The 72089-nt window shown below is 40.2% G+C and overlaps 1 protein-coding gene across 1 annotated transcript; it reads right to left on the bottom strand.

Annotated features, from left to right (window-relative positions):
- Positions 1-54268: 54268 nt before the first annotated feature.
- Positions 54269-56565, bottom strand: LOC109910626 (nuclear factor interleukin-3-regulated protein-like). The gene has a single exon (XM_020509840.2). It carries the CDS (start codon positions 56409-56411, stop codon positions 55356-55358), a length of 1056 nt encoding a protein of 351 aa, XP_020365429.1. The 5' UTR covers positions 56412-56565; the 3' UTR covers positions 54269-55355.
- Positions 56566-72089: the final 15524 nt, after the last annotated feature.

Genomic DNA, 72089 nt, shown 5'->3' with positions numbered 1-72089 from the left:
CAAATGCATGTAAATCCTGTCATTCAGAATTGCCTCATCAACGTCCCTGCTACTGACATAAGGTTCACTGATCTACAGTTCTCGGCTTTTCCTTACTATCTTTCTTAAATAAATGGCATCGCATTAGCCACCCTCAAGTCTTACTGCGCCTCACCCATGACTGTTGATGATACAGATATCCCAGGAAGGGGTCCAGCAATCTCTTCCCTAGCTTTCCACAAAGTTCTGGGATGCACCTGATCAGATTGCAGTGATTTATCGGCCTTTATGTGTTTTAAGGCCTCCAGCACTTCCTGTTCTACAACATGGACACTTTGCAAAATATCACTATTTATTTCTCCAAGTTCACTAGCTTCCAAGTCCTTCTGCAAAGTAAATACTGACATGAAATATTTAGTGTCTCACTCATCTCCTGTGGTTCCACACATAGATGGCTTCATTGATCTTAAAGGGGCCCTATTCTCTCCCTAGTTACTGTTTTGCCCTTAATGTATTTGTAGAATCTCTTTAGATTCTCCTTAAGCCTATTTGCCAAAGCTACCTCATGTCCCCTTTTTGCCCTCTTGATTTCCCTCTTAAATATTCTACTACTGCCCTTATACTCCTTTAGGGATTCACTTGATCTCAGCTGTCTATACCTGACATAACACAGTGTGGAGCTGGAGGAACACAGCAGACCAGGCAACATCAGAGGAGCAGGAAAGCTGACATTTTGGGACCCTTCTCCTGACCTGAATGTCAGCTTTCCTGCTTCTCTGATGCTGCCTGACCTGCTGTGTTCCTCCAGCTCCACACTGTGTTATCTCTGACTCCAACATCAGCAGTGACTTACTATCTCTATACCTGACATAAGCCTCCTTCTTTTTCTTGACCAGAGCCTCAAATTTTCAGTCATCCAGCATTTCCTACACCTACAAGCCTTATCCTTTGCACTAACAGAAACATACTGTCTCTGAACTCTCGTTATTTCATTTTTGAAGTCCTCCCAGATTCCAACTATCCCTCTACCTGCGAACAGCTTCCCCCGATCAACATTTAAAGCTTATGTCTAATACCGTCAAAATTGGCCTTACTCCAATTTCAAACTTTGACTTTTCAATCAGGTCTACCCTTTTCCATAATTATTTTAAAACTAATAGAATTATGATCACTGGCCCCAGAGTGCACCCCCACTGACACCTCATTCACTTGCGCTGCCTTATCTGATGCTGTTTGAATCCACATATCTATTGTGCTGCAATAGTTAACAGGTTCAATAAGTCTTGAAAACTCCGGGTGCCCACAAGCCACTTCCTCCAAACAGTAAAGTGGCACCATGCAGAATCTTGGTGGGAACTGTACACTGCTCTGCACTCCTGATATTACCCATTTTAACATAATGCATGGCAATATTAACAGTAATTTAGGCTTTAAAGTGTTGCAGTTATCAAGGACACTTATCCTGATTTTAACAGACAGTGATCATTTAAGTTGATTATTGGTTTGACTTCATTTAAAAAAAAACTAACATTCTATAACGGATGTCTATTAGATAATATCTACTTAGATTTTCATAAAGTTTTATTAAAGTTTCACACAGATGATGAGTAGTAATAATGGGTCGAATCTTAGCAGAATTCAGCTAAGTGTCATGCTTGCTGGGTTACGTGCAGCATTCATCTTTGCAAGACTTAATGAATTTTCTCACCCAATTGTCCCAAGCTCACATTATTAACTACCTGCCAGAACCATTTTTATTCGATGTAGCCCAAATATACAACTCATTGTCGGCAGAAATACCAGCCTCTGCCAGGACATCTGGGGCCTCTGGCACCAATGCCATTTTTAAAAGGATGTTGTATATCCAATCAAGCACTGGTGATCTGGAGCTGCCATGCATGGTTGACAAAGGGAAGTTGGCACTCCATTTTGTGCACAAAAAGCTGGAGGTCCTGTTGGTTGGAATGATGCAGTGGTGAAATGTCTTCTTCCCTCCAGACCAGGAGGTGGCCACGACGCCAGACCCTGCCAGCCTGATCTGAGCTTTCCACCTGTGTCACCTCAGTGTCACCGTCCAGTGAAATGCCCAGCAGTCTCAAAAGAAGATCAATGACTTTCTCCACTCTGCCAGGATAAGTGCCACCAACTTCGCTTTGCTACCTCACACTCACTCTATTTCTGCTACTGTACCCATCTACCACCAAAGCTCATGCTCTTACCCATCTCTCCAACTACACCCCGCCCCCATGTCCCAATCTACTAAAGCTACATGGCCTCTGCACTGTCTACACACTCACTCAGGCCACCTCACCAGATCTCCCTGATCTGCACCAGCTATAAAATCTGTGCCACACATTTTCATCTCATTCAATCACTTCCTTCAGCTTATCACATAAGAAGAATAGACCATAATAGGGCTGAAAGAGCCAAAAAAGGTGGTAGGGTGCTAGATATTCACCTCATCACCGCCTCTAAGGAGAGGATCCTGGCCACTCATACTGAGATGCTGAAAATTCCATATCCTTGCAACCAAGTAAGAAGCATTGTTCGTTGTTGTGCTACACTTTCATTAGTCTCACTGGAAGCATAATATTATCATGTCTGTTTCTCGGTCGCAGCATTTTCTTTCTTTTGTCTCCTGCAGATCAGAGTGGGATGTCCATTATCTCCATGGCCAATACAACTGCCCTACAAAACATTCCTTCCTCCAACTTTGAGGAAGAAAGCATGATGCTTTGGAGGAAGCACTGGAAAGATTTTCTCTTGCACCCCCACGTCCCAAGTCACTGGCAGTTGAAGGACTGCTGGAGACCAGGGGCCAGAGTGGAGAGGACCCCATGGTGTCTACAATTTGCGACTTCACACAATTGCAAAAGCAGACACAGGAGCAGCAGGCAGGTTTATCAGAGGCACTGGACAACCTGACGCAAAGGTTTGCAACCTGACCGTAGCAATGCAGTTTGTCCCTGCTACCTCAGGCCCACAAATGTCTGGCTGTCTCCATGGATAGGTTAGCGGCTGCCATGGAGAGTCAGGTTGAGCATTCTCAGAGTCTACTGGATCTGCACATGGACTTGAACTTCATTGCTGTAGCCATTGGTGCTCAGCAACCAGCCAGAAATCTCCTGTGAGGGCATTCCATTGGTGACCTCCTCCTTGCCTCTCACCCCTAGCCTTGTGGGAGGTCAAGCTGATGAGGGTGCACTTACCTTTGGGTGGGGAGCATTTCTGGATGCTCTGGACAGAAATGCCTCCAGGATTGCCTGACCAAACATCCAAGAGTGACAGATTCTACTGTAGGGCAGACTCCAACCAATCTAGATGTGGAACCTCTGCACTGAGGTATAGCAGGAGAGAAAGAAGGAAGAAGAACTTCTGAGGGCATAAATGGGTGATACGTCAATGGAAATAAGTTTTCACATTTGTAAATATGTGTAAATATGTGTTAACTTTTCACTCTCAGCTGTGTGCGCAAGTGTCTATCTAGCCACAACGAAAACCTTGAAGATACAGAGTCTAGTCATCCTCAGTATTACATAATACTTTATGGTTTGAGGTGTGAAGTGAGCGGCTCCTGCAAAGAGTCTTTGGAGCAAGGATTTGAACTGCACACACTAGTTAATGCCTAGGTTTCAGATCACAAGTCTTACTTGTGGGAGTTTTTCAGCTTTACTGTATGGGTGTCAGTGCAATGCTGTCAAGGGGCCTGTCATTACATAAAATTGAAGTCCCGTATCTCACAGAAGGAAACAATTACTCTGCCCTGTCTAGGTGTGGTAAGAGCCATTTTCATTTCCATTATGCAAATGTTAGAATCATAGAATTCCTACAGTGTAGAAGTGGGCCATTCAGCCCATCTAGTCCACACCAACACTCCGAAGACTATTCCACCTGGACCTACCCCAACCATGTTATTTACAGCACGATGGAAGGAAACAGCAGTAGTTCTCAACCACGGAGTCTCACATTTAGTCTCTTTGTTTTGGTGAAATCCCAAATGTAAACATTGCCCGTTCTGTCAACCCAAGACCACCCCGCAAACGTATTTATCTAAATTTTAACTTGCCAACTTTGCCCCAGCCCCATCAAGTAAACATGCTAAACCTAGCTGTCCACTGTCCCTCTGTAGAGGCCAGAGTGAGTTGTGATGATTTCTCCTCCTGAAATATACCTTTCCCTTCCATGCTGTACCATCTTACCTCTTATACATTGAGTTGCTCCTCCCTCACAATGTAATCCCATCTGCATCCCAGCATTCAGAATCCAATCCCCACAACTGTATCCCCCAGCTTCCCTCCCACAGCAGTGTCTCCTGTTAATGCCCCACCTTTGAATTTTAGTGTATGGACCATAAGATCTGACTATGACTCACTCCCTTGAGCAATGATGAGTGACCAGGCCCTTGACTGATACCTGCACATTCTGTCACCGACTGTGTTTCTGTAACTCCCTGCATTGGTTGCATTGGACCCATAGGATTGACCAGTACCTACACTACAGAAGTACAACTGCCCCAGCCCCCAACCCTGAACGCCTCACGTGGCCCACTGGCTCTGCCCAAGGCCTTGGACTGATATCAGAGGCTGCTTTTGACTTACTCTACTGGGAGCCATGGGCTGAAAGACATGTTCTGTGACTTGACTGAGGACTACTCCCCTTAGACTTTGAGACATGGCTGTCTGAATGCAGCACACGCAGTGTCTTTGGTGGCTACGTAAGAGGCACACGGTGCAAGTTTAACACTGACGTTGCATGGTGATGGACAACAGATTCACCCGTTTGACTGTGTGACAACCCGGCAAGCTGCTGGCTTTGTGCTCGTTCTAAACGGCAAGTCGAGGCAGAGATACTGTGATCCTTAAAAGTCAGGCTGAAGGCCCAAAGCAGAAAAAAAGCAAGATAGGGATACTGGCAGCATCCAGATAAGCGCAAAGGCTCAGTTAAGGGAGTCAGGGAGCAGCTCTGAGATGCAGCCTACAGCATGTCTGTGCAGCAGAGCTGCAATGACATGTGCCAGGATGTTCCAAAGTGCAGCATTGAAATGTGTACTGTAAGTGGATTGGAGATATGTCTTGATGACGCTGAGAGGCAGGCAGTCAGACACCAGTGACCATGGACAGGGGGTGTGTGTGGCTGCTTCCCCTGGAGTGCATCCTGTGACACCGGTGTCACATGTTCAAGATGGAGGTCCAGAGGAACAAGCAGTAAGCCAGAGATTCCTGCTCTGGTTTTCATGTCGTGAATTCTCTAGTTTCCATCTGACAGGTAGGAGCATGGGAGAGTACATACTAATGATGTGCATTTAAATAAATAATAAGGGCTATAATGATTGATAATCCATATTAACAGGCCTCTCACTGCTCACTAGCAAGAAAGCCTTAGGAGATTCTACACTGAAGATACACCAGAATTGTACGAGGCATGCAGGGCTTCAATTACATGGAAGAGAAGATGGGCTGTTCTGCTTAGAGCAGCAAAGATTGAGCAGAGATTTAATAGTGTTGTTTAAAATCACTGGTGGGTTTTGATAGAGAAAATAGGTGGAAACTAATCAGTAGCAGAAGAGTCAGTAACCAGAAGTCACAGGTTAAAAGAAATTTATACTAGATCCAGAGGAGAGATAAGAAGATTTTAATACAGCAAGTCAGTATGATGTTGATTGAACTTCTTGCAAAAGTGGTGGAATAACAATTCAATAATAACTTCCAAAAGGAATTTTGATAAAGACACTTGCAAGGCTGTAATGAAAGAAGAGACCAAGCAAGTTGATTGGATAGCTCTTTCAAAGTGGATACAGGATCTTCTGTGCATGGCATTCTATAATTCCACATTAACTTGAAAATGAAAATCAGCCTGTTCAAAAGGAAGGCCAGGAAAGAATACTCTCCCTCACAAAAAGGTGTGGAAACCTGGAACTCTCTCCCCACAAAGTACTGTTGAGACCAGGTCAGCTGAAAATGTAAGTATTGAAATTGACAGATTTTTATTATGAAAAAGCATCAAAGTTTATAGAACCAAGGCAATCAGGTGAAGTTGGGCAACAAATCAGCAATGATCTAATTGAACAGTGAAATATGCTCAGGAGATGAACACTCTATTCCTTTTTCTCTGTTTATGGGATAGGAGGATTGGTGGAGACATGTTTGGGATCCAACAATACTAGACGTAGTACATTGGCATTTCTGGGAGAAAGAATTGAGAGGGTATTACACTTGGCCCGGGAATAAAACTTGACCTGGATTTTCAAGTCAGCTGGGAAATGTTGGCACTCAGCATTGATGTAGAAAAAAGCTGCTTGCATACGTTTAGTGATCTTCAAGCAGTGGAATACCCCTTGTCCAAAGGTATATTGAATCTCGAACCAAGTCAAAAGGATCTTCAGACATTCAGCAACAGTACTACTGCAAAATCTAGTCTGTTATTTCCCAAAATAATTTGCTGTCATGGACAATTTTTTATGTATTGTGTTGTATCTGTTCATACGTGGTATGGAACTACACTGTCTATAATTATGGAAAGACTTCTAAATCAGAAAATAAAAACCAGAAGAACTGAATGATGGTTATATCATGTACAGGGAGTCAATTAAGGACTAGGAAATACAGTGAAATGAAGGAAGAGAGATAAGAAACATACAGAAAAGTGTAAAAAAAGATGTTTCTTTCTTAAAATACGTCATAATTCCTTCTGAGAGAATGAAACTGCTCTCGTAAGATTAACTTTTATAGGACCACAGAAGTTGTTGAGTAGCAATTATCATTTGTTCCACTAGAAAATATCCACTTATCCCCTAAATGTACCAACCCCTAATCTTGACCACCAATTTGGTACATAACTAACAAGCAATTATCCTATTTCATGCCGTTACCATTATTCTGTGCTGTCTCTATTTTGGAGATTGGTAACAGTGCACCATGTGGAGGAGCAGTGGTTCTCTAACAACAGTCTTTGTTGTTTTTATTTTTAGCTGCAATTGTACATGTGCCATAAGCTGCTGCCAGTTTTACAGTTATACAAATGAGTTATGGTAATTTGATGCAATTGAGATAAGTTGGCAAGTTGTATTTTGACGGAGACAGGTAATGGAAAATTTAAGACCTAATGATAAGTTAGACATTTAAGCAGATGGAGGACAGTGGTTTGGTATGCTTAGGCTATGACAGTTTGAGGATATTGATGTAGGAGAGATGGCTACTGAAAGAGTGGTGACTTGGGATGGGCATGAGATGGAAAGGTAAAAGAAAAGCTGGGGCAATATGGACAAATAGAAAAGTTAGGAAAAGGGAGCAGAGAAGGACAAGACATGAAGAGAAAGAAGTCACTGGGAGGTCCTGAGATGGAACCAAGAGAAGTAACAGCTAGTATGGAAAATGGAAGGAATAACAGGCAAAAATGAGTGACTAAGCCAATCAGAGATTGGTTAACTAATTTTAAATTACAGATTGGAAACATGAGTCTGACTTTGTCAAACAAGTGTGATGTGCTTGTTGCCAGTGTGGATGAGAAAAAGAACTGAATATGTACGAGGATCTGAATGGCCTACTTCCATTCCTAATTCATCTGTTCATACATATAAAGAAATTGACCATGGCACAATGATGCGGGATGAGAGGACAGAGGACAGAAGACAGAAGAGTCAGGGGGATAGATACTGTTCTCTAAAGCTGTGGCCAGGAATCCAGAAAATTGATTTGCCTGCCTTTTGCTAGGATGAAAGGTAGCTCCCCTGGCTAGAGAGGAACTTGGAATGGGAAGAGGAGGATTCAATTGTCATCATCTACATGGGGACCAATGACATAAGTAAAATTAGGACCCAATTTGTGCTGGAAGAGTTTGAGGCATTTGGTTCCAAATTAAGATAAAGGACATCAAAGCAATCATCAATTGATTGTTATGGAAGCCATCTGCCAATTGCTATAGGGTGAAGCAGATTCGAGAATTGATCATGTGACTCAAAGAGCAGTGGTTGGCCCAAAAGATTTTGATTCAAGGGGTAATTGTGGCAGGTCAGGGAAAAGGGAATTGTTGTGACGGAATGGGCGCCACTCGAACTGGGCTAGATCAGTGTTCTGGCCAATTGATGGACAGTTTTAAAACAGTTGCAGGGGTGCAGGGAGGGTGCTGGTGAAAGCAATTAGTTAACCACAGAGAAAAGTGTTGGCAACAGAATAATGTAACAATGCGAGCGAAGACATGCAGAATGGAACAGGAAGTGAGAGGGAAATTTAACACTAATTGTGTGTCAGTGACTAGGGTCACTGTAGCAAGTAGTAGTAAAAATGTAATCCTTTTTTCATCTGAATGCACAATAAATTCAATGAAATAGTGGCACAAATATAGATAAACGGTTTAGAATTAAACACCATTACACAGACAAGTTTGCAAGATGATCCAAATTTGGGAAATGAATATTTCAGAGTACAAAATATTTCAGAAGCTCAGACAGAACAGCAAAACAGGAGCATAAATGCTAGTACTAGTGAGAAAGTATCTGGCCTCAGAAGATCATGAACTATGATTCATGAGGGTAGAAATTATGAATAGCAATACAGGAAAAGCTGAGAGTATATTTTAGGTCCTCTGGAAATAGTTATACTATTAGTTTGTTTAGAGTTAGACTGAGCATTAAACAAGAAATTGGTGACAGTGGCAATTTGAATCCAAAATGGGCTGAGTGATAGAAAACAGTGAATAATAGTCAATGGATTTTTTCTGGGCTGGAGGTAGGTTTGTAGTAGAGTTCACCAAGAGTCAATATTGGGACCACTGTTTTTCCTGATATATATTAACAATCTGGATTTTGGTATGCAAGAGACAACTTCCAAGTTTGCAGATAACAATAAACTCTGAAGAAATGCAAATTGTGAGGAGGATATATGGAACTCAAAAAGGACATTAACAAGCTTTTGGAGTGGGCAGTTAAGTAACAGATGAGGTTCAATGCAGAAACGTGTGGGGTGATGCACTTTGGACAGAAGAACACTGAAAGACAATATGAAATAAATATATGAGTCTAGAGAGTGGAGGTGCATGGCTAGAAGGAGCTGGGTGTATTTGTGCACAAACCATTGAAGGTAGCAGGATAAGTTGGGAGAGTAGTAAGTAAAGCATACAGTGTTCTCGGGATATGTGTTGAACTTGTACAGGACACTTGTTAGAAATCAGCTGGAGTATTGTGTACAACTGTGGGCATCACATTATAGGCAAAATGTGAATACGTTGGAGAGAGAGCAGAAGTGATTTACAAGAATAGTTCCAGGTTTGAGAAACTTCAGCTCTCTCAAGCAGCACTGACTCAGCCACAATCCACTCATTGCTACTTAGTTTGGATTCTGGCTGGGTTTCTTGGCTCATGACCTCATTATAGCCTTGGTTGAAACATGAATGTAAAAGCTGCACTCAAGGGGTGAGGTGAGAGTGACATCAATACTGCATATGACCAAGGATGGCATCTGTAAAGTCTGGATCTTTTTCTTCTACTTTACCTTTGGTTGTAGGCTGAAACAGAAAAAGAGCTATTTTAAAGTAAATAATTATGGAAGGAATTGCTGCACTTTTCAAAAGCAAAACTCATTGTAAATTGCATTGACACTGCTCCTTTGTTCAAGCAATAGGAAACACTGTTTAAAGGTAAGTAGCTCCAAGGCGCATATATAAATAAGATTTGACCAAAGCCAGGTTCGGATTGGTTTCTGCACTTGTAACTAGTTGTAGATGCCAAAAACATCAGCCTAATAACTATCTAGTTAATATCTAACTATTGGTAAAAAATAGCAATTCTTGTTAAGTATATAAACCTTGTCTGTATCTTCTGTTAGCATGAGTCTATCAGATATAACTTAGGGATTCTTGATACTTTGAAAAATTGTTAACTTTTGTGACAACTCTGGAAATAACAAAGATGCATTTACCCACATTTATCTTTACACATTGCAATAGGATTTTGCAGATGAGATTGCACAATTTCATGCTGGCATGGGTTGTTTATTACTGTGGATTGGCATGGATATTCACTGTGAGTATTTCTGTCTTATGTTATTGTTGGATATGTTGTCTGATGTTAACACAATGCTCTCAATGTCTGAATCATCACTTTGTATTGCCTGTTCAAATCAAATATAACTTCAATTCCATTTCTGAGCATTACCATTGCTCCTAGCAATGTTGTGTGATCTGGGCTGAGCACATTTTCTCAATCCTCTCCAGTCTACTAAAATGTTGATGTTATTGTCGTACCCTCACTTTTTGACCAGGTTGAAGTTGAAGCAATTGCGTACATTCTCTTCAATTGTGTATCTGCTCCATTCTCGCTCTTCCTTCTAAATCATATGCATCCAGTTTTGCAGGAAGCAGCTGAGATGAAAAAATAATGCAGACTTGTCTTCCCAACGTAGAGTCTCAATTGAAGCTTTCCTTGAGGTGTAAATCACAAGTTCAATATGACAATCCTAAAGTTTTGATGAGTTGCCTTCCACTTCATGATCATTGCTTTAACCGTGCAAACAGCACATTCTGCTAGGTCATTTTATTGTAAATAATGTGGAGAGGATGTGAATATGTAGTCCTCCCTATTTCATGTACACGTCCTGGAATAACTTCCCAATATATTCAAGAACATTGTCTGATACGGTCTGCTGTGGGTTGCCAAAGGTATTCAAAACAGCAAAATATGGGCCAACAACTATGGTACTGATAGTATCCCGCGAGTTTGCATGACAAAAGAAAATTTGGTAAATAATCTGTCACCAGTATACATCTCGGCTGTGGACCTGAAACAGGTCTGTAGCAATATTGCACCATGATTCAAAGGGAATTTGTATAGCTTAAGAGGACCTTTACAGTACTGGGATTGACAAAACTGACACGCTTCACACATTTGTATCAATTAATCTACATCTTTGTTGAAACAAAGACAGAGAATTCTGGAGAAACCCACCTGGCCTGGCAGGATCTGTGGAGAATCGGGTACGACGTTTCTTCAGAACTGCTACTATTTGATGCCAGGTCAATAGATGATTTGCATGTTAGTCTTTTGTTTTAGTGACCAACGTGGCCAATGAGGAGATAGTAAGAACTGCCAATGCTGGAGTTTGAGATACCACAGTGCGGAGCTGCAGGAACACAGCAGGCCAGGCAGCATCAGAGGAGCAGGAAAGCTGATGTTTTGGGTCTGGACCCTTCTTCAGAAATGAGGGAGGGGAAGGGGGCTCTGAAATAAATATAGAGAGGAGGTGGCAGTGATAGCAGGTGGATAGTGGAGCGGATAGGGTGGGAGAGAAGATGGACAAGTCAAGGAGGCGGGGATGAAGCTAGCAAAGATGAGTGTAGGTAGGCAGTGGTGGGGCTTGGTCAGTGAGGTGGGAAGAGCGGATAGGTGGGAGAGAAGACGGACAGGTCAATGAGGCAGGGATGAGAGGGGGTGCTGGTCTTGGGATGAGGTCGGGGGTGAGGAGATTTTGAAGTTCATAAAGTCCACGTTGAGACCATTGGGTTGTTGACTTCCGAGGCGGAATATGAGGTACTGTTCCTCCAGTTTTCAAGTGGCGTCGTTGTGACACTGGAGGAGGCCCAGGATGGACATGTCGCCCAGGGAGTGGGAGTTGAAGTCGTTCACGACTGGGAGGTGTAGTCGTTTGTCGTGAACCGAGCGTAGGTGCTCTACAAAGCGGTCTCCGAGCCTCCACTTGGTCTCACCGATGTAGAGGAGGCCACATCGGGAACAGCGGATACAATAGACCACATTAGCGGATGTGCAGGTGAACATCTGTTTGGTGTGGAAGGTTTTTTTTGGGGCCTGGGATGGAGGTGAGGAGGGAGGTGTAGGGGCAGGTGTAGCACTTCCTGTGATTGCAGGGAAATGTGCCGGGGCTGGGGGGTGCTAGTGGGGAGTGTGGAGCGGACGAGGAAGTCGCAGAGAGAGCGGTCCCTCCAGAAAGCAGATAAGGGTGGGGAGGGAAATATATTCTTCGTAGTGGGGTCAGATTGCAGGTGGCAGAAGTGGCAGAGAATGATGTGTTGAATCCAGAGGTTGATGGGGTGATACGTGAGGACAAAGGGAATTCTGTCTTTGTTTTTATTGTGGGGAGGGGGTGTGAGGGCTGAGGTGCGGGAAACACAAGAGATGCGGTTGAGGGCATTATCAACCATTGAGGGGGGGATGTTGCGGTCCTTGAAATACAAGGACATCTGGAATGTCCGGGAGTGGAACACCTCATCTTGGGAGCAGATGTGGAGGAAGTGGAGGAATTGGGAATAGGGGATCACATTTTTGCAGGAAGGTGGGTGAGAGGAGGTGTAGTCCAGGTAGGTGTGGGAGTCGGTGTGCTTGAAATAGATATCAGTTTCGAGGTTCGCGACAAACAACAACACCTCCCAGTTGTGAACCACTTCAACACCCCCCTCCCACTCCCTGGACAACATGTCCATCCTGGGCCTCCTCCAGTGTCACAACGATGCCACCCAGGAGCAGCACCTCATATTCCGCCTTGGAAGTCTACAGCCCAATGGTCTCAATGTGGACTTTATTAGCTTCAAAATCTCCCCACTCCTGACCTCATCCCAAGACCAGCACCCCCTCTCATCCCCGCCTCATTGAACTGTCCTTCTTCTCTCCCACTTATCCATCCACTATCTACCAGCTATCACTGCCCCCCACCTCTCTATTTATTTCAGAGCCCCCTTCCTCTTTCTGAAGAAGGGTCCCGACCCGAAACGTCAACTTTCCTGCTCCTCTGATGCTGCATGACCAATGAGGAGGTGGCTTAACATGCTTGATTGAAGGTTTTGGGAATCAACAGTCGCTTACCCTTGAAAAATACATTTCCTGGTAGGTCTAATTCATCTCTGTGTGGTGAAAAGAATGTACTTGTACATAGTACTCTTGATTTGTTCATTCAGCCATGCCCTAATGATGGTGCATTTCAGCTCTTGCACCTGGTCATCATCAGATGTTAAATTTATTTGGCTCTGTTATGAAATCAGTATGAAGATTATCCTCTACCTCATATTCAGTTCCGTCTACCTGTGTGCATTTTTATTACTAGCTGGATTTGGGGCCAAATCTGAGGAGCTGAGGTTATCATTCTGGGTCCTGGTTTGTACCAGAATTCTAGATCATAACTTTAGATTTTGATGAGAGGATGTTGAAGCTAGATACACTCACAAGTAGCTTTCTACAAATCATTTCCGATGACTTATGATCAAACTGAAAGAAAGTTGTTGCCAAACTACTGTGTGAGGAATTGTTGTATTATAAATATTAATGCCAGAGATTCCCTTTTGGTATTGGAGTAATATACCTGGGCCATACTGGGATCCAAGTATGATGGGCTTGTTGTCCTGCAAAAACATGTGCCAAGCTATTTTTTGATGTGTCTCCACTTTCAGGATGGCAGCTTTAATTGAGTTATAGTATTCGAGTATGCATTTGTTGATGAGAGAGCATCAAGGTTTGAAAGATATGTTGATGGTCATCCTGCCACAGATATGGGGTATCTTCAGACAGAATATCTCTGAGGAGACATGTTAGTTGCAAAACCTTGAAATGGAAGAAACCAAGGTACCGGTGGATCTCATATGTTGCAATGACTGCCTGAGCTATGGGGTGGATTCAGGTGACCTTTATTTGTGATTTACAGCACATTTACAGCATACAGCAAAAAAGGCACAAAGGCACACACAAAGCTTTAAAATGTCTTAACTTATACATTTTAGCTCAGAGTGTACCCGCATCCCCCCACCTTTGATTACTATTTATCAGTGGAGACAAGTTGTCTCTTTGTAATTGGCTCTCTTGTGGAGCATCTTCACTGAGATAGATGGGTCATGGCCCAGTCAAGGTCCTTCATGATATCCTTGAGGCTTTTTGCAATGGTTACTGTCCAGAGCTGCCAATTAATTCGATCAAGAACTTGCACATTTCTACAAAAGGATATCAGTTCCAACAAAGTTATATGGTTACACCTTAATGTTCAATCCACATTTCAGTGTCTTTCTGCAGTGATAAGGGGAGTGGGGGAGGAGGTGCATTTTTACTGCATGAACCTGGTTTGAATCTTTTAGTGATTTTTTTTAGTGTATTACAGATTGATTAAATAATTCAAGGAAACAATTAATTCCACAACATTGACTTGTTAACTGCTATGTACACTGCTGCTATTGTTATAGGTTATCATCTATGTTCTTGCAAGAATGATATCTCATTCAGCAGCCTTGATAAATATTACTGTCATATTAGTTATGGACTGCCCTAACAGTACTTCTGCTGGTCACTTTTGTCCTGGAGTGCAGGTATCCTCCATACGTCCACAATCTTGGCAGGATAAGGTCTGATGCCACTGAACAAACATATGGAACTGAACCAGTTTATTTGGCTTGAATTAATTTGACTCTTCTTGCTGTTGAAAACAAGGCCATGCTTCTTTGATGCCGAAATGAGCTGATGATGGTGGCCTGGTCTTTCCTAGAACCACAATGTCCTCAGCAATACAAGGACAATCTGAAAGGTATCAGAATCATAAAAAGCCTGAATAAGTAATCATTCAAAGTAATAGCTGCTGAAAGGTGTCCAGAGGAAGTAGGCTTTTGTGACTCAAGTGAAATGTATACTGGTCAATAGCCATTTGTTGCATCCCACTTGAAGTATTTAGCACTGGAGAACTTGGATAACATGGTGTAGAGCCGGATGAACACAGCAGGCCAAGCAGCATCAGAGGTGCAGGAAGGCTGACATTTTGGGCCTAGACCCTTCTTCAGAAATGGGGGAGGGGAAGGGGGTTCTGAAATAAATAGAGAGAGAGGGGGAGGTGGATAGAAGATGGATAGAGGAGAAGATAGGTGGAGAGGAGACTGACAGGTCAAAGAGGCGGGGTTGGAGCCAGTAAAGGTGAGTGTAGGTGGGGAGGTAGGGAGGAGATAGGTCAGTCCAGGGAGGCCGGACAGGTCAAGGGGGTGGGATGAGGTTAGTAGGTAGGAGATGGGGGTGGGGCTTGAGGTGGGAGGACGGGATAAGTGGGAGGAAGGACAGGTTAGGGAGGTGGGGACGAGCTGGGCTGGTTTTGGGATGCGGTAGGGGGAGGGGAGATTTTGAAGCTTGTGAAATCCACATTGATACCATTGGGCTGCAGGGTTCCCAAGCGGAATATGAGTTGCTGTTCCTGCAACCTTCGGGTGGCATTGTTGTGGCATTAGAGGAGGCCCAGGATGGAATGTTGTCTGAGGAATGGGAGGGGGAGTTGAAATGGTTCACGACTGGGAGGTGCAGTTGTTTATTGCGAACCAAGCTTGGGTGTTCTGCAAAGCGGTCCCCGAGCCTCCGCTTGGTTTCCCCAATGTAGAGGAAGCCACACCGGGTACAGCGGATGCAGTATACCACATTGGCAGATGTGCAGGTGAACATCTGCTTGATGTGGAAAGTCTTCTTGGGGCCTGGGATGGGGGTGAGGGAGGAGGTATGGGGGCAGGTGTAGCACTTTCTGCGGTTGCAGGGAAAAGTGCCGGGTGTGGTGGGGCTGGAGGGGAGTGTGGAGCGGATAAGGGAGTCTCCAGAAAGCAGATAAGGGTGGGGAGGGAAAAATGTCTTTGGTGGTGGGGTCGGATTGCAGATGGCGGAAGTGGCGGAGAATGATGCATTGGACCCAGAGGTTGGTGGGGTGGTACATGAGGATGAGGGGGATTCTTTTTTGGTTGTTATTGCGGGGAGGGGGTGTGAGGGATGAGTTGCGGGAAATGCGGGAGACATGGTCGAGGGCGTTCTCGACCACTGAGGGGGGGACGTTGCAGTCCTTGAAAAACGAGGACATCTGAGATGTACGGGAGTTGAGTTTCTCCAGACTGGGGATTTTAAACAGACAGATTTTCAAGCAAGATTTAGTCACCTGGGATCCAAGCATTGAAATATGGCACCTTTTTTTCTAGTATATAGGTGATATAGTTACACCAGGGTTGTGCTTGACCTTTTAGATAACATTTTTCCATCATCCTGGAAGTAACTAATAGTGTCAAACTAATATGATATAGAATTGAAAGATTGAGAATATACTCAATTTCTCTGTCTGTGATGTTTAGTGTCACAGTGGATGTTTTTGTTACTTCATAGATCATTAAGATGTGAAGATTCATGCATGTTGGCAAACAAACGATGGTTGGACCATTTGTTCTGACAATGCAGAAAGTTTCTGGTCTCAATCCAAAAGAACCTTATCTACATTTGAGTCTAACAATGTCAAAACATGGAATCTCAAATCCATTGTGGGGAGTGAGGTTGTCATGTATGGATTTCACCAGTGCCATTGGCTGACCAACATGACATCTAAGATTTTAAAAGACTAACGTTAGCACTCTCACTTGTGTTTATTTTGTGTTGTCCATTTTTTCTGGGTTATCTAATTGTTATCATAATGGAATGCTCTGGCACTTCCACTATTATAAAGGTCCTGGGTCAGATTGACCACATGTATGCTTTGGTTAGGATCTGAAAGCTGCTTTGTTACAGGTATTTGATGAACTCGCTCATTAGCCTAACATCAGTTGTTGGGAAAATGCTGGAATATATCAAATTTTAAAAATGCTCTTAGAAAAGTATAATATGAATAAAACAAGTTGAAATAACTCCACAGAGACCGGTGTCCTGTCACCCCTTACTTATATGTGGAGAGTCATTGACACTGATCCAGATCCCTCAGAGCCAACTCTCAGAGTGAACAGGATGTCTGATACTCCTGTTCTTAAATGTCAGCCAGGGCTCCCTGATTGGACCAGGTTAACAGCACCAAACAGGGCACCCATACTCTGTGAGGTTCACTTGGCCAACCTCATTACAATCACTATCCAAGTCGCTATGGTTTTACAATAACATGACAAATTTATTAGAATTATTGAAGTTGTAACTAATAGGGGAGATAAAGTGGAACCAATAAGTGTAATATACCTAGATTTTCAGAAGACATTAAATAAGGTGCCACTCAAGGTAAATAGGCAAAATAAGGGCTTATTAGCATGGATAGTAGATTGGCAAATTCACGTGGCAGGCTGTGACTAGTGGAGTGCTGCAAGGATCAGTGCTGCTACCTCAGCTAATTATGACCTATATTAATCACTGAGGTAAAGAGATAGAATAATGTATCTAAGTTTGCTGACAACACAAATCTAGCTGGATAGATAAGCTGTGGAGAAGACACAGCCTGAAAAGTGATATTAACAAATTAAACAAGTGGGCAACAAGATGTCGCAGATGGCTCATAATGTGGGGAAGAGTATAGTTATTTACTTTAGGTGTAAAAATAGAAAACTGTATATTCTTTAAAAGGTATTTGCAAATGTTGATGTTCAGTGTTATTGATGTTGGTTGTGCTTATACAAGGAACACAGAAAGTTGCCAAATTGCATGTTGTGTCTATTGAAGTACAAGACTAAAGAAGTCTTGCAACAATTGTACAGGCCTTTGGTGAAACCTCCTCTGGAATTCTGTATCCAGTTTTCTTCTCCATAATGAAGGAGGGACATACTTGTGTTTGACAATGTGTTGCAAGGGATATGTGGTAGGCAGGAAAGCAGAGTTGAAGCTCAAGATCATATCAAAATCATGATATGATTGAATGGAAGATCAGACTTGATAGGCAGTATGGTCTACTTCTGTTCCTATTGTTTGCGCTCCTTGATCTCTAACAATCAAACAAGCCAGGCATATTACCAGACAGACTTTGGAACAAATCAAATGAAACCCTCTATTTTACCCTAAGTTAAAGATATAGTTACACAAAATAAAAATTTTATTAACCCATAATCATATAATTCCTTTAAGGAAAAGCTAGGTAAAATCAAGGTGTAAAGGAAGAAGGTATTTGAGTGTTGCTGAAAGAAGATACAACTTGTTGAAGATTTTCATCTTCCATTCATTCATAATAGTACCAATTTAGGGGGGAAGCCGACATTTATATGGTGAAAGAGGAGAGTGCTGATTGGTTGGCAAATGGACAACAACTCCTCTCATACCGTATAAAGAATGGCTTTCCCCTTAGATTACAACTTCTTGCAAATTGCCTGACGAGTGCAAGATGAAAACCTTAGACAAAATAGTTTTCTTCAGCTCAATACTCAAGTTCCGTTCTACTATAGGATTATTTGAAATAGGATACGTTAATAGGGCTAGATGAAGAAGGGCTGTTATAGACTGTAACATCTGTATTTGCAAAGGTTTTGAAAGGATTTGTACAGCAGGTCAACTGCATGATAAGTGGCCATGGTGCAAAAAAAGTGGCACAATTTCTTGAAGCATGAATCACCCATAGAAAACCCAGGTGTACATGGCAATTTTCTGGGCAGGTCCTGCTCTTGAACAGAACTGGGTAAACTTTAATATTTAATTCTAAAAAACGATATGTGGTTGTCTTTTTTAATATTACAAAATACTAAGAGTTTTACATTGTTATTTTACAAGAGGTTAAAAGTTATACAGTGTTATAATGCAGTGATGAGATTCATACTAACGTAGGCAATAACCAAAACTTTCCAAACTAGGTCAGTGTGGTTTGTTGTTTTGATCCGTTTGGATTCTGTGTAATTTTGAAAGTTATGTACAAAAAGTGAATCATAGGAGAATGCTAGAAAATTTTTACTTGAACGATAGCAGCTGAAGTTTGGGAATATCATGGTGATCACAAATGCCCTTTACAGTATGACTGTGCTCATCTTACAATTTCTATTGTAGGTTTCAGTGTAAAAACACAAGTACAGAACGTCTGGACTGCAGATATGTGAATCACATTTAGCTCAATAGTTTTTCTGGGTATCCTTCAACCTAGGAACTAACCACATGCAAACAATGTGGCAAATATCAGTTCAACAAAATTAATATGCATTTTATCACAGTTGTGAAATGTATACCTATCCTTTAAAACCCACGGCATTCTCAAACCTTATTTGGGATATGACATTTACTGTGAATCATTACAAACCTTAAGGTAAGATGAGGGGAGCAATCCTGTAAAAGTAACCACAGACAGCAAGTTTAATCGCATAACAAAGTTAACTGTACCACTTTTTCATTGCAGAATAGCACGTAGTTCCCCAATAATTTCCCCATTTAAATTTTGTAACAGCTAAAAAGAAATTCATCACCCTTTTCGGTCTTTTTGTCTATTGTACTATAAGAATGTGCTTTACATGCTTTCTTAAGATTTGGCTTTCATTATTTTAATTGATAGTTTATCTAAAATGTAATATATGTAATAAATAAACCTTAGGCTTTATAAATGATTCCCCAAATGAATAAGCGCATTAATTTATTAATTGCTGATAATTATTTTGCTATTTCACATTCAGAAAATGTCCAAGAAAGAAATACTACTCCTAGATTTGTGGAGTTGATACCATTTCAACAATTGAAGAAACTAATTTTTTCGCTGCATTTGCCAGTTAATACATTACGTATAAAGTACAAAATGTACAATCACAACATATAAAAGCAGAATTATAAACTAATGAAAAAACCAGAATTGCGGTAATTTTGCACAACCTTGAGGAATCAGCAATTCCAAAAACTATGACCATAATTGATGTCTAAGAATGTATTTTGTAATGTCCAGTTTTATGCAAAATTCAATTGTTATGATTCCATGTAACTGATAAGTAAAATTTTTGATGTATTTTGTTCTGCTGAATCATTTCAGGGAAAGTAGATAGTAAATGAAAATCATTCCAGAATAAGGTGGTACTGTGGCCTCTCTTGCCTCCCTTGCTATTGGGACAACATTTGTTGTGCTTATAGAACTACAGTGCATGTAAAATAATTATACATTTTACGTTAAAATCCATTTTCACTAAATAAATACTATTGTCCAATACGTAAAGCTTTATTAAATATTTGCTATAACTGTTAACCTAAATCAAACACAAGATGAAATTATCATGACAAACGAACAAATTGCACACAGTAGCACTATATACACCATCTTTAAAGTGCACTCCAGCAACTTGGCAAGATTTTTTCAACAGCACCTTCTAAATCTGCAACCTCTGCCACCTGGAAGAACAGGGCACATAAGAATACGAGGGTCTGCACATTTCTGTTCAATTCACATATCATACTGACTGGAAACGAGATCACTACTACTTCATGTTTTGACAATCTAAATCCTGAAACACCTTCCCAAACAGCACAGTATGTGTACGAACATTACATGGACTTCAGCACTTCAAGAAGGAAATTCAACATCACCTACTCAACAGCAAATAGAAATAAAGGCTAGCCTGATCAGCAATGCTCATGTCCCACAAATTAATTTCAAAGTATCTTCTTAGGCATATCCGTGCCTGATTATCTTCACTGTATGTATAGATGTCGGTATTGAACATCTTTTTGAACTTTTATGATGTAAATACATCTATTTTACATGCATTTCCAGAGCACCAGATAATGTGGAATGTTCAATTAAACACTCCTACTAATCCATGACATTAATTCAGGCTGTATATAATTGAAGAACCATTGGCAAATGCCAAGTGAAAAATGGAATGTAGCGTTCTAAAAATCCAAAAGCTTCAGTAGTAATAGTGAAATATACAATTAAATCAATGGGTCAACACTCAGCTTAATTGCCCCATTACCAAGCATATTCTGATTTAAGAAAAATGATCTAAAATGAGCAAAATGAGGAACAAGAGGATGGCCGGAGTGAGGGTAGGGCCAATCAGGGATAGTGGAGGGAACTTTTGTGCAGAGTCAGAGGAGGTAGGGGAGGTCCTTAATGAATACTTTGCTTCAGTATTCACCTGTGAGAGGGACCTTAATGTTTGTGAGGACAGCGTGAAACAGGCAGATATGCTCAAACAGGTTGATGTTAGGAAGGAGAATATGCTAGAAATTTTGAAAAACATGAGGATAGATAAGTCCCCTGGGCCAGATGGGATATACCCAATGTTTCTACGGGAAGCAAGGGAAGAGATTGCTGCCTCTTTGACAATGATCTTTGCTTCCTCACTGTCCACTGAGGTAGTACCAGAAGATTGGAGGGTGGCAAATGTCATTCCCTTGTTCAAGAAAGGGAATAGGGATCATCCTGGAAATTACAGACCGGTCAGTCTTACTTCTGTGGTGGGCAAATTATTGGAAAGGATTCTGAGAGATAGTATTAATGATTATTTGGAAAAGCACAGTTTGATTAGAAATAGTCAGCATGGCTTTGTGAGGGGCAGATAGAGCACAAGCCTTATTGAATTCTTTGAGGATGTGACAAAACACATTGAAGGCACAGAAGTGGATGTGGTGTATATGGATTTTAGCAAGGCATTTGATAAGTTTCCACATGGTAGGTTCATTTAGAGAGTAAGGAGGCATGGGATTTAGGGAAATTTGGCTGTCTGGATACAAAACTGGCTGTCCAATAGAAGACAAAGTATGGTAGTAGATGGAAAGTATTCAGCCTGGAGCTCGATGACCAGTGGTGTTCCACAGGGATCTGTTCTGGGACCTCTGCTCTTTGTGATCTTTATAAATGACTTGGATGAGGAAGTGGAAGGGTGAGTTAGTAAGTTTGCTGATGACACAAAGGTTGGTGGAGTTGTGGACAGCGTGGAGGGCTGTTGTAGGTTGCAACAGGACATTGACAGGATGCAGAACTGGACAAAGAAGTGGCAGATGGAATTCAACCCAGAAAAGTACGAAGTGATTCATTTTGGAAGGTCAAATTTGAATGCAGAATACAGGATTAATGGCAGGATTCTCAGCAGTGTGAAGGAACAGAGGGATCTTGGGGTCCACGTCCATAGGTCCCTCAAAGTTGCCAGACAAATTGATAGGGTTGTAAAGAAGGAATATGGTGTGTTGGCTTTCATTGGCAGGGGAATTGAGTTTAAGAGCCATGAGGTTATGCAGCAGCTCTATAAAACTCTGGTTAGACCACACTTGGAATATTGTGTTCAGTTTTTGTCACTTCATTATAGGAAAGATGTGGAAGCTTCAGAGAGGGTGCAGAGGAGATTTACCAGGATGTTGCCTGGACTGGAGGGAAGGTCTTATGAGGAAAGGTTGAGGGAGCTAGAGCTTTTATCATTGGAGCGAAGAAGGATGAGAGGTGACTCAGTAGAGGTTTTCGAGATGATGAGAAGCATAGATAGAATGGATAGTCAGAGACTTTTTCCCAGGGGGGAAATGTCTATTACAAGGGGGCATAATTTTAAGGTAATTGGAAGAAGATATAGGTGAGATGTCAGAGGTAGGTTCTTCTCACAGAGAGTGGCGGGTGCGTGGAATGGACTGCCGGCAGTGTTAGTGGAGTCAGATACTTTAGAGACTTTTAAGCAACTCTTGGATAGGCACACGGAGGATAGTAAAATGTAGGGTATGCAGGATAGATTGATCTTCGTAGGATCATAGGTCAGCAAAACATCATGGGCCGAAGGACCTCTACTGTGCTGTACTGTTCTATGTTCTATGTTTGTTTTTTGAAAAAAGCTGGTTACCAAGTGTCCAAAAACCAAAAGAACTGCGAATGCTGTAATTCAGGAACAAAAACAAAGTTGCTGAAAACATCAGCAGGTCTGGCAGCATCTGTGAAGGATAAAACAGAGTTAACGTTTTGGGTCCAGTGACCCTTCCTCAGAACTGATGCTGACTGGGAAAATGTCAGTTTATGTGCAGAAAAAATGGGAAGGGGGATGGGGTAGGGAGTAAATGATAGGATAGAGCCTAAAGAGAGAGAAGAGCAATTGGACAGACAAAGAGTTGATAACGATGGCTGGGAGGGTGAATAGTTGTTAATGGGGACTATTAGTAACTAATAACAGGTAGTATGTAATGGCAGGCTAAGACAGGCCTGGTGTGTGGGAAAGGGGGCTGGGACATGGAAGAGTTTAGGCCTTAAAATGATTGAACTTGATATTGAGTCCGGAGGACTGCAGGGTCCCCAAGCAGAAAGTGAGGTGTTGTTCTTCTAGCTTGCATTGAGCTTCGCTAGAACACCACAGCAAGCCAGAGACAGAGATGTTGGTCAAGGAACAGGGTGGTGCATTAGAGTGGAGGCAATGGGTAGTTCAGGGTCTTTTTTGCTAGCAGAACATAGATTTGTGTCTATTTTATATGATGTCTAAATGACTATTAATTTGTTCAACTGCAGCAAATGGATATACAATCCTGAACATAATTTTTTTTAGGGCTGGAATTAGCCCAGTCAGAGTTGACAGATATGTCGCAGTGTTATTGATATTCAGCTCCACACAGCAATCCCTATATGCCAAAATGTGTAGTAAATGTGCATCGACTTGTAGCATAGCATACGAGTAATAATGGAAGATGACATTAATATAATGCATATGCACTAATCTCAATAAATTTTGTGAAGTTCCATTAAGTGTCAAAAATGGCAGGGAATTCATCCATGAGTCTCTTTTTTGATTGTTTATTTTTGTTTTTAAAATCTTTTTTCTTGTTTTGAAACAGAAGAATATTCAGAAACAGAAAAATCTATTCAGTTTGTCCAATCAGTCCCAAATTCAAAATCAGATTACACAGTTGGATTTTATTTTGTTCCTCATCTGATTTGTAGGACAAAATTGAATAATAATTTATCCTCTGATTACCATCAAATTCCTGCTTTCTGACGACATGTGCAGCCCAGAAAGGTGTATGCTTTCTGAAAACATAGATAGCGCAAAGCCTAATGTCAAACTATCTGGAAGGAATTTTTGGAAATTCGAAAGGAAAATCCTCAAAAGCACACTCAAGTCATAATTGATACATAGTGGGTGGGTAGTATAAGGGCATAATGAATACCCTGGTCCCCGTGGCCATGGTCTACCTCTGCAACATCAACAGGGCAAATTAATGAAAATACCTGGACTTCTCTACCAATATTCTAGAATATTTCGTCTATGGTGCTTTGTTCCTTAGAAAACATTGTGTACAATACATCAATCCTCACCTTATGGTATGTGAAATTGCATTATCCTGATGTAATTATTTCTAATGCCTGAACAACAATTAAACATTAATATCTGCATTGCTGTATATAATCACGTAAAACAGCTTCACAAAATGAAAACAATTTGGAGCATGCAGCCTCATTACATCTACAAAGGTGCAACATTGTTGCATACACCTCTCTTTGTTGGAACTGTATCCTTCACATACACATAAGCTTGAACATCTATCCACTCCTGTCTAAATTGTTGGCCTTATCTTAGATATTTTTCCAAGCTCATTGAGAATCAGTAATAAAAGAATTATTCCAGCCATAATTTTATGCTCAAGAACTATATCCCTCCATCAGAAAATATGCTTTCACCATACTATCACTCTACTCATCAGACTTTGAAAGGTTTCTTCATTAAATATGTTTTGACCCTTATTTTTTTTTAAGCATTCATTGATAAGATGTGGAGGTTGAGACATTTATTGCCCATCCCTTGTTGCTCTTGAGAGGGTGGTGGTGATCTGCCTTCTTGAACCACCTGTAGTCCACGTGACGGAGGTACACACACAATGCCATTGCGGGAGGGAGATTCCAGGGCCTTGGCCCAGCAACATAAAGGAATGATGACACATTTTCAAGCCAGGATGGTGAGTGGCTTTCAAGGAAACTTGCAGGTGGTGGTGTTCCCATGTAACTACACAAAATATAAATTACAAAAAGATTAAAGAACACCAAGTACTTAAAATACAGATTAAATAGCTAAAAGTAAAATAAACTAGAACAGGGTAAAACACTTATGGGGAGCATAAACAAAATGAAAAATTTAATCAGATTGCTTTAAATACTGGTCATTTACTTGAAGATATTACTGCATGTATGCAGTGATCTTAATGAAATGCACCATTGTATTGATACCTTATAGAGTTAAGCTCCATTACTAAATTGTGTTCTATTGGAAGGGAAACATTTTTGGAATTCCTAAGAAATTTTAGGGGCCAGCTTAAGATTTTGTTAACTATGTGTGGGGATGCATAATCTTTCTTATGGGCCATAAAAATCGGCCAGATATGTCGGATTTGAACCCACCTGTGACCATATCTGCAGAGATTGTCAAAGTATGGTCAAAGGAAATATGTCGTAATTCAGAAGCCATTAACAGCCACCTGCACAAATTAAATCTAATTTGCTTGACTTATGTGACAGGCTGCAAAATATGAAACAAACTCGTGGTTGAGTGTGATGCGGGACCCCAAGAAACTTCTTGAGAGGATTCAATTGGATATGCAGCAGAAACCCAACTTGTCCACATTGACATTTATGCTCATCTCATTTTTCACCATCTAAACCCATCATTGTAATAATCTTATCCCTTCTCCATGATAGGATTGTAAAACACTCCCTTAAATGAATCTAAAGTATTTGCTTTAACCACTCCCTGCATCTCTGAATTCCAAATTTCAGTATTCTTTGAGTGAAGATGTTCCTTCTGAATTCTCTATTGCATTCCTGGGTGACCATTTTAGATTGATGAACTCTAGTTATGGTCTTCCCCAGAAGAATAAATCTTCACTCTGTGTTCTCTCTATCAGCACATCTCGTGTTTTTAAAGACATCTATTTGGTCACTCCTTAGCCTTCCTTTATCAATAGGAAAGATAACAAGATTATTGATCCTTTTCTAATGTGTGCACCCATTTATTTTCTGATGTTTATTCTTGTAAATATCCTTTACACCCCCATCCAGTGCCTCTACATCTTTTTCACAAAATGGTAAGCAGAACTGCACAGTGTTCTTTAAGTATGGTCTAACTAAGGGTTCCATAAGACCATAAGAACATAGGACATAGGAGCAGAAATTAGGCCATTCAGCCCATCGAGTCTGCTCTGCCATTCAATCATGGCTGATAAGTTCCTCAGCCCCATTCCCCGCTTTCTCCCCGTAACCCTTGATCCCCTTGATAATCAAGAACCTATCTATCTTAGTCTTAAATGTACTCAATGACCTGGCCTCCACAGCCTTCTGTGGCAGTGAATTCCATAGATTCACCACTCTCTGGCTGAAGAGGTTTCTCCTTATCTCCGTTCTAAAAGGTCTTCCCTTTACTCTAAGGCTGTGCCCTCGGGTCCTAGACTCTCCTACCAATGGAAGCATCTTCCCAACATCCACTTTGTCCAAGCCATTCAGAATTCTGAAAGTTTCAATTAGATCCTCCCTCGTCCTTCTAAACTCCGATGAGTATAGTACCAGAGTCCTCAAACGCTCCTCATATGTTAAGCTTTCCATTCCTGGGACCATTCTTGTGAACCTCCTCTGAACCCGCTCCAGGGCCAGTACATCCTTCCTGAGATATGGGGCCTAAAACTGCACACAATACTCCAAATGTGGCCTGACCAGAGCTTTATAAAGCATCAGTAGTACATCCCTGCTTTTATATTCAAGTCCTCTCAAAATAAATGCCAACATTGCATTTGCCTTCCTGACTACTGACTCAACCTGCAGGTTTACCTTGAGAGAATCCTGGACTAGAACTCCCAAGTCTCTTTGCACTTCAGATTTCTGAATTTTCTCCCCATTTAGAAAATAGTCCATACCTCTGTTCTTCTTACCAAAGTGCATGACCTCACACTTTCCCACGTTGTACTCCATCTGCCATTTCTTTGTCCACTCTCCTAACCTGTCCAAATCCTTCTGCAGCCTCGCCACCTCCTCAATACTATCTGTCCCTCCACTTATCTTTGTATCGTCTGCAATACTAGATTTAGTGATGTGCAATGAGGCAGACATGATAAGGGAGCTTAAGGTAAAGGAACCCTTAGGAAGCAATGATCATAAGATGATAGAATTTAATCTGCAATTTGAGAGGAAGAAGATAGAATCAGAGGTAACGGTATTACAGCTGAATAAAGGCGACTACAGAGTTATGAGGGAGGAGCTGGGCAGAACTGACTGGAAGAAGAGCCTAGCAGGAAAGACAGTGGAACAGCAATGGCAGGAGTTTCTGGGAGTAATTCAGGAGACACAGCAAAAATTCATCCCTCAGAAAAAGAAGCATGGTACAGGGAGGATGAGGCAACCATAGCTGACTAAGGAAGTCAGGGATAGCATAAAAGCAAAAGAGAAAGCATATAATGTGACGAAGGGCAGTGGGAAACCAGAGGACTGGGAAGCTTACAACAGAGGGCAACAAAAAAAGAAATAAGGAGGGAGAAGATTAAATATGAGGGTAAGCTAGCCAGTAATATAAATGAATACTGTAAGAGTTTCTTTGGGTATATAAAGGGCAAAAGAGAGGCATAGATGGACATTGGACCATTGGAAAATGACGGTGGATAGATAATAGTGGGGAACAAGGAAACGGCTGAGGAACTGAATAATTACTTTGCATCAGTCTCTACGGTGGAAGACACGAGTAACGTCCCAAAAATTCAAGAGAGTCAGGGGGCAGAGCTGAGTATGGTGGCCATCACCAAGGAAAAGGTGCTAGTAAAACTAATTGGCCTGAAGGTGGACAAATCATCTGACCCTACTTCGTTTCTTCCGACTGATTTAATTTCATTTCTCAATAATAAGGCAACCCCACCCCCTCGGACCACCTGCCTAACTTTTTGATAGGATGTATATCCTTGGATATTCAGTTCCCAATCCTGATCCCCTTGCAGTGATGTCTCTGTGATGCCTACCACGTCATACTTGCCAGTTTCGATCTGCGCCACAAGCTCATTTACCTTATTCCTTATACTGCGTACATTCAGATATAACACCTTCAGTCCTGTATTAACCCCCCCTTCTCATTTTCATTCATTTTTCCAGTGTTTGATTGCTAGCCTTTTCCAAACACACTGTCCTATTTGTGTCTGTGCTGGAGACTTTAATAACCTATCCTGAATCCTCCTTCCCTGTCATTTCTTTCATATTTTTCCACTTAGTTGAATCCACCACTGCAGATGTTAACCTGCTGCTTTGTTTCTTAATGGGGCAAGTTTCACCATATCCTCCTCCCCACCCACCTCCCCACCAACCCCCCTCCCCCTCCAACTTTCTAATTTGAACTCCTGTTGACCAGCCTATTTACCCTTTTCACTCAAATATTGGTCCCAGCTCGATTCAGGTGGTGACCGTCCTAATGGTACAGATCCCTCCTACTCCAATACTGATACCAGTGCCCCATGAAAAGGAACCCCTCTTTCCCGCACCACTCTTTTAGCCACGTGTTTACTTCCCTCATTCTCATGTCCCTATACCAATTAGCACGTGGCTCAGGCAGTAATCTGTAGATTATAACCCTTCAGGACCTGTTCTTTAATTTGGTTCCTAGCTCCTGATAATCTCTGAACAGAACCTCTTTCCTAATCTTGCCTATGTTGTTTGTTCCAGCGTGGACCACAACAACTGGATCCTCCCCCTCCCACTCCAATATCCTTTCAAGCCGGTCAGAGATATCCATTACCCTGGCACCGGGCAGGCAACACACCATGCGGGACTCTTGATCCTGCTTACAAAGGATACTATCTATCCCCCTAATTATAGAATCCCGTACAACTATCACCTGTCTTTTTGTTCCCCCCTCTTGAATGGCCTCCCGTACCACGGTGCAGTGTCAGTTGGCTCATCCTCCCTGCAGCCCTTTTCCTCATCCACACAGGGAGCAAGTACCTCGTACCTGTTGGACAAGGTCAAGAGCTGAGGCTCCTCTGTTTCTGACTGCTGGATCCCTCTACCTGCCTTGCTTACAGTCACACCCTGCTGTCCCTGGCCACTGAACAAATTTGAATTACTTAATCTACCAGGTGTGACTGCCTCCTGAAACAAATTGTCCAGGTACTTCTTCTCCTCCCAGATGTGCCACAGTGCTTGAAGCTCCAATTCCAGCTCATCAACTCTGAGCCAAAGTTCCTCGAGCAACCAACCCTTGCTGCAGACGTCGTCACTGCAGTTCGCAATAGGATCAGCCAGCTCACACATCATCCAGCTACAACACATCACCTGTCCAGCCATTTCTACTTAGTTAATTACTTTATTAATTTATATAATTTATTATAATGAGTTAATTAAATTTATTGATACTTTCCTCCCTCCGACAGCTTCCCACCCAAAAAAAAGCAAAAAAAAGGAAAAAAATTCCCTCTACTCTAGATTGCCAAAAGAATAAAGAAAAAAAACTTACCTTACTTACCGACCCTCCACACAGTCTCTTTTTTTGGTTAGAGGAGAAGGATTGGTGGGAGACGCTACACATGTAGTGTTTAGGGTTTAGACAATGCCCGAATATAATAGGTCACTTCCCGGCTCGTGCTCTCACCATTCCTGCCGCTCGAATCAAGTAGCTTTTCTTGTTTGCCCCGCTTCGCGCTGCAGCCTGATCGACCCAGCCCTTAGAGCCAATCCTTATCCTGAAGTTACAGATTTGACTTGCCGACTTCCCTTACCTACATTGTTCTAACATGCCAGAGACTGTTCACCTTGGAGACCTGCTCCGGATATGGGTACGGTCCGGCGCAAGATTTACACCATCTCCCTCAGATTTTCAATAAATATTTGATAAATACTTAGCATACGTTCCATACTTTTCAACACTATACCTCTCAAAAATAAACTTAGTACTGTATTTGTTTTTTTTTTCCATAGGCTTTTTAGTTATTGTGCTAAAGTAAACAAACCATTTCAGATTCTTACGTTAGACTGGACCCATTTGCTCAGGAATTTCAACCATAGTCAGGAACTCTATTTTCAACCCTGATATGATGGAAAAAACCTTTACATTTATTATTTAATTTTAAATTACAAAATAGCAAGGACATGTCCAGAGAACATTACAGCCAGCATTAGCCAACGTTACAGCAGAGAAGAGTAAGTAAGTGCAGTAAGCGCAGTAATCAGTAAGTGTCATGCTCTGTCATATAAATGTTGAGCTGGCACTTTGACAATTACTGTGAAAGGGTGGAATGGTAGATAGGTAGGTAGGTGTTAGGGTACCAGGCAAGTGAGTACATAAGATAGAGGCAGCAGAGGTAGCCAATAGAAAGATCTCATAGAGTGCATTCAGAACTGTTTCCTAGAGTAAAATGTTGTAGATCAAACGAGAAGTCAGGTTATTTTGGAGCTGGAAATGTGTATTGAGGCAGATTTCATCAATGACTTCAGAGTAAAAGATCCTGCAGGAAACAATGACTATAACATGGTAGAATTTAGCAGTTTGAGAGTAAGTAACTTGGATCAGAAACAATGATGCTAAACTTAAATACAGGTAATTTCAAATGAGTGAGGGTAGATTTGGCTGGAGTTGATCAGGAAAGAGGTTTAGCAAAAAAGACAGTTGATGATCAAAGGCAGACACTTAAAAAATAGTTCATAATTCACAACAAAGGAATAAGAATTTATGGTTAGCCGAGGATGTCAAGTATAGATTCAAATTAAAAGTGAAAGATACAATGGAGCAATGATTAGTGTTAAGCCAGGGGAATGGAAAATTTTTAAAAGTGAACAAAAATGATGAAAAAGGGGAAAGATAAACTTTAGGGATAAGCTAGCAGTAATATGAAAATAGACAGTAAGAGCTCTTTACATGTATATGAAGGAATAGAGGCCAAAGTGAACATAGTTCCCCTCAAGAATAAAGCTAGGAAATAATAATGGAGAAGCAGGAAACGGCAGAGGAATTGAATACATACTTTGTATCAGTCTTCATGGTAGAAGACACAAATAGCACTCCAAAAATGCTAACTAATCAAGACGTAAAAGTAGGAGAGAAAATAAACATATTAAGTATCACAGCAGAAAAAGTACTAAGGAAATTAATGGGGTTAAAGTTTCTTAAAGGACCCCTGGACCTGAAGTATTGCATTCTACAATTTTAAAGGAAATAATGACAAAGATAGTGGATGTACTGGTAGCAATCTTCCAAGAATCATTAGATCCTGGAAAAGCCTGATCTCTTATAAAGGAATCTATTATAAAAGATATAATAGCAGAGCATTTAGAAACACATACTGAAATCAAACAGAGTCTACAAGCCTTCATGAAGGGAAATCATGCCTGACGACTTTATCAGAATTTCTTAAGGAGGTATGAAAGGGAACCTGTAGATGTAATATATTTGATTTTGAAAATGTAATGATAAATTGCTGCACATAAGGCTACTTAATAAGAGTCTATGATGTTGTGGACAGTATATATAGTGTGGATGGAGAATTTCCACCTAATAGAAGAATAATAGTTGAGTTAAGGATGATTACCTGTAACTACTGAGGTGCCTTACTGGAACCATAACTATTTACAATATATATTAATGACTTGGATGAGGAGAGTGAATGTACTTTTTCTTAAATTTGTAGATACCACAAACATAGATCAGAGGGCAACTATGGATGAAACAAAGAGTCTGCAAAGGGGTATAGACAGGTTAGGCAAACAGGCAAAAAGCTTGGCAGTTGGAATATAATGTGGGAAAATATGAGGTTATGTACTTTGACAGGAAGAAAAAAGGAGCTGAATATTATTTAAATTGAGAAAGATTGCAGAAAACGGCAGCACAGAGGAATTGAGGGTCTGTGTGCATAAGTCACAAAAAGATAGCATACAAGACCATATAAGTTCCCTGGTCCAGACAGGATATACCCTAGGTTACTATGGGAAGCAAGGGAAGAGATTGCTGCCCCTTTGGCAATGATCTTTGCGTCCTCACTGTCCACTGGAGTAGTACCAGAAGATTGGAGGGTAGCAAATGTCATTCCCTTGTTCAAGAAAGGGAATTGGGATAATCCTGGAAATTACAGACTGGTCAGTCTTACTTCTGTGGTGGGCAAATTATTGGAGAGGATTCTGAGAGATAGTATTAATGATTATTTGGAAAAGCACAATTTGATTAGAAATAGTCAGCATGGCTTTGTGAGGGGCAGGTAGGGCACAAGCCTTATTGAATTCTTTGAGGATGTGACAAAACACATTGATGAAGGCACAGCAGTGGATGTGGTGTATATGGATTTTAGCAAGGCATTTGATAAGGCTCCCCATGGTAGGCTCATTTAGAAAGTAAGGAGGCATGGGATTCCGGGAAATTTGGCTGTCTGGATACAAAACTGGCTGTCCAATAGAAGATAGAGGGTGGTAGTAGATGGAAAGTGTTCAGCCTGGAGCTCGGTGACCTGTGGTGTTCCACAGGGATCTGTTCTGGGACCTCTGCTCTTTGTGATCTTTATAAATGACTTGGATGAGGAAGTGGAAGGGTGGGTTAGTAAGTTTGCTGATGACATGAAGGTTAGTGGAGTTGTGGACAGTGTAGAGGGCTGTTGTAGGTTGCAACGGGACGTTGACAGGATACAGAACTGGACAAAGAAGTGGCAGATGGAATTCAACCCAGAAAAGTGTGAAGTGATTCATTTTGGAAGGTCGAATTTGAATGCAGAATACAGGGTTAATGGCAGGATTCTCAGCAGTGTGGAGGAACAGAGGAATCTTGGGGTCCACGTCCATAGATCCCTCAAAGTTGCTACACAAGTTGATAGGGTTGTAAAAAAGGCGTATGGTGTGTTGGCTTTCATTGGCAGGGGAATTGAGTTTAAGAGCCATGAGGTTATGCAGCAGCTCTATAAAACTCTGGTTAGACCACACTTGGAATATTGTGTTCAGTTCTCGTCACCTCATTATAGGAAAGATTAGGAAGCTTTAAGAGGGAGCTGAGGAAATTTACCAGGATGCTGCCTGGACTGGAGGGCAGGTCTTATGAGGAAAGGTTGAGGGAGCTAGGGCTTCTTTCATTGGAGCGAAAAGGATGAGAGATGACTTGATAGAGGTGTACAAGATGATGAAAGGCATAGATAGAGTGGATAGTCATCCCAGGGCCTAAAAACGACTATTACGAGGGGGCATAATTTTAAGGTGATTGGAGGAAGGTATAGGGGAGATGTCAAAGGTAGGTTCTTCACACAGAGAGTGGTGGGTGTGTGGAATGCGCTGCCGGCAGTGTTAGTGGAGTCAGATACTTTAGAGACTTTTAAGCGACTCTTGGATAGGCACATGGAGGATAGTAAAATGTAGGGTATGCAGGGTAGATTGGTCTTAGTAGGATAATAGGTCGGCACAACATCGTGGGCCAAAGGGCCTGTACTGTGCTGTACTGTTCTATGTATGTTAAGACCAGCACATAACAGGGAAGGCAAATGGAATGGCTGCCGTTATTTTGAGGACTCTAAACACGTAAGATTCTTAGGAGGTTAAACAGGGTGGATGCCAAGAGACTGCTGTCTTCTATGCTTTTGGTTTTTATTTGGATGCTAAGAGGTTGATTTCCCCTTGAGAGACTAGGATCAGAGGGCATTATCTTAGAGTAAAACATTTAAAACAAAGATAAGATGGAATTTCTTCTCTGAGGGTATTGAATCTATGGAATTCTGTAGGGCTGTTGAGGCCATATTGTTAAGTATATTCATGGCTATGGTATACAAAACTCTCAGATGATGGGGATAAGACAGGAAAATGGAGTAGAGGATAATCAAATCAGCCATAATCTAATTGAATGGAGGAACAGATTCAATGCACTGAATGACCTACTCCTGCTCCTACATCTTATGGTTCACGTGAAGCCCATCCTAATGGAGCACCTCCCTTTTACTCAGTACTAGTACTAGTGCCCGATGAATCCCAATCATCCCATACCAATCTTTGAACCATGCACTCTACGCTAGTTTATGGCTCACATAATTATGAGATTATTACCTTGGAGGTCTTGATTTTTAATTTAGCTCTTAACTGTTCAAATTATTTCAGTAGAACCTCCTTTCTCATCCTATCAATTTCATTGTTACCAATATGAACAACAACATCAGTTGGACCCCCTCCTTCTCAGTCCAAGATCCTCTCCAGCCTTGAGTAGTTGTCCTTATCCCTAGCACTGGGCAGGCAACATGGCCTTAGGGACTCATGCTCATGTCTGCAGAGAGCAGTGTCTAGCTCCCCCCCCCCCCAGTTATATTGTCCCCTAGCACTACTGTGTTCCTATTTCCTCTCTTCACTTGACTGATTCCCTGTACAATGGTGCCACGGTCAGTTCCCTCATCTTCTTTGAAGTTGCTACTCTCATCTACATAGCTTGCAAGAATCTCATAGCTGTTTGCAATTACAGGGGCTGAGGGTCCTTGAAAGCTACCCCCTGGGTTTTGATGATTACCTCATATACGCTAATCACAGACCAAATATGAATAACCTATCCTGAGGGGTGTGACAACCTCCTGAAGCAAAGTGTCCAGATAACTTACCCCACTCCTGATGTGCCACAATGTTTACAGCTCAACTCCAGCTCCTAAACTTTATCCGAATTTCCTCAAGCTGCACACACTTCCAACAGATGTGTTTGTACTAGATCACTATGGTGCCTAGCATCTCCCATAACTGCAGTAGCAAAACATCGCCTGTCCCGCTATCACTATCATATTTATTTAATTTATTAATTTATTGCTCTATACACTTTATCGTAATTTATGTTTTTTTTCACTAGTATCAACCTTATACTTAATAAGCTATGACCCTCTAAGCTGTGCAGTAGCACAGCCTCTCTGAGGGTGAGTGCACAGTGATTGGTGTGCCAAAGCATTGACCACTGGTTCTGGAAGTTGTTGCCATGCACAGACCTCACAGCTCTAGTAGCAGAAATAACTCAGAGGGAATATAATCAACAAGATATTTTTTAAGAGGAAAAAGAGAGAAAAAAGCATGAGACTTTAACACAAACTAAAGACCTTAGCTTCACTTTTAAACTGAGAAATACTCACTAATCCTACTCACTAATCAGCTGCTTTCCCTGCACTTGCGTCATGTTGTAGTTAGTGACATCACTCTGCTGCTGATCTTACTGCAAATCAACCTCTTGATCCACACCTTTATCCCTCCTGCTCACCTCTCACTCTGAAGACTTTACTTCTTGAAATGAACTTTCCTTGAAGCACGTCTATCCCCTCTTTAAATTCTCACTTTGAACCAAATTCCCACTTTGAACAAATATACTCACTCAGCCTCTAAGTCAGAAGTCACATGACACCAGGGGACAGTCCAACAGGTTTATTTGAAATTACAAGCTTTCGGAGAGCTGCTCCTTTATCAGGTGAAGTGACGAAGGAGCAGTACTCCGAAAACTTGCAATTTCAAATAAACCTTTTGGACTATAACTTGGTGTTGTGTGACTTCTGACTTTGTCCACCCCAGTCCAAAACTGGCACCTCCATATCACTCAGCCTCAGTCTAACTTAGCTGAAGGCTCCTTCTCACTGGCTGTTATTGAACCCCTGATCTCTCAAAACATTCCGTTGGTAAACCCGTGGATATAATAGTCTAACAAAAATTAATTGCTTGTTTGTTCTTGGTTTCTCACATTCAAGGAAGTATCATGATAAGATGGCACAATTGTAACCATTTCTTGCAACATGCAAGTTCTTAAAATTAATAATATTTTGCAATATTGCCAAATTAATGTACCTGTGTTTAAAAAACGTCAGCGCTTCTGTTTCTGTATGTTGATAATGTTGATCAGATAGCTTTCCTTTTCTTAACAAAAAAAAATGATAAAGCTGTGAATGCTGGAAATCAGGAACAAAAACGAGTTTCTGGAAAAGCTCAGCAGGTCTGGCAGCATCTGTGAAGAGAAATCAGAGTTAACGTTTCAGGTCCTGTGTTCTGAGGAATAGTCACCGGACACGAAACATTAACTCAGATTTCTCTCCACAGATAACGCCAGACCTGCTGACTTTTTACAGCAATTTCTGTTTTTGTTTTTGTTTCAGCTTTTTCACTCACTTAGCTCCATTGCATATGTGTTTCAATTCTCATTGTTCATGTTTGGCATGTTACTTGTTTCTGCACATTATGATGAAGTCTGCTGCCCATTCAGTCAACTTAAAAAGTTTTTTTAATGATTTATAGACTCAATGGAAAACAAACTACTGTAGATGCTGGGAATCTAAAATAAAATGTGAAGGTTTTGGAGAAACTCAGCAGGTCTGGCAGCATCTGTAGAGAGAGAAACAGAGTTAATGTTTTGAGTCCAAAGACTCTTCTTTGGAATTAAGTCTTTGAACTCAAAAGTTTATCTCAGTTTCTCTCTCCACAGTTGCTACCATATCTGCCAATTTCTCCAGAATTTCTATTTTTATTTATAAGATTTATGAATGGTACTGTTTATTCCCCTCCACAGTTGCTCAGTGCTCCATCTGGTGGTCTGGTAAAATCCTTGTGACACACATCCAAAAGTAAACCAGTTCAAACATGGGTTTCACACAAATTTGCAAACTTCTGGGTTGCGACTTGATGATTCAGCAATAAATAAAAAAGATCACAGATGTCAAAAATCTTGATCTAAGAATTGTGCTTTTTCAGGAAATGTTGAGTATCAGTATCTTGGGAGCTTTCTTAAGTAATTTTGCAATCAGATGGGCAGACTTACGTAGGCCAAACCCATTATGATCATACGTACGTAAATGGGAAAAAGCTGACCTGGAAATGTGATAAAATAAGGCAACAGATGACAAATCAAGTGGAGAAATGCTTTTCATATGTTGTAGATAGGTATGAAAAGTTTTCTGTTTTTAACTCAATTTTTTTCCATTCATTCTTCAGTGCTGTGCAAATAAAAACTTCATCTCTACCTTCCTTTCCACCTTTAGATGCTGCTTAGAACCTACATCCAACAAACTGTTGGTCATGCTCCAACATCTCCTTGAGCCTCAATGTTACACATGATTTTACAAAGCACCAGTGAAGCCGCTCGTGTTACTTAATTCCATTAAAAGCACTATATAACTACAAGTTATTTTTTGTTCATACGCAAACTATGTTCTTAGTTTTATGTATTCAGACTTTTGGAAACAGACAAAACATTTTTAAAAAATTATTTGTTTTTTTTAAAATGAAGCAGTTTAATTGTAACAGCTTTTACTCTGTTCTTTGTTGACATATATATTTAGTAGTGCCTACTATCCACCTTCTTTCCACTTATTTGATTTGCATGTTCCATATCTGTCTGGTTTGAATTGCTGCTACTTTATGAATACACTAATTAACCTTATCGTATGGGAAAATTCAAGTTATTGGTATGTGTTTGACCATTGAAACTATTTTCCATTAATACTTCACCATCACACCAACTTGACTGTAATTTTAATCTAACTGGAATAACAACCACAATATTTTAAATGAACAGAATCCAAAATATTGCACATCGATATCAAATTTACTTAGTGTTATACTTTGCATCTTTTAGTACTGAATTAATACCAAGGGAGCCACCACATCAGGCAGAGAACCAAATAGTTCACTGGAGTTTGCCTCAGCTGTAAATGTACATGTTTTCTCTTTTTGAACACAATGGAATTATTGAAACATGACACCAGACCTGTAAGCTTCCATTCTTTAGTAGCAAGTCTGGAAAGAGGGAAGATTTGGTGAAGGGAGGCAGTGAAACCTCTTCACAGATGGATTGATCTGGTCCAGGCAACATCATCAATGGAAGTTTTCTAACAGGCAACTCAAAGAACGCTCCAGTTCATGCTATCCTTCTGAGTTAGAGGAGCTCAGCTGAAACATACCTGGACCAGTTAATCCCTGACATTGATATACCCTGAACTGTGGAATCAAGCCCACCCACTTCCATGCAGCTGCGTACCTCATGTATTACATCTTCTTCTTCCTCCTCCTGCAACCAGCTGTGTTTCCATCCTCTTCAAAGTCACACACTCTAGAAGGCCATGTAATTGGGAGCACAGAAGACCGTCGGAATACACAAGGCCTTTTACTTTGGGTGCCACCAACCACATCCTCAGACATCTCAACCATATCCTCAGAAGTCTGATTTCGCAATTGATGGTTGCCCTTGTGAGCAGACAGCTTCTGGAATAGCACCTGTGTGGCCCAGACTCATGGTTATGTTAATGGCTGAGTAGCAAACTCTTCAATTGATAATCCTTGCCCCCTAAAACCCAATATATTTTGGAGCTACAATAGAGAACTCTGGCAACCTGCACTGCCCATCCACTACACAGAACACAGCACAGGAACAGGCCCTTTAGCACACGATGTCGTGCCGAACGTGATGCCAAATTGAACTAATCCTTCTGCCTGCCTTTGGACCATATCCCTCCATTCCTTGCATATTCATGTGCTTATTTAAAAGTCTCTTAAATGCCCCTATCGTATCTACCTCCACCACGACCCCCGTCAGCGCATTCCAGACTCCTACCACTCTCTGGCTAAAAAACTTGCCCCTCACATCTCCTTTGAACTTGCCCCCTCTCACCTCAAAAGCATGCTGCTAGTTTTATACATTTCAACTCTGAGAAAACGATTCTGATTGTCAACCCTATCTATGCATCTCATAATTTTATGGACTTCTATCAAGTCTCCCCTCAGCCTCCACTGTTCCAGAGAAAACAACCCAAGTTTTACTAGCCTCTCCTTATTGCTCATAGCCTCAAATCAGGCAGCATCCTGGTAAGCCTCTTCTGCACCCTCTCCAAAGCCTCCATATCCTTCCTGTAATGTGGCAAACAGAATTGAATGCAGTACTCCAAGTGTAGCCTAACTGATACTTATAAAGCTGCAACATGTCATCCTGACTCTTGTATTCAATTCCCCAATCAATAAAGGCAAACAAGCCATACACCTTCTTTACCACCCTATCTACATGAATGGCCATTTTCAGGGAGCAATGGACTTGAACCCCAGGATCTCTCTGTACATCAATGCTGTGCAGGGTCCTGCCATTAACTGTATACTTTTCCTTAACATTTGATCTCCCAAAGTGCAGCAGCTCACATATGCCTGGATTAAACTCCATCTGTCATTTCTCCATCCATATCTGCAACTGATCTATATCTCGCTATATCCTATGACAGCCTTCTACACTATCCACAATTCCACCGATCTTTGTATCATCTGCAACCTTACTAACCTACCCATCTACATTTTCATCCAAGTCATCTTTATATATCACAAAGGTCCCAGTATAGATCCCTGTGGAACACCACCAGTCACGGACGTCCAGCCTGAAAAACACCCTTCCACCACTATCCTCTGCTTTCTATGGGCAAGCCAATTCTGAATCCATGCGACCAATGGATCCCATGCATCTTAATCTTCTGGATGAGCCTACCATGAGGGACCTTGTCAAAAGCCTCACTAAAATCCATTTAAACAATATCCACTGCTCTACTATCATCAATTACCTTCGTCACCTCTTCGAAAATTTCAATCAAGTCAGTAAGACATGACTTGCCCTGCACAAAACCATGCTGACTGTCCCTAATTTGGCCATGCTTTTCCAAATGTGTGTATATTCTATCCTTAAGACTTTTCTCCAATAGCTTCCCAACTACTGATGTGAGACTCACCGGTCTATAGTTTTCTGGATTTTCCCTACTTCCCTTCTTGAACAGAGGAACAACATTAGCTTCTTGCCAGTCCTCTGGGACCTCCCCAGTGGCTAATGATGATACAAAGATCTTGGTCAAGGCCCCAACAATCTCGCCTCTTGCCTTACTCAACAACCTGGGGTAGATACCATTGGACCCCGGGGATTTATCCACCTTAATGCTCTTCAAGAGACCCAACACAACTTCTTTCTTAATCTCAAAATGCCACAGCTTATTAGCATGCTCCACACAAATCTCACTATCCTCCATATCCTTCTCCTGGGTGAATACTGATACAAAGTACCCATTTAGGATCTTACTCAAATCTTCTGCCTCCAAGCAGAAGTTCCCTCCTTTATCTTTGAATGGTCCTACCTTCTCCCTAAATATCCTCTCGTTTTTAATGTATGTATAGAATGCCTTGGAATTGCCTACTTGCCAAGGTCATTTCAAGGCCCCTTCTTACTCTCATAACTCCCTGCTTGAGTTCTTTCCTGCTCACTTTATATTCCTCACGGGCCCTGTCCGACTTTAGCTTCCGAAAACTTAAACATGCTTCCTTTTCCCTTTTGACTAAATTCACAAACTCCCTCATTATCCAAGGGTCCCTTACCTTGCCATCCTTGTCCTTCCTCCTCACTGGCATATGCCGATGGTGAACTCTCATCAGCATGTCTTTAAACCATTCCCACATGTCAAATGTGGACTTGCCTGATAACTGCTCCTCCCAATTAACACTCCCCAGCTCCTGCCTAATACTGATGTAATTTGCCTTCCCCCAATTTAGTACCTTGCCACAAGGTCCTGACTTATCCTTATTCATAGCTATCTTAAAACTTAATGAGTTGTCATCAGTTTCCAAAATGCTCTCCCACTGAAAGGTCATTCATTTGGCCAGGCTCATTAGCCAATACAAGAAGGTCCTCCGCCATTTGGAGTATCCACATACTGTTTCAAGAAATCCTCTCAGATGCACTTAACAAATTCTGCCCTGACTAAGCCTCTTGCTTTAAGGGAGTCCCAGTCAATACTGAGACCCATAATAGAGTCACCCACTATGATAACTCTGTTTTTATTGCATATTTCCGTAAACTGCCTACATATTTGTTCCTCAATGTCTCAGTGGCTGTTGGGGGGCCTATAGTATAATCCTATCAGACTGATTGCACTTATCTTATTTCTGAGCTCTACCCACATTGCCTCAGTGGATGAGCTGTCCAGTATGTCCTCTCTGAGTGCAGACATAACATTCTCCATGATTAGTAATGCAACTTCTCTACCTCTTTTACCTTCCTCTTTATCTCATCTAAAACAATGAAACCCCGGAACGTTGAGCAGTAAGCCCCGTCCCTCTCTGAACAAAATATCTGTAATGGCTACAAGATCATAGTTCTATGTACTGATCAAGGCTTAAAGCTCATCTGCCTTACCTATAATACACCTTGTGTTGAAATAAACACACTTCAGTGCATTAGTACTATTGTGCTCATTTAGTGTCTCTGCATGTTCTTCCTTTCTGTTTTTCTTGTCCTAACATCTACTTTTACTCAATCCCTCCCTGCTGCTCCGGTTCTCAGCCCTCTGTCAACCTGGTTCAAATTCTAGTTTAAACTGATCCTCGTTATTTTTTATTGTGATAGTCACCTTCTTCAGATGTGGTTGAAACTACATGCTGCATTTTTTTAATAGTATCATTGCGTTATCAAGTCATACTGCACGGAACAAACCCTTCAGCCCAACTTGTCGATGCCGACCAGATCTCCCAAACAAAACTGGTCCCATTTGGCTACATTTGGACCCTATATCTGTAAACATTTCCTATCCATGTACCTATCCAAATGTCTTTTAAATATTCTAATTGTACCCACCTCAACCAGTTCCTCTGGCAGCTCATTCCATATACAGAGTACCCTCTGGGTGAAAAGGTTGCCCATCAGGTCCCTTTTAAATCTTTCCCCTCTCACTGTAGAACCAATGCTCTCTAATTTTAGATTCCCCTACCCTGGGAAAAAGACGTTGGCTATTCACCTTATCCATGCCCTTCATGATTTTATAAACCTCTATAAAATCAGCCCTCCACTTCCTATGCTCCGGGAAAAAATGTCACAGCCTATCTAGCCTCTCCCTATAACTCAAATCTTCCAGTCTTGGTAACAGGAGAAGCACAACAGGTCAGACAGCATCCGAGGAGCAGGAAAGTCAATGTTTTGGGCCAAAACCCTCAGTCCTGATGATGCTGTACTTTTCCAGCTCCACATTTATTGACTCTAGCTTTCAGCATCTGCAGTCCTTACTGTCTCCAGTCTTGGTAACATCCTTGCAAATCTTTTTTTGCACCTTTTCCAGTTTAATAACATCCAAATGTGGCCTTACTAGTGTCTTGTACAGCTATAACATCATGTTCCAACTCCTGTACTCAGTGCTCTAACTGATGAAGGCAAGCATGCCAAATACCTTCTTCAGCAGCCTGTATACCTGCGACGCCACTTTCAAGCAACTGTGTACCTGCATCCCTAGGTCTCTCTGTTTGACAATACTTCCCAGGGCCATATCATTAACTGTTTAAGTCCTGCCCTGGTTTGTCTTACCAAAATACAACACCTCATATTTATCTGAATTAAACTCGAACTGCTGTTTTCAGCCCACTGGCCCAATTGATCAGGATCCCATTGTACTCTTCGATAACCTTCTTCACTGTCCACTATGCCATGAATTTTGGTATCATCCACAAACTTACTAACCATGTCTCCTACATTCTCATTCAAATTGTTTGTGAAAATGACAAATGGACCCAACACTGATCCTTGTAGCACTCCACTGGTCACAGGCCTCCAGTCTAAACCACAACCCTCTACCACCACGGTCTTTCTCCTACCATCAAGCCAATTTTGTATCCAATTGGCTAGCTCTCCCTGCATCCAATGTAATCTAATCTTTCTAATCAGTTTGCCATGTGGAACCTTGTTGAAGGCCTTGCAAAAGTTCATGCACACAACATCTACTGCCGTACCATCATCTATTTTCTTGGTCACCTCTTTAAAAAACTCAATCAAGTTTGTGAGACAATATTTTCCATGCACAAAGCCATGTTGACTATCCCTAATCAGTCCTTGCCTTTCCAAGTGCACATGGGTCCTGTCTCTCAGAATCCCTTCCAACAACCTACCAACCACTGACATTAGGCCCACTGGTCTGGAGTTCCCTGGCTTTTCCTTGCACCCTTTCTTAAATAATGTCACAATATTAACCACCCTCCAGTCTCTGGCACATCACCTCTGGCAGTCGATGATACAAATAGCTCCTCTAGGTGCCTGCAATTTCTTCTCTAGCTTCCCACAAAGTCCTGGGATACACTTGATCAGGTCCTGAGGTTTAATCTACCTTTATGCATCTTAAGGGGGCCTATTCGCTCCCTGTTTACTCTTTTGCCCCTAATATACTTGTAGAATTTCTTTGGATTCTCCTTTACCCTATCTGCTAAAGTTATCTCGTGTTCCCCTATTTGCCCTCCTGATTTCCCTCTTGAGTGTACTCCTACACCCTGTATACTCTTCAAGGAACTCACTTGATCCCACCTGCCAAAACTTGACATATGGCTCCTTTTTTTTTAATCAGACCCTCAATATTTCTAATCGTCCAGTGTTCATTACTGACAGCCTTGCCCTTCACACTAACAGGAACATGCTTTCCCTGAACTGTCATTATCTTGTTTTTGAAAGCCTGCCACTTGCCAAATGTCCTATTACCTGCAGCCTCCCCCATTCAACTTTTGAAGGTTCCTGTCTCATACATCAAAATTCGCCAGGTTGCCGCCAGAATAGTTTAAATCCCCCCAGATAGCTCTAGCAAATTTCCCCGCCAGGATGTTGGTCCCCCTCCAGTTCAGGTGCAACCTATCCCTCTTAAACGGGTCACTTCTGCCCAAATGATCCAAAAATCTGAATTCCTGCCCCCTGCAACAGCTTCTCAGCCACACATTCATCTGTTCGATCCTTCTATTCCTACTCTCACTAGCACTTGGCACCATGAGTAATCTAGAGATTACTATCCTTGATGTCCTGTATTTTAACCTCCTGCCTAACTCCCTACGTTCACTCTACAGCACCTCATCCCTTTTTCTAGCTATGTCATCGGTTCCAATGCACACAACGACCTCTGCCTGTTCACACTCTTCTTTGAGAATTTGCTGCAACAATTCTGATACGTCCTCAACCGTGATACAAGGGAGGCAGCACATCATCCTGGAGTCTCATTCATAGCCACAGAAATGCCTGTCTGTGCCCCTGACTAAAGAGTCACCTATCATAATTGCTCACTTGGACTTTGCCATACCCTGCATTACAGCAGAATCACTCGTGCTATCAAAGATCTGGCTGCTGTTGCTATTTTCCCCTGACAGGCTATCCCCACAACAGTATCCAAAACAGTATATTTGTTTGAGAGGGGGGTAGCCACAGGAGACTCCTGCGCTACCTGGCTATCTCTTCTGGTGGTCACACATCTACCTGACTGAACCTGCAGTATGACTACCTCCCTGAAGCTACTATCTATCACACTCTATGCTCCTCAGTGCTTTCAACTGCCACACTAATCGATTCCTGTGGTCTGAGAGGAGCTGCAGCCAGACTCACTTCCTGCAGACATAGCGGCCAGGGACAATCAACTGCTCCCTGATCTCCCACATCTGATAGGAAGATCATACCATTCCGCTGACTGCCATAACAGCCCTTTAGCAATTAGTGGACTTGGGGGAAAAAATGGTCTTACCTTGACCTTACCTTGTTGTTGTTTGTTCACCTCAACAAAGTCTGGTATTCACCTAGGCCTGCTCTTAGATCTAACCAGCAGCACTTCGAGCACAAAGCACCTCATTGCAAAAATGTCCGGAACAAGACACATCAATGCCTTCCTCCTCCACCTGTCTAAACTCCCACTTTGCTCAACTGTCAGCATTTTCACTCTCTTGCAGACCTCACTCCGATGCTTGTTTCCATGTGACTTCTTAGAGAATGGAGAGCCTAAATTCCATAGGTCATGACAATATTCAGACCCCACGTGATAAGACCGCAACCGTTGAGTGTGTTTTTATGTGAATGTCTATCTCAGGAAACATGATTCATATTCTAAAACAGCATTTAAAATCTGTTAATTAACATATTCTATATTTGTATGAATGCCTGGCTCTGGGCACCATTGGCACCCCCCCAAATCATAAAATATTTATTTTCCAATATATTTGAACAAAATTAAAAGACTACAAAAGTGCCATGGGACTTCATTTTGTGAGGACTAAATAACTAATAGGAAGAATCAATTGAATATTCTGATTCTACCCGTAAAATGTCAATATGTGACCTTAAAAAGTCTATAATTAAAGGTCTTCCAGATGGTATCTATCAGATCACGTGGGATTTCAAAAACAATGCACAAGAAAATCCACCAGTCAGACTTTTCTGATTGGCTTAAGTTTACTTAAACTAGAGAACCTATCACTGCTAACAGAAATCCAATCAATCAACTCATTCAATTGTTTGAAAGCAACCAATCTAGAAATGCCAACTGCAAACCAGTGACTTTATTTTCAAAAGACTTCAAAGCAATTACCCTTCCTCTGTAAGATCAATATGTACAATTGAAACTAATGTTAAAAACTGAAGAGAGCTGTGGAAAATATTGATTTCTGGGCATCTCACTTGGTTTGGTTACATTTGAAGATGCTCCTCCTGTCTGTCTGAAAAGTACACCCAGGAGTTAGAAATTTCCTGTAGGCTTCGGGTGCTGGACATTTCTAGCATCTATCAATAATTTTTTTTCTATGTTTGACCGACAGAAAGATCTAGATCATGGATTTGCATTGTTTGTATCAACTAGAGTACCCAGAATGAATCATGACAACTGAAGTCAAATTTAAAATATGAAAACATGGAAATAAAATCCTGATGTCTTTCTCCATCACTTTCTTTCATAAAACAAAATACTGATTATGATGTTGGGAGGATGTTTTTGTGTGAGTGCTTTCTGGCAAGTAGTGGGTTGGCAATGGGCTAATATTTAATTCCTAATATGTCCAGTTGATATGATTTGCTCACACTTCTAATTATGCACTTTTAAGGTCATGCGCTGATGTTTTACAGCGAATCAGAGAATGGAACATTGCTCACAAAGACGAATTATTTAATCCCCAGAAAGATGAAGTATCACTGCATTGTTCATAACTTCAAATTTTCACAAACATGTTGGGAAGGTGAATATTTTATCATTGATCTGAACACCACAACACACCACCTCCAGCAACAGTAAATCTTTGGAAAGAGAAAAAATATATCTTGAGGGGAGCTGGAGGAACACTATTCCTTATTGAGGGGAGCTGATGGCTTAGTGGTATCATTGCCGGACTATTAATCTAAAGACCTAGGTAATGCTCTGGGGAACCTGGTTTGAATCATGCCTTGGCAGATTGTGGAAGTTGAATTCAACAGGGGTGGCACAGTGGTTAGCACTGGTGCCAGGGGCCTGGGTTCAATTCCTGCCTTGGGTCAATTCCTGCCTTGGGTGACTGTCTGTGTGGAGTTTGCACGTTCTCCCCATGTTTGCATGTGTTTCTTCCCACAGTCCAAAGATGTGCAGGTTAGGTGAACTGGCCATGGGAAATTGCCCATAGTGTTCAGAGATGTGCAAGCTAGGTGGGTTAGCTGTGGAGAATGGAGAGGTTACAGGGATAGGGTATGAGATGTGTCTGAACTGTTCATAGGGTCTAATTACTATTTTGAAAAAGGATGTGACTGCATCTTAGGTAAATAGTGCTAATTCACTCCACCTATCAGTTATGATGTAGAATTCATTTGTCACTTTGTTGTAAAACCCTGCTCAATCTAATTGACAATTTGCAATATCGAACAAATCAGCTTGCTTTATCCTTAGTGTAAAACAAACATCTATCTTGAAGAGTTTGTATGGGAATGAATTCCAATCACTTCAATTAATCATGAAGAGCATGGATTCTACCTTCAATGGTTCGTGTATTCGGTGTTGAATACTGACTGTAGCAGTAACCATAAATTCAGACTTCAACACATTAAAAACCATGCGTTTGTTTGCAACTCATCTTTGCAGAATTTAACTTCCTGTTGGAACCTTTGCTGGTAATGTTTTTGTCAACCGTCCACCATTTACATTCTTAGGTCTGTTTGAACGGGAGGCTGTTGAATGGCTGAGGCATTTTCTACTAACAAAGAAAAGGTTGAGGGGTGATCAGACAGGAAGCTTTCAGTTTATAATGGTGCCTGACAAGTGGAGACATCTATATGTTCAAACTGAATAGAAACAGCAAATTCAGGGCTATAAATATAATATAGCCACAAGCATATCCAGTTCGGCATTCAGGTAAAATCTCTTTACCCAAAGTGGTTAGATTGGGGATTAGTTGAGGCAAACTGCTTGGTTGTATTTAAATAGAAGTTAGGTAGGTACTAGAGGGAGAAATAAATAAAGTGATATGTTGGTAAAATGAGATTAAGTGTTGGTTTGATGTGGCCCACCTGGAACATGAACTCCACCACAGACTATTTGAGTCACATTCTTGTGCTATGATTTCTGTGTTTCCATATAATGGCTACTTAAAGTTATCTCATGATCTAATCACTTTCAGTACAACATTTCCTTCTTTTTTTCATTTGCCAATTAAGATTTCTTCATCTTTTAATGGTTTTTGTTTTGCATTCTGCTTCAAACAGCAAAACATAAAAAATACAAAATAAATTACAGGGATATTTAAGGAAGGTGGCTAGTCTATTTTTATTGTTGTTTGCATGTGAAAAATTCAGCTTACAATCACCCTTTAGAGATTTATGAATAGTCCCCAAGTGTCATTTGAGCCCCTACACAGTGTCTCTGGCAAGCATACACACTTGTGGGCCAAAGTATGCAGAGTTGGCACACTATAAATGTCAGTGTGCAATGCAGTTTTTATGCCAGTCACAATATTTTGAAACTTAACAGCCCAGTCAACCCCTCTCTAACCTTTACACAAATGATGGGGATATAACATTTTTGGCAATGTCTGATGCAATTGCTAAGTATGGTATCTGAAAATGATTTTAATAGCTTTTTACACTTGTGCGGTGATTGAACCTCTTGTGGCACTGCATCCATGACTCAATTCTTAGTATTAGCCTTTGAGGCTTTGTGCGTCCATTAACCCTTGGGCATATCTAAAAGGATTTGTTCCCCTCCCCACATTGTGGATACAAGATACAACCCCGCCTTTCCACCTCTTCTACCACACCCTCCAGTTAAATCTATACCAAATGACTTCATTGCAAGAGTACTTATTAAAACAGCCCATTCAAAATAAGTTGTTTCATTTTAAATTGTGAGGCAAAAATATTTTGTTTCTATGTTGTAGATTCAGCCAGAGAAGGGCATGTGTAAAACTAGCCAACCAAAAGGAAGAATGGAGCTGCAGCATAACATCTCATACAAAAAAAGTCTTCAGCAGTGTTGCCCTGCCCTAAGCTGACACTACATTGTAGTACTGAGTTAATTTTGAAGTCTTTAGAATGGGGTGTAAACCCACAAAACGTCAACACACCAGCAAAAACGCTATCACTGAACTACTCAACAACCTTGGTGAGATCCTAAAGTGAGTACCTTTCCTCCTGTAAGAAGCACCCCAGTAGTTGTATGTGTATGGTTAGGGATCAAACAGGAGGGGTATAAAGTAAATAGAAGGCAAACTATCATTAAAAACTAACATCTGAGCACAACCTGATTATGATCAGATTAAATATTTTCTTAGAATTGAGTTTGTAAGTCTTGTAAAAGCTGATTTAATGCTTCTAGAAAATGAGCTGTGTAAAATATGGTGACTACCTCCATGGTCCTCATTGAACAAATACACAGTTTAATTTAAATTTTGTTTATGCATGATCTCCTACAGAAATTAAACTGTTACATTGCAACTCAGCAAATGCAAGTTTGAAACAAATAAGGATATTAACATTTTTAATATTTTGGAAAGGCAATTATCTAGATGGTACATGGTTCTGACTCTCCAGCATGCATTGCCACAGTTACATGGATTAAAAGATGCATTATAGCAACCCTAATTCACATATGTAACAATGGCAGAAAATTGTCATAACTTGAACATCCACTATTCTAAAGAACATATGGAAAAAATGGAGATCAGAAACACATAAATAACAATTCAAGAGAATAAAACAGGGATAATTACTTTTTCACAGCAAATCAGCAGAAATCTAAATTGCTCTATCATTATTTGACTTCCTTATTTGTCTTCATTAGTCATTAAGTTGACCAAAACAGTCCAAGTTAGTTCTGTACGGTTTGTTCTTCAGAAAGCTAGTCTAAATACACCTACAAATAGCTTATGGGGTGTCACTGACTAGTTCAGCATTTATTGCCCAACCTGAAATGCCACGGGGCTGTTAACAGTCAACCATATTGCTGTGGATCCGGTGTCACATGTGGGTCATACCAGGTAAGGACAAACAGATTTCCTTCCCGAAAGAACATAAGTGAAACAGATGGGGATTTTTTCATGACAATTAACAACAGTTAGTTACATGGTAGCCACTGGGCTGTTTGTTTTTGTTCCAGACATTATTTAATTCAAATTTTACCATCTGCCATAATGGGACTTCAAACTATGTCCCCAGAACATTAACGTTGATTCTACAAAATGTTGTGAAGTAAAATAAACTTGAAGCTGTGAAATACTGGGTCATTGTTATATAATTATTACAGAGTACAATAGTTAATGCCTTACTCAGAAATTAGACTCATAAACAGAAACATATTCTGAGCAGATCCTCATCTTTGTATTTTCTTGACTATAAAGGTGCTTGACTCATCATCACCTGTTTAGCCATTTTGAAAAGTAATAATTTTAAGTGTCTTTACATAGGATGACTAAACCAAAGATCATTTTATGGCTTACTTATACTACAAAAAAACTAAATATACAGATTAATAAATGTATGAAACTATGACTTGCTAACGACTAACACTTCTGCTAAGTACAACATATTATTCTATGCTAAAAAGTATTTTATTACAAACATAGGAACAGTAGGCCATTCAGCCCAAAGATCCTGCCCCTCCATTCAATATAATCATGGCTGATCAAACACTTTAATGCCCTCAATCTATCCTATTCCCATAATCCTGGACATCAGTGGTACTACTGATTACTGCTGGTAATCAGAAATCTACCAATCAATTTCTATCTTCAAGCTACTCAAAAGACTGATCTTCCATAGCTCTCTGTGATAGAAAATTCTGAAGGTACATAACCCTCTGAGTAAAAAAAATTCTCCTCACCTTGGACTTAAGTGACACCCCTTTATTTTTTAAATTGTGCCCCTTGGTTCTTGACTCTCCAACTAGAAGAAACATCCTACTTGCATCCACCCTATCATTTTAAATATTTTGTAAGTTTCAATGAGGTCATCTCAAATTCTTCAAAACTCCAGAGAATACAGGCCTCGTGTCTCAAATCTCTTCATAGAACAGTCCTGCCATCCTGAGAAGAAGCCTGCTGAAATTTTGTTGCACTCCTTCCAATCAAACTCCTGCCAATCTTTCCGGATATAAGGAGACCAAACTGCACAAATAATCCAGGTGTGGGTCAATCAATCTCCTATACAATTGAAAAAAAGACTTCTATGCTCCTGTGCGCAAATCCTCTTTGAATAAAGGGTAACATTCCATTAGCCTTCTTTAGCCTGCATATTAGCCTTCAGTGACACATCGACAAGGATATCTAGGTTCCATTGTACACCTACACTTTCCAACCTCCTACCATATAAGAAATAATCTGCACATGTTCCTCCTACCAAAGTGGATAACCTCATTATATTCCAAATTATGTTCAATCTGTCATGTTCTTGCCCATTCCCTAAACCTGTCCAATCCTCCTGAAGCTGCTTTACATCTTCATTACGACACACATTGCCACTTAGCTTTGCACCGTCCACAAATTTGGACACATCACGTTTTGTCCCCACCTCAAAATCATTGATATGTACAGTTAACAGCTCACAACTTGTGAATGGCTCAGGTACCAATATCTCATGATATCCACTAATCACAGCCTGCCAACACAAGAAAGAATCAATTATTCCTATTCTCTGTTCTCGGTCTGTTGGCCAATCATTAATCCCTGCCAGGACATGACTTACTACCCCAAGTACTTTAATTCTTCTAACCAGCCTATTGTGTGGGATTTTATCAAGCCATTCTAAAAATCAACATTAATTGGTTCCTTTCTAAAGAAGCAATCTTGGGGCAAAATGAGAATCATAAATCATGCAAGCAATATTTCATAAATGGAGGATATCTGGGGATATAAGGAACACTGCTAAGTGCTAAAAATCTCAAGCAATTGACGTTTAAGATAATAATAGACTTACAAAATTAACAAGCCTACTTATCTGCATGCAGGGGAGCTAAAATTGTAAGGTATAAAAATGGCATCTAATGCCTATGAAAATGATCACACATATAGGGCAAGTGTGACTTCAAATTCAATACAATTGTTAACCGCTTAAAAAAAAAACTCACACATCCAAAACTTTTAAAGCCTGATAGCCTTTCCCTGCTTTTCTTCAAAGTTTAACATTTTCTTCTAACAAACGTAGCTACTGAAAATATTGGCATATTGCCAAAATGGCATGCACTTTTTTCCAAGAAATAGTGACACAATATTTTATCAATAAATGGTTGCCTTAACAATTCCTTGCGTAAGACTGCTGAACACCAGATAAAACTATGTATGTCAAAAGTTATTGTGAGTTACTTTAACTGGGCATACTTTGAAAGCTTGCTGTGATAAATTCTTTTCATCAGTGACTTAAATGCAAAATCCACATGCAACATTTTATTCACAAGTTTTTAAAAATAAACTCATCACATTGTTGCTGGGGATATGAGACTTTTAATTTTTGCAACATACACAATTCATCTTACTTTACACATTCTTTAAAATATTAGTTTGTTTGAAATAATAAATTTCAACAGTCATTTTCTCAAAACAATTTAATGACTTCCCAATCAGCCAACTGAACTTTATAAATGCACTTGAATCAATCAGAACACAGTCACCTGAAGCCGAGCCACAAGAAATAAATTACATAGATAATATTTCACAAACAACAATACGTCGTTTAACAAGTGTCACAGTTCTGTAAATCACAAATTTTATATGTGTTATAAACATGACTATGGGCCAAGATGGTTAAGGTACTGAAACAGATGCTCAGTTTAACTCACATCATACCAAGCTGGGCTGTATTCAGTAAGTATGGTAAATTGAGGGCTGTCATAAGTTGAGGCCTTATAACACAATGGGTGGCACCTTGCCTCTAGGCCAGAAACTCCAGGTTCAGGTGTCACCATAGGACTTGAAGTCCAAGGACAGTGCGTTCATAATATAGCCAAACAGGTTAAATATCAACCTGTGTATCCTTCCAACACATGCCAACAGAAGCCAGTAGGAATGGGAAAGATTCCTGTTCAGCCATGTGATGTAATGAACATTGGAGCTTCAACTATCATGACCTATCGTTGCAGACTACAAACAATTAAGAATGTATGCTGCTGCATTAACTCAGACTCCCAGCAATTCCATCTTTCCATAGTTGTTCATGTTCAAGAACAAATAATTGACACATTAACAGTACAACATTCCTTCAAAAGATGCTGCACCCTGCGAGTCAATAGTTATATTAGTTGAAGGCAAACTTAAAACAGATCTTTACCTTAAGAATTCAATATTGTTCAAAAATTTTTTTGTAAAAACACTCAATGCAAAACTGATGCAATTCAAAAGAAAGTGGCTACAAATGGTGGTTAGATGGCAAGCCGAGTAAACTTGATTTGTATGAAGGTTTTTTCTCATCTTGACTTGCCCATAACTCCTAGAAATTGCGGACAGTGAAACTCTGCATTGCTGCATTGATTTATAAAATGGATTGCAACTTTTGCAATATGCACAATTAAAAATAAAATTACGTGCGTTGATGAAGTCCTGCTCCTCCTTATTTAAACTATTGCAGTCTTTACAGAAGCAATAACTACACAGACAGTGAAATGACATGAACTTAGTCTTTTTATATCACACCCTTACTGTAAAATCTACTGAAAATGTTCATCTTTGTTGAGACATAATTATTGTTTAAGTGCTGTTACTCCTTGAAGAACTAACTTCGGGGCATTTAGAAAAACATAATTTACCCAATAACTTTAAAATAATGTTTTTATAGACTGTATTGCAACTTTTAGCTTAATTTCATATCCATGTCTTACCTTTATTGTGTTTTCTGCAAAATTATTAAAATATGAGGATAATCCATTATAAGTCGTGCTTTGCAAAAAATTCTTCAGTCTATATGGTTGATTATTCTGACTAATGCTAGATGGTATGAAAGGAGACAAATTCCATCACACTGTAATTAAGGAACTCAAGGTACTGCACTGCTGAAATCTTTGTGACCACTCTTTTTTAGGTCAGCAGTGATTGCCATCCCTTTGTTGCTGATCGAAAATCCACGAGGACCTTACAAAGGTCATTGTTGAGCACAGTCATATTGGCTTCAACCACAAATCAATAAAAAAACTGCTCATTAACGTGTATAAACTAACATGTCAATTTTCACCCTCCAATTTCATGGTACAGGATACACAACACCGAAACAGGCCATCTGGCCAAACAAATCCATGCCAATGTTCACGTTCAGTATTTGAGACTCATCAAGAAGATCACTGTGATTACTGGGGAAATAGTTAACCAGTTTCACACAAGTCAGAGAAGTTACTCATTGGATCTCTGGTTCGCTGATCTTAAGTTAGGCAATAATGGAGGACCAGATTGGGGTTGATACAAGTGGTTGCAGTTGATTTCAGCATCGTTGCCTAAATTAGTAAGAAAAGAATCAATTACTTCTGATGGCACCCCAGTGCCTCCGGCATGCGAGGTAGGGTGAACCCAGCTAGGCCAAGATAACTGCACCAGTCAAATAACTTGCTAACATTCATGGTTGAACATTTGTTCAATTGTCCCAATGCTGTCAGAGTGTTAATGTGGATCTGGAAACCATAAATGTCAGATGGAACCCAAAGAGCAAATTTTGAGAAGGCAATCAATTAGATGGTAGCCTTAAGAAGGCAGGTTACCATAACTGGAGAGCCAATAAAAGGCTTCCCGCTATGGAAAAATCAACAACCCCATCATGGATGGGTTTCCTATATAGGTGGTGTAACAAGAGGCCACTCAAGGTGAAGGTACCCTCTAAGGAATTCTGCAGAGATTAAAAGTAAAGACTGGTCAATATTGCCAGACTACCATTACGAAAGGAGGCACCTGTAAAGGGCAAACTGCATCCCTCTAGTAACCACATTTGGGGCTAGGGTTAAATTCAATGAGGGCTCCAAACCGCTGCGAGAGGTCACCGCAAGTCATTGGCTGGGCTTCAACTTCAGCAAGGGCTTGTCTGTACAGACAGGGATCTGACAACTGCCCTAATGTGAGGCAATTTAATTGGCAACCTGCTGCTTATGGGCAGTTAGCCATCACCTCCCTGAGCAAGCTTCAAAGAAAAATTTCCGAAGGCAGAAGATTAGTGGCAGTTAAAATTTATGGGCTCACCTGCCTCTGGTCACACCTCCAAATTCCACTATAAATACAGCTCTCAATGCTTGAACTCAAAAGATAGCTAATCATCACTTTTCTGAGACAACAGAGCCTTGCTACCTCCAAAGACCCATTTCATACCATTAGATCTTGCCTGTGAAAAAGAAATAACGTAGAAAGTAAGAATCAAAATAATTGTGGAACCTCACAACTGGTATATAGGAGGAATTACTTCAATTTGTTTTCTATTCATTTGAAATAATTATGGTTATATCTTTAACAGGTCAGTATCATTACAAATGAAAACACCGAACACCAATTAAAACACACACATATAAAACTGCTATTTCTGTAAAAATTTATTTTACGTATTTAATTAACAACTAATTCACTTACATCTTAAACATTATGAATGGATACAGGTTGTAACAAATAAAAATATAAGGTCAGCTTGAAGAAAATATCTTTTATCGTAGGATTTATTACTGAGCCTGATTTTAAGCAATCTCAACATAAGATGAGAAAAAGAACAATATCACTCAGCAGGTTCAGGTTTGTGAGCAGCATAAATCAGCCAAGGTACTTGCAAAATTCAAAGCTAACAATTTACTGCTGACAATAATAGTGATAAACAAACTTGTCGGTTTAACACAGGTATAAGCAAATCATTTTTGGATATATTTAGTCATTTCTAGCCTTGGGTCAGCATGTTCAAGTCAAGTTTTGGCTGGTTCCATGATAAGTGCCTGCCATTCATGATAAGTGAAGAAGTGTCAAAAAGACAAGGACTATTAAATTAAATTAAGCTTAAATTGAACTGCATTTTAACTGAATTTAACATCTTCACAAGAAGTATGTTATCTCTTTAAGCCTCACAAGCTAAGTGGGTGCATGCCTGTCTTTTCTAATAGTTTGTTTTTGTTTATGGACATCAGTTTAATCCAATCAGAAATGATATAGCACAAAACAGGCACCGCAACAAAAGAGTCATTACCAGCAACCAGCAAGTTATTTAAATAATAGTATTATAATATGAAATTCCACTTCGTAATTGACAATTTCATTGCTCACCATTATCGTCAAGTATGTAAACACATCCTATTCAATTAAAGTGTATTCATAATTGCACTGAGATGCTTGTTTCCAATATTGCTATCAATGTGGTATAAACAAAGCAAATGTATAATACGTATAATTTAGACAGGCCTACCAATACACTATACTCATCTTTTGTCCACAGTACCATCAAATGTTTAAGAACTTCAGAAGCAGAAACAGGAGGAGCAGACTATTCAGCCTGTTCAGCCTTAAAAAAAACTTCAACTTTGAGTACTGTTTCTGATTAAGTAAAAAAATTCAAGAAAACAGAATTAAGAAATATTACACAAATTCTGTTCAATGTTTGATCATGATGAATAAATTTTTCAATTAAACTGAATGGCAAATAGGAATAAAAGGTCTAAATGCTGCCTTGTAATTGCAAATACCTCCACAGAAATTCACATCTATGTCCCTAATCTCCGTCAATGAGGCACTTCTAGCCTTTGTGAGGCGGGGTTCGTCCTTCCATGACATCTCAAGATGAAATTCTGCATCATCCTTTTCTTCTTTTGCAATCATTGATTTTGCCTTAATTCTCAGTTTGTGAGGAAGGGCAGAACTATTTGATTTGGGCGTTGCAGAGCTTTCATATCTGCAACTACCGACAGGAGAAAAATGATGCATTTTAGGAACCTGTTGTTCGTCTTCCGCATCGTCTTCTGATTCTCTTTTACTGTTTTTATGGTCTGCCTCTGTTGCATTTGGGAAAGTACTTGAATGTCTATAACAGGGATATCCTTCATTGAATGGGTGCGAGTACCTGGAATATATTAATGGATTCAAGGAAAGAGTATATGCTGTGGAGTCATCCATAGAAAAATCTGCAGGCTGTTGCTTCTGCACTCTAACCGAAGCGGGGCTAGTGCACTTCACGTGAAGTTGGCTAACTCCTGTAGGTGGGGAAGTGGAATCAGCGGCATCGACACACACACTCCCTGAGGTGTATCTTGTGAGAGTGCGGCAACAGCCGTCCCTCAGAAGTGGGGTGTCCAGTTCCAGAAAGTGGGAGTCCATCTCTATCGCTCTGTGCCTCGCGAAATACTTCTGCATGCAGTCTTGCAGGATCTGGGCTTCCTGGGCATAGGCCGCGGAGCTGATGAGGCCGTACCTCATCTTTAAGGTGAGTAGCTCGGCCCGGAGGCAGGCGTTCTCCTCGTTGAGCGCCAGCATTTTGCTCTCCAACACGAGGTCGTTGAAGCGTCGCTTCTCGCGCGAACGCTTGGCCGCCTCGTTGTTTTTCCGCCGCTTTTCCCAGTAAGAGGCGTCCTTTTTCTCCTCGGGCATGAACTCCCTCTTCCTGCGGGCGTTGAATTTGCCCCTTAAGTTGCCGCTCTTCAAAGGCCGCGGCTCCAGCTCCATGATGGCGTCGAACGTGGACAACATGGCCCCTGTCCGGGCAGGCGGGAAGAAGTTAGCCCCCTCCCCCACCCCCACCTGCAGCGAGGGAATGGGCCGGGGGGAATTACTCTATCTTTTTAAGACTTGTTTTTTTTTTGTTGTTGTTTTGTTTTCACAGCGGGCAACTCAGCGACGGCCAGACAGCCGACAGCGATCCCTAGACCATCGAGGCAGTGGAGGGTTGACGCGGACAGTGGACACCATCTACCTCGCCAACATGGCGCCGCCTGCCCTCGGCCTCCAACCGCTGCTGCACATGCGCACCGCTGCCCAGTCCCCAAGTCGCTACACCTTCCTCCTCGCAACTTTCTTCCAAGTTGATGCTTACACTTTAGGACATCTGCGAAAACCACATAAAACATTGTTATAATCGCTGCACCAGAGTTAACAAAGGAAGGAAGATTATTTCTGCCAGTATAATGTGGCGGAAGGTGCAATTTTGCAATCAAAATACCAGATTAGGGTCTGTAAACGGAATTTGTTGGGGAGGGGGTGGAAATTCAATAAAATAAAGACTGGAATATTTGTTGACACAATATCCATCCCTACAACATATAATTCAATAATCATTCTAGTTATGATAACTAGAACGTGATCCGAAACATCTCTGACAACTAACAATGCAGAAGAGCTCCCACTTTGGTTGCAGAGATCTCTCAATATCCGTAATACCGCACCTAAGAGTTTCACAGGTAGGTATCAGATGTGGGCTGTTGGTACCCTCCGCGGAAGCATTTTGTTTCTGGCTGTTTGTTACCTAATTTTTTTTTGATGAGAGTATAGTCTTAGTTCTTGATCGCCTAACTGTTGAAGTACTGACAGCACTAAAAAATTTGCAATGTTACAGAACTTTTCTTTCATCAGTACCGGCGATTTGATCTTTCTCAAAATCCCCCACTGTATTCCATTTTTGTTTCTGATCAGTGGATTTCCGCTTTAAATACCACCTACTACCCTTCATTTGACCAACACCTTTTCCACTCTTGGACAGTTTATTTCTATTTCACATTCCTCTCTTGTCAATTTCTCTCCTCACATTTATCTCATTACTTTATTGACAACTAATTCTAATGCATGAGAATTGCAAATCACGCAGTGCTAACACGTATAGCAGGTTCAAAGGGAAGACTACAGTAATCTAAAAAAATGAAAGATATCTGTTCTAGAGATGCGACCGGCGTAATAAAAGCACCAGTAGATTCGATTACCTGCAAGCACGTTTTATTCAACTAAATACTTCAACTATTCCTCTATTGCTTCCAGCTCATATATAAAAGAGCCGACAAATTTTGAGATAAGAGAAATAGGTTGCTCGGCTTGGAAGGACCGAATGAAAATGTTCAAGAATTTTACATTAACCACGATGAGTCCAACACTTAGTGTTCCACCTCCATGTCTAGACTTTTTCAAAGAAACTGAAACAGTCAAATAAACACCCACATGCCATCTCTACACAGAATAGATTCTGATAACAAAAGTGAGATCGCATTTCTAAGAACAAAAGGGCTTAAAAAACAATAATGTGCAAGGATGGAGAAGGCTTCCTTTCTAATTTTGACAGGAATAATTTAACACTGAGTTTTAGTTCTAGAGAAAGGTACGTTATCTACTTTCAAATTTTGACAGTTTAGTTTTCTCGATTATTTGCTAAAGACCAAAATTAAGCTTTTTTAACAGTCCCAGGCACTCCAGTATTGATACCGCCATCAGTTTGAAGGCAGTTTAGAAAAATGAATCCAAAATTTGTTGCAAGAACTTTTTACGATATGTGCTTATTGTCCATTTTCATAAATGTTTCAAAAACTTATTCGTCAACCCTGAAAATGTAGTCACAACACTCCTGTGTGCATGATTTGTGCACAAAATATACCCTAAAAAGGATGAAGCACTTCAGTAAAACAATGCTTAGCTAATGGCCTTTTGTTTCTGGAGGAGAGGACAAATAAAATAATCTGTTACCACATGCAAGCTAAAGATTTCTAATCTGCCTGTGATGTTGTTCTGACAACTTTGAAATTTAAACAGTTTGGACTGTCATGAAGTTGAAAATTGGCACTGTTTAAAAATATTAATGTTAAAGTTCTGTTGAATCTGATATTAGCTCTTAAACTATAGTTTTATCATATAACCAGTACATTCAAAGCAATTTCAGTTACATTTACTCGATAATGTTTCCCTAAATATATTAATTTAGGGTCTTCTGTGTCTCCAAACTTATACGAATAGTAAGGATAGAGTGCTATATTTATCTACATGGATGGGATAGGTATCTCTCTTTTCAATGACTTTTTTTAAAAAAATAATCTGAAATGTACATTTTTGTGCTCCATTTTACACAGTAGCAATGGCACTGAGAACATTACTGTTTTCTAAAACACCATTTGAAGCTGATTTTGTTTGTCCTGGGGAACAATGTGATGTTAATAAATAGTCACGATTACATAAAATGTAGGAAAGCAAATGTGAAAATCATCCTGAACAGTGGGCTTTCACAAAGGGACTTTTATTAACACATTTCTTTAAGGAAAGAAGTAAAATTAATTGGGACTGCATCCTTTAAGATGAAACAATATCAATTGTGTTTCAAATGACAGTACAAAAATAGTCCACTTGGCTGATAAATGTGTTTATTTTCTCCCATTCTTCTGCTAGCAGTTCAAACTTGAAATATTTTTTATGAAGTAACTACTTAATTCTATCTGCAAAAGTAACACTACCCCATTTCTGTGTAGTGTTCTTTTCTACACTTGCTTTCATTTTTATAATTGTATCCAAATTTTAGCCTACAACTCTTTAGTCTCTTTCCCTTTATAACACATAGTTTGGTTTGTGATTGATTTTCTATTATATAAATAGTGTCATACAATTTTGACACGAAGACAGTTTAAAATGTAGACAAGTGGATTGAGGCCACTTTAGTATCAATTTCCCCATCATGGCAGTGTGGCAATATTGCAATTAATGAGGATTGGAATCTTAAAAGACTCCAACTAACCAAAGGTAAGATTTCTGATTTTAAAATTATTCTCAGACATTTATGTTGGTGCAGGCTTGGAGGGCCGAAGGGCCTGTTCCTTGTACTGTAATTTTCTTTGTTCTTGTTCTTAAATACATCTAATTTTGGAGCATCAGTGAGCAGACACTTTCCCCTGTATGCTTACTCTGTTAGTCTTCTCCAATAAATGTGTGACACAGCCGCAGTACTGATCTTAAACCATTGTATAAGGAAATGGCAAGTAATCTCAAAACTGTTAATGGTAAAATTAACCTTAGATTTTTAAGAGGCAAGCTCACTCAACATTTTGAGAGTAAAACCTAGAAACAACCTCCAAATTTCTGATTATGAATGGTGACATTTTGCTAGGTTTGTTGAGTGTTGCTTTATTAACCCAACCTTTCAGATCCATACGTTTAGTAACTATTTGTACTCTCTGTTTCAGGCATGTTGGATATCCAGTTATCATAAGTTTACAAGATATAATGCAAAGTGGATCTTAAAGTACACACCATATTATGCCATAAAACAACCCATTACGTAACATTCAAGTTATATAATTAAATAGGTCAGCTGCCAAATAAAAGGAAATGAAATTACATAATTTCTTTCATATTTACACATAAATTAACACATTCAATTCTATTTCTGTATTACTCTACTTCAAGATACTAGTTAAATGTGCATATACATTGTCTAAAACATGTTAAATATATGGACCTTCTGTCATCTTGAAACACATTAATTACCCTTCCTGTTTTACAATTTGCAAAGTTGTACATTTGTTATTGCAAATCTTATATCAATGCTAAATCATCAGGTGCATAGTAATCAGAACTTGCCTTAAAGGTATGAACATCGTGGAGATCTTGTGATTGTTCAGGTCTTTAGGGATAGAAGAGTGGGAGTAAATTAAATCAGTTAAGTGTTTACATTATTAATATATGAATCTGAGCGGATTTTCAGTTTTGTGATGCAGTGCCATTCTTTCAAAAGCTAATATTATATATGCTCAAGCAACATTTCCAACCTTTGCTGAAGAAGACATGACCTAATGCTAGTGGGCGGGTCATCATCCTACGCTAGCAAAATTTGCATGACACTTTCACAAGTTTACAGCGTACAGTAGCGGAAAATCTAGCCTACAAGTTTTTTTTTCCACGAAACTTAAGCTGCCATGTACGCAATAATTCTTCCATGATAAGAATCCCTGATGATTCACCATCTACAAAAGCGCATTATCTAAGTTTAAAGACAGCAGGGCAAGTGCCTGTCAGGTGACCAAACTCGAATTAGGAAGTGATTGTTTTTCGCGAGTTTGCCTTGTTTTATAAACACATTTTATTGTTTACTAAATACATAATAAACCTTCCCTTGTTCCATCACTTGATAGGGAATTGCACCGTAATCTGAATGTTTCTTTCTGAATTCAAACAACCCGCGATTTGCTTACCGTAGTGCAGTGTTTGGCGTTGCACACAGCCAGACAGATCAGCAACGTTTGATCTTTGACTTCGAAAGACCTCAGATGGGTAGAGGAATCCTATAGTTGACCACGGCTGGTCAGCGCTGATTGCTAATATAATCATTTTTCACGAGTTGCTGGAGATACCCAGTGGAAATTTACTCGTACACACAGCGAGAACGGGTGGGGTCGGGGAAGAGCGGAGCGGTATGTGGTCAGGCGCAGTGTAGTGTTACCTATATTTAGGTAGCTTGACACCTATGCATGTAGGGAATATTTACTACTTTATCTAAAATCATCAATTATTATTTTTAAGAGGAGAAAGCCTGGGGAAAACTGGGCATTAAATACATTTACAAGGCATTGGGTAGGAACAATGTGTATTTAAACTGCCTTTATTTGTACACTCAGAGTTACCAAAAATTTCGAAAGAGTCCCCTGAGGTACTAACAGATTTGTCGTTTGGAAATAAAACTTAAATCTTAAGTTTTTCCTTTTCAGTTATAGAACAATAATTAGTGTTCAAGTAACCCTAGTAAGGATGACTTTGAAGGCATCAAGATTACATAACTTCTAACATAAACTATTTTGGACGATTATTTCTGAACCTGTTGCAATATAACGATATATGGATGAAAGTGAAGGGTTGCAAGTTTTGCCATAGCGGGTAATTTCTTGAGGTTGTGAGCATTACACAAGATAAAAATCCAATTACACAAACATTAAGCAATGCTTATCTTAACTGTGTACATTGTGGTAGCAAGGAGTCATGCATGAGGTTTCTGTTTCAGTAAGAAGTACAATTTTGTCAGTGAACAGAAGCTTAAAGTATTTAAAATATGTGATTCTACCTATATCCTCCATCAATTTACACACCGTCTCATTAGCTTCAGTTTGGTGTTTTAAAAACAATTTTACAGGCTGTTGTGCACTGTTGGCGCCAAGGAAGCAAAGATCTCACCATAAACTTTCCTACAGCAGTAATGCTAATTCCAATTGCCATATCTGGAACATACAACTGGCCATAACCAACATTAGACAAAACAAAACACATTTCTGGAGAGAATATTGATTGCATAAGGGCACGCAAATCCCCGAGACAACCTGTAAGGTGACAAATGTCTTAATTTACGCCTTTTGAGTTTAACATCTACCGTAATCCATAAGCACGCTGATTTTAAAGGCCTTATTTTCTGATGACAAAAGTATCATTTTTATTATTTCACTGGAGCCTGTTAGAAAAGTTGAGCGGATTTCCAACAACTCAATAAACTTCTCCGAGGTATTAAAGTGGATATTCATCCACCAGTCACACCTGTATGTGACGGTCTGCTCTCCAAGTTTTTGAATTCCGCATCATTGTTGTAGTTTGATTTATATGCTGTCATTCTCTGTTGTCCCAACGCTGTTTGCAAGTATGGCTAGCGTTCACAGATTCGCATAACGCTAAATGAGGCCATTTGACCCAATATACCTGGGTAAGCTCCTTGAAAACCTTATTCAATTCGTCCCTCTCTCTTCCCTGCCCCGTGATCCTGCATTGTCATTTTCAAATATTTGTTTAATTTCCTTAAAAAGTCATTCTTAAACCTGTTTCCACTGCTCTTTCAGACAATGCATTCTAGACTGTAACCCCAGAAGTTGGACAGAGGGCCAATATAATTATACCTTTATACGTTTTGAGTAAACTTTTAAACCACGATTTGACACAATAGTTTTAGCAGGCAAAAGTTGGGCGCTGTAAGCAGGACCTAAATCCCAATTTATCGTGTAAATCTGTCGTTTAATAGTCTATTGCTGTCACCCGTTCTCCTTCTTGTATACATTTCAGAATGGTGCACTGTTGTAATTTGCGTAGATATTTATAAACTGTTCCGGTACAATCACACATGAGTGCGAAACAAGTTTAACAATGTTATAACATTATTGACAAAAGCACACCTCATTGATACAGTCCAGTATATTACACTAGCATTGCATACAAGACTGGCAGCGTTGATTTGTATGAAGTAATGCTGGAACAATGCAAAAAACTGATCAGGTTTGTTGCAAACTGTAATACATAATAAACAAGTAACCCAAATACTCACCGCAAACATCTCACTGCTGGGCCTGTTTTCAGTATGTTGCTGACTATCTAAATGTACCCGTGTCCGGTCTCCCGAGAACAGAGGGGAATCTGAAGTTCAGTCTGTGCAGATACGCGTGTTAATGGGTGAACCTGTTTTTGCATAACAAACGTGTACAAAGGAAAGGGCATGCCGTATTTACGTAACAGCGGCTTACAGCGCAGTACCAGAGATCAGTCTTAAAACCGGGGAGTGAATCACGAATATGATTAATCCTGGCCACAAGAGGGCAAGGTGAATTTAGTTTTAATTCACAATTGTTGTAACGGATCTGCTGATTCGTGTTATGGTTTGAATGCCAGCACAGGAAGAGCAATGCAATAAATGAAACTCGACTTTGATATTCTCAGAATTAAAACAAATCAACGTAGTTAACGGCTGCAATTCCGGTCAATGATGACTTTTCAAGTCTTTCCTGATAAGTGTAGAACAATCACAGTCTGTAAACACACCTATTGGGGAATTTAAATTCAGTTAAGAATACAAAGGTAGCCTCATTATTGGTGGTCATGAAAAAATCAGATTGCTATAAAAAAGCATGAAATAAAACAAAAAGAAAGACACGTGGATGCTGTAAACCCGAATCAAAAGCAGAAACTGCTGGAGAAATCTAGCAAGTTTGGCAGGAGGGATCGGTGTGGACTTGTTGGGCTGAGGAGCCTGTTTCCACACTGTAAGGATTCTATGATTCATCTGTGGAGAGAACAGAGTTAACATTTCGAGTGCAGTGAACATGGAGACACAACACGAATCTGTTTTCTCTCCACAGGTGCTGCCAGACCTCCTGAGTTTCTCCAGCCATTTCTGCTCTGGCCAATAAAACCTCATAGGTTCACTCGTGTTGTTTACAGATAGATATTTGCCACTGTTGTGTGATCTCGCTTATATGTGACTCGACACCCACAGTCATGCATTTGCCGTCTGAAATGGCCGATTAAGCTATTCACTTGTACTTCAAAGGAAGTTAGGGATGGACAATAAATGGTGACCTTGCGAATTACTCTTCCATGAATGAATATTTTAAAAATCAAAGATAATGAGTGGTAAGAATGATGCTATTTGATAGAATGTAGCACATGTGTTTCTTTTCTTGACGGGTCGTTTCTTATAACCACTAGAAGCACTCCGATAAATTTGACTTTTATTATATAATACGCATATCATCCTGTCTCTCTGTTGGACTTATCTTTGTTTGATTACATCACCACCTAGAGTTTTGCATGGTATTACACCATAAGTAAGAAGTTTTTCTGATAACTCGAACAACGTAAATGAGCCTTTAGGAAACTGGAGTGACTGGTACTGATTTTCATTATTACAAGCTAAAATGTATTTATCCAGCATTCGCTTATTTTTTGACCACTTTTCAATATTAATTATTCAACATCAGAAAGTAAAAACCCTATGCTGAAGTGAGGGTGATCCACGACTTAACTCCATTGTTTCATCCCAATATCACTTCGTAATAACAATTAGGTTTTTGAAACTTAGAATTGTTGAATAATCCATGTTTATGTTGTTACTTAAAAGTACATTTTATAGTTTTAAGGCACGTAGCATGTGTATGAATTTAATTGTGCAATGGAAGGTGCCCTTGCTTTAATTAATATGATTCAATCATTGAGTTCCATATCACAATGCCAACTTGGAATTCACACTTTTTACCAGTTGATGCAAGGTATGTAAGTTCAACAAAGGAGGAAAAAGGTGAATGATTGTTCAGCAGAGCAGTAAATTTTAAGTAATATTATGCCCCCTTACCTGATAATTTATTATGCTAATTCTTATTCAGAACTTGATTTAGTAGTTTTAACTTGGAGTAAAATTTTTATCATCATGGTGTTTTGACACTGTTTCCAGGATGTCTTGGAACACAAGAACATGAGAACTAAGAACTAGGAGCAGGAGTAGACAAGTTAGCCTCTGGAGTCTGCCCCACCATTTAACATGATCAAGCATACAGCTTTGTACTCCTTAATGGGATTTGGGCATTGCCAGCAAAGCAAGTGTTAGTTGCCTACTCCAATTACCCAGGAAAGGTGATAATAGTGAGTGATCTAGTTGAATATAACTGGCTCATTAGCCCATTTCACAGTAGTGATAAAGTAAACCACATTGTAATGGGTCTAGAATCACATTTTCAACATTCAAGTATTTTCACGATTACTGATGGTATCTTTTAATTCTGAATTAATTGAATTAATTATTGACTTTTCAATTATTAATTTACAAATCTATGTTGCTTGAGCAAATATCATATTACATTTGAAAGTTAGCAGTACCAGGAACTGATTGATGTCACCCAGACTTATTCTTTTAGGCTTTTGAAAGCCCAGTTCTGTTTTTTATATATATTTGTAAGTAAAGCATCTTGAAATGTGAGATCACTGGGGCTAATTTTCTATATAAGAGGTCACATTTACTTTTGGAGATCATTCTGTGTCAATTGACATTGCAGGATTATTTTTATCTGGAGGTGACGATATGTTTTCTCACTTAATGCATAACACTGCATATGGAAAATGAAACAAAAATACCTAATAATGCCTGTATGTAAATAAACAAATAAGAAAGTATGTTAATTGATAAATAACATAATACTTCCTATTTGAAGAAATCCTGGATTTTTAATGTTTTAACAAAGATCTGTTGCTCAGGTCGCGGTTGGAGTTGTTGGTTTTGTTCGCCAAGCTGACTGGTTTTCATGCAAACGTTTTGTCTCCTTTCTAGGTGACATCGTCAGTGCTGTGTAGCCTCCGTTGAAGCCCTGGATCTTGATGACAAAATTTTAAAAGTAATAAAACAAAGTTTGGCTTACTTCAATAAGCACAAGGTAACCCTAGCCAAAAACAGTGGGTTGGTAGTAATCATGTAACTAGTTACCAAGTTAAACAGCATAGTTCCATCCATAAACAAACAAAAACAGAAATTACTGGAGAAACACAGAAGGTCTGGCAATATCTGTGAAGAGAAAGCACAGTAAATGATTTGAGTCCAGTGACTTTGCTTCATAAATGATAGCAGCTAGGAAAAGAAGCTATTTATGCCAATACAAAAGGAACCGATTAAGGGACAAAATGTTTAAAAAGGGTACAGTAAACTTTGGATGTCTTTAGATGGTTAGTGATTTAAAACTAAATGTGACTCAAGAAAGAGATATTTCACATCAGTGGCTAGGTTTCATAAGTAGTAAAACTGAATAAAAAAAAGACAATACAATCATATAAATGACTGATTAAGAAAAAAAATCTACATCAGTCCTGAGGACATGTTCAGTGCATCACAGGCAATGAGTACTGTTCTTAAAGTGTAGTCACTGTTGTAATGCAGGAAATGTAGAAAAATGTAGCTGTTGACTTCTGCAAAGTCCCACAAGCACCAATGAGATAAATAACCAGATAACTTGTTGTAGTGGTATTGTTAGGCCATTGTTATAACATTGTGTCTTGTATTAGGTTAGGAAGGAAGTGTGCATATATACACTTCCCATTGTATGTCAAATGTAGCTTGCAAAGCAACAGCTGTCATTGAACATCACAGACCAGGGTGGATCATCATTGTCCAATCTGTCTGAAAGAGCTACCCAACGAATGTCACTTAACGGCCTATTCATTACGTTTTTTTTCTATTTTAAATGATGATCCACAATTAAATAAAACTGTTATAGATTCTACTTGCCTGAGAAACTGTTTCTGACAAGACCTTATTACTCTTAAAAGATGCTCAATTAAAATAAATGTTACTGAGTTGCATACTGTATGCTTACCTCAATGATGTATATAAGTTATTTTGTTTGTTGCAAAATTCCAGGTAAAATTTAAACTTTCCATAATATCAGTTTACCCTATGTACATTTCAATAAGCAGAAGTTGCATGTATAGCCTGCTTTTGTGTATTGATGAATACACAAATAAACGTTACTTATTATAAATACAAACACATACTCAAATATAACACATTAGCTATGATTCTAAGTAATTTTTAAAACATATCTGTATTGCAAGCAGCAATCAACAGCTTTGCAGCTCTACTTTGGATTTAAGTTTGAAAACATGCGTGCATCAGAGATTCAGGGCTACAACAATATGTGAATTTATGTGATAAATGAACATCTCAACTTTCTGGTTGCCATTTGATGAAGGACGTGTCAAATTTATGCCCAGCTTGGTGCAGCCTTCTCCAGTCAGTCATTTGAAAGAGCTAGCAGAGGCATGACTGGCCAAATAGCTCCAACTATGCTGTATAATTCCTTGATTTTGTGATCCTATTTCAGAAGTCCTTCGGAAGGTCTCAATTTGTTCCCAGTAATAATGTCCTCTGAAATGGCTGACCAAAGTATTCAGTTCAAGGGCAATTGGGGATGGAAAATAAATGTAGGCCTAGCCAGCAACAGTCATATCCCTGAATAAATAAGAAAAGTTAAAAAAAAATTAGATCTGAGAAATGAGCCAGACTTCAATGCAAATTTTCAGAAATCAGATTTTTCCATTGAGAATTTTACTCCTTTCTGGTGACAGCCAATGATAGTTAATTGGTCCCAATAAAAATCACTTTTGCTTTACACATCATATGGTCTTCCCAAATCACTCAAAGAGTGACCTTGTTTAATGTTGCTGCACATACACTGCTGTATTACAAGGTTCCTGTTAACTGTTAAGGTGCATTAGTAGTCTTCAGTGGAGAGAAGTAATGAGAGAAATTTGTGAAGTAAACTTTCCATTGACTGTTTTGATTTATCAAACTCATGAATCACACTTCGGTGAAGTACAATCAATTATGTTAAACATATCATTCATGTCACAACTATGATTTTTATTCATTGCAATTAGCATTTTAGTCACTCTCTTATAAAATGTTGACTTTAATCATATTTCATCTTTTCATTTTGATCCAACTGCTTTATATCATGAAAGGTTTTGCTTCAGTCAGTGTCTAGTCAAATCTTTCACCTGGCTATCTTCCAATCACCAGCTAGCAAAATGCAGGAGCCATGTAGCCCAGACTTACATGCAAACATTATAGTAGCTTAAGAATTCAACTCCCCGGCAATTAAAGAAATCTAAATTTGCTCTCATTTTAAATAAATGGAGGCATGGCGTGGAATTTTCTGAGGCATTGAGTGATGTGGGTGAGAAAGTTGAGAAAATAAGGCTAGAATGAAAAAGTCAGGTAACCATAGTTGGGAAATAAATTTTTGATTCTCCCCTTAAAGATCTAAGTGGCTAATTCTGAATCTCGTTAATGAGTGACACGTACCTTCTTTTCATGCATTAGCATCTCATTTATAGCTAATCTTGCCTCATTTCCCCATTCCATTCTCTCATTCTCCCCTCTTTCCTCAAAAAACTAGATGATGCTGATTCCCTACATGAAAGTCAGAGCTGTTACCTGATGCCACAGATGGCCACTTGCTTCTTGGCCTTCATACACCACCACCATCTCCCCACGTGCTCCATGGACACTGGCCTCTTCCATTTGTCTGCTACACAGGTGGTCACCACAAGACTACTAGCCTCCCCACATCATCAAGGCCGGTTTCAGATAAGCTAACACGTGACTTCAGTCCTTCAGGATTTCACTTTGGAGCACACCATGCTTATGCCTTGCACACTCCTGTCAGTTTATTTAACATGTATGGACACACAATCATCTCATGCATTGGCACAGTATACCTCTTATACCTCTTAGCCTACTTTCTTACCACTCACTCACTTTAAAATTATTTGAAATTACAGGCTGCCAGCTCTTCTGCCATTTGCATTGCTTTTTACTGCATAGACTTTTCAGACATTATTTACAGGCTGCCAGCCGCTATGGCTTTCATTGCTGTTTAATGTAGCCAGAACGCAGACAGGTTTACCACAGTTAGGAGCACTGAATAGCCAAGAGATTGGACATATTGCTGTATGGCATCAGGATGTGTCAATGTCACACCTACGACATAGGCCAGTGGCTTTCTCAGCAAACACACTGCATCTGCTTTAAGCAAAGGGCCGTGTCTATAAATCAAAGAGCTGTTGTAAAGTGAAAGGCGTGGGTAAATTACTAACCTTGACCAGTTTGCATTGACCCTTTTTTGCTCAGGCGTGTTACATGGTGAGATAAACAAAGAAGACAGGAGTTGGGGAAGGTCCAACACAACTTTATTGAACACTTTATCAAGGAAAAATAAATATTTATCAGACTCTACTATTGTACTTTAATTAAACTCTATCAAACTCTATCCATCTCTTCACAGAACTATTCGGTAAACAGAGTTAAGTTTCAAATCTACATTAGCTAACTGCTTCTGATACACATACTTCCAAGGATTCACTAAATCTCATCCATTGGTTCCTACTGCTGTATTTGAACTGTTTGAAAGTTCTGGTATCCCTTTCAATAAGGCTGGGACAGGCTGTACCTCAGTCTTTCAGGGTGGGCTAATGTTGCAGGATCTGTAGTGATCGGTTGGTCTTCCCCTCTCCTCTAGGGTTGGTTCAGGTTTTCGAGTTGTGTCACTCAGGTGGTTCTCTCTGGAGAAGCCATTGGACAAGGTACAAAAAGCAGAATGAGCTGGGGCTCCAGGTTCCCCTTTTATCCCCCTTGCACCCGCCTTGAAGATTCTGTTGCCTCTATCCCATATCATAATAGGGCAAGAAGGTCCAATGAGATGACTACTTTCTATGTTTGGAGTTTGCAGAATATGGTTTTGAATCTTCAACAGTCAAGTGCTGTCTTTGTCATGCTATGCCTCTGGCCTCCTACTGAACTGTGTACCACCAAGTCTGTGTAACATTCTTCTAACAAAGTTGGTTCACTGGAGGAGGTGTAAACAATGGTTCATTCTGAAACAACATAGCCATTAGCACTTGGACAGGCAGTTCCAGGCCTGTCTGGTTTCAACAGGAAGTTGATTGCCCACTGCCTGGCTGCGTGAATATTACCTATTCCAGCAAAGTGCAAGGTCTGGCTAAGTTTGAGCTTGACTTCCACATCTCAAGTTTTTGTCCATGCCCATTAAAAATTGTCAATATTTCTGCACCAATCCTGGAGGTCGTGGGTCACCTGATCACTAGGGACCAGTTCTTAATGGAGTGAAAGGGAATTAAGTCATTTCAGGGATGCGACCACATGAAGTCCATGGCTTACCCAGTCTCAGTCCAAGGGATTGGTCAGTGAGGCTCTTGATCTGACAGGTGTCTGGGGATCAGTGCCCTTGCAATGTGGGTGTTGTGTTGCACTCAAGTCCCGTAGGTAGAGTATAACTGGTCCAGGGATCATGTTGGACTGCTCAGGAGATGTCATTCAGGGGCTGGTCCAACCTCAGTCAGGGCATCCCTGCCACATCAGTCCAGGATGTGGGCCATGGTCAGTGCTCGGAGTTTGGATATTCATGTTCAGCGAGTGCATCTCAAGACTGTCTATGTAGTCCAGGGGAAAGTTGGGTGTTCAAGTCTGAGATTGGCTTTCATTGAGTTGCACTGTTGATGTAATCTTGCTGGTGAAAGGGGGCAATTTGAGCAAGAGGAGTGGAATTTCATACAGCATAAGAGGAGATAGGAAGCTGCAGGTGGGTGTTGTGTACAATTTACATTCACAGCTTCAATATGAGTACAGAGAATAAGCAATTAGCAAAGCTAATGGGTTCAGGGGATAAATGGAAAACATTAACAGTAATACAAGGAGGATAAATGAAAGTAGAGGAAGGCTGAAATGTAATCAGGGACAATAAAACAAAAGGGAACGTGAAGGATGAGGTGTCCTCATTATTATCAGGCAGAGACTGCAACTCATTTACAAGGACATCAAATTCAAACTGTGCCATCTTCACACCAAACTCAACAGCAAAATTAGGAAAAACAATGGCTGCCAGCACATGCAAAATGGAGGAAGTAAATGACTGTTGTCCTTCTTCAGGAGTGGAATACAATGACTTGCATGTGAGGCCATATTGGGGGCAATTGAACAATCATGCACCCACTGATAGTCATCCGTCTGGTGTGAAATGGGATTTTATCAAAAGATCATTCTTTTGGCAACCATGAACGTCAGAAATTATGCCCTCAAATAATCATGACCATTACATACTTTGCATGAATTAGTCCCCTGTCATGTCAGATACGCAAAGCTATGCAAACACATACTTAGAAGTATCATCTAGCCTTGCAATATTTTTCATGACGCCGGAACGCAACACTTCAGAGCTAACTGGAAGTGTTCAAAGGCATGATCAGTGATGTTCAGGGGTAGCTTGCTTTGAGATGGTGTGCTGCTTAGAGGTGAACTGCTTACATTTAACTCACCCAATGTAACAACATCTGCTTAAGTTTACAGAGCTTAGAGCTTTATTTTGAGGCATGACATTGGCCTCCTTATTAAGGTGAAGCCTACATGCCACACTGTGTCAGGGCACAACATCTCACTTTATTGTGATTGATGTTAAGAATCAGTTGTACTATTACTGAAATGCTGTTCTTTTTCCAGCATTCCCCACAGATTATCTGCTCACTTATCTGAAATGAAACCAGTGCCAGGAGGATTCCTTGTGATATTTCTGACCAGGCAATGAGAGAGTAGAAGAAGACATCAATCAGAGCCGGTCCATTGTCACCAAATCCACTGACAACTGGAAACCTCAGTGGTTGTTGTACAGTCTCGAGCAGGAGAACCGTCAACTGAAGATCCCCTAGATGGAGGAGAATGATCAGAACCCAAATATACCAGGATTATTGCCGTAATCTGCAGCTGTCAGAAACAAAATGCAGGCATAGACTAAAGATGTCCATGATCATTATCACCCAACTATCATCTGTTTGAGTAGGAATTGTGCCCATCAGGGTCACATCTGCCCTGAATTTTATTGTTCCAAGGATCGACTAAAGATCTGTACAGCCTCTCCCAAACTGTAAATGTATCCAGGAATTCAAAGATGCCATTTTCTCCAGATTACATCTGTTTATAACATTTTCTGGTGATAAGGAAAATCAAACAGGCAGGGCTTCCCAACATTGTTGATTTCCCCCAGGTGCATGAAACCCATAAAGTTTTGAGAGCACCCTGTCACTAAACTATAGAGTGTGTCAACCAAGGCT

Source organism: Rhincodon typus, chromosome 29 (genome assembly GCF_021869965.1).
Source record: "Rhincodon typus isolate 14 chromosome 29, sRhiTyp1.1, whole genome shotgun sequence".
NCBI lineage: Eukaryota > Metazoa > Chordata > Chondrichthyes > Orectolobiformes > Rhincodontidae > Rhincodon > Rhincodon typus.
This window is presented reverse-complemented; position numbering and strand designations above follow the sequence as displayed.

What these genes read in the sequence shown, in the direction of transcription:
- LOC109910626 (XM_020509840.2), bottom strand. Translation starts at nt 56,411, where the DNA reads ATGTTGTCCACGTTCGACGCCATCATGGAGCTGGAGCCGCGGCCTTTG.